Source organism: Setaria italica, chromosome III (genome assembly GCF_000263155.2).
Source record: "Setaria italica strain Yugu1 chromosome III, Setaria_italica_v2.0, whole genome shotgun sequence".
NCBI lineage: Eukaryota > Viridiplantae > Streptophyta > Magnoliopsida > Poales > Poaceae > Setaria > Setaria italica.
Window position 1 is genome coordinate 30098110 of NC_028452.1, and position 72089 is coordinate 30170198.

Genomic DNA, 72089 nt, shown 5'->3' on the forward strand with positions numbered 1-72089 from the left:
TCTTGAATTTCAAATCTTTGTTGTGGAGTTTAGTAATTGATTTGTTTAGGCAATACACATGCTTCAGGATGATCTAGTGCTTTGGTTTTCATTATACTCTATGAGTAAGGCTTGATTTTGAGGTAATTTGAATTTTTATAGTTTATCTAAAACCTTTGCAAAAACAAAATTGATCAAGTTTTCCACCAGGTTGAGAGTATTTCCTATCCTATCCAATGCATATAAAAAATTTTATTTCACCATCTGTTGGCGCTAGAAATCGGTCAACTGAATCCCCAGCATCTGACACACGACCCGGGAGAATCTGCTTAACTCCTGTTTGGGTGATTGCCCTGGTGCGGTTCGCGCGGCGTGCCAGCCAATCTGACCTATTGATTGGCAAGGAAGAATACGTGTCAGATCCAGAAGTCACGATCGGCTAAATTTCCGATCTCGAGAGAGCTTATCAGCGAATCGGCCGATTTGCCGTAATAAAGAAATCGGCTATGAAGCAGCCGATTACCAGACAGCGTGAATGAGAACTATTGGAGTAATCAGTACAACGCTACAGTAGCAACACTAGGAACAGATCTAGTCGGCTATGCGTAGAATAAGTAAATTAAACAGCAAAACATGAGAAAAGCCGAAACTGCCGATTCCTAGCTGGATAACTGGTGATAAAACTAGAAAAACAGGTAAAACCTACGATTCTAGTAAGTATCGATAACTAGTGAATAAATCTAAACGAAACGACAGCGATGCGCCCGAAGTTAAAGCCTAGAATTTACTCGGTAAACGGAACTTACAAGATTGGCCGGAGGTCAAGTTGATGCAGCCCCGCCAACCCATATGAACTCGTGAAAAAGAAGAAAGTATTTGGCGAAGTCGCCTGCTTGAAAGTAAGTACGAGGAAATAGTAGTTTGTTGTATTGAGTTGTTGATGATTACAGATCTACAAAGGTGGCTATTTATAGCCCCGTACAGACGACTTCTTATCTGACTAGAACTCTATCCCTAATTCAAATAGAAAACGAATATTTACAAGTACGACTCGTACTAGGTTGGTTATTATACGCTTCATGGGCTGATTCCCTCTTCATCTTTATAATCCTTTCCAAGCCCATACCGGCCCAATTATTCCAACCTCCCAATCGGCCGATTTCCTTATCAGCAAGGGGTACCCGATCGGGAACCAAGCGCGTCCGATCCAAACCCCAAGGGTCAAGTGAGGCGGAATTCCTAAAGATCTATCGGCCGATCCTGGACTGTAGCATCGGCCGTTCCTGAACTGTAGCACCAACCAACCGATCTTTAACTGTAGCGCCACTCGGCCGATTTCCAACTATCACCCCTGTATCCTGCTGTATCTTCCCATTTCTTCTTCTCTTGACGCCGATTTTACTTGTGTCGAAATCTGGTGTCAACACATGCCCCCCAGTTTCGGAGTAAAACATAGTCTTTACTTCGAAATTCTTTTCAACTTCCCCTCCGAAACAACCGCAATTAAAATATCCTTCCGTTTCGCGGTCTTCAACCTGATGATTGCAATCTTTTCGAAACGGGCGCCCACAACAACCACTACTCCCGAAAAACTCGAAACGCCGGCACGGTAAAAATTCCATTTTTACCCTTCCTCAGGCCCCCTTTAAATATCAGCACATCCCGCACTTCCCTTTCGAGCTCACATCCTTCTTCCTCAGCGCGCGAGCCTTCTTCTTCCTCCAGCACTTTTCCTTAGCTCCGCATCTTTCCGGCACCATCTTCCTATCGCTTTTCTTCCTCCCCTCCAATGGCGGCACCTTCAGGCACCTCACCTGCGCGCGATGCTCCAGAAATAGCGCCTTCGGCGGAGGTAGCGACAGTGGTGGCCCCGTCGTCAGAAGAAGGAGCTCCCTCAGCGAAAGTCGAAGCTTCTTCCGAGATCCCAATGGCGATCCCAATGGCGGCCTCATCCTCCGCAGCTGCACCGGTGGTCACGCCGACTACAAGGAACTTCATCCCAGAGGTTATTACCGAATCTTTCCTCTATCGGCAATACATTTACTTTAGATCTATTTCTTAATTTCGCACCCCCTTTCCTTTTTTAGGCGGTTAGACATCGCATCACTATCCATCTTACGGGAAATCCCGGCCTTGTCTGCCTCAGACCCATGGGGAACCCAGATCCAACTTAGCTAATTAATTTGGAAACCCATAGAATCCCCTTCAAACAATCAACTATGGACCTAGATCACTGGTTGGGCACCTTTAGGTCTTGGCCGAATGAAACCCCCGGTTGGAGGGAATGGTACCAACGGATAGCCGCATCCAAGAGGGTCCAATGGGACGAGCTCAAAATCGGCCAATGCATCAATCTATCCCTGTCCCAAATGGAGCGGAATGAACCTTTAGTGATGGCAGCTTCTTACTTTTGGTCTGATGCTCTTAATGCATTTTTGTTCGGTCACGGACCCATGACCCCCACACTGGCCGATGTGGTTTTGCTGACCGGTCTGGACATTTCCTCCCCGGACACCCCTTTCCGCCTTTTAGCCGCAACATAACATCGGCTGGACACAAGGGGAATTGGCTAGTGGAAGGGCTTTATCAGATGCAACAAAAGGGCCGGATCTGTTGAGAACAGAGAACACACGGCCTTCCTAATGATGTGGTTGGAGAAACACTTCTTTTGCGGGAGAGCAGCTGGCCCATCAACCAACACCCAAGCTTTAGCCGAAGCATTATCAGTAGGGACTCTTGTTCCTCTTGGAAAACACTTGCTAGGAGCGGCATACCACATGCTTCACCAAATCGGCATCAAACTTTCCAAAGGGGAGCTGATTGGAAATCCAGGTGGACCCTGGTGGTTCATTAACTTGTGGCTGAACCTGTATATGAGCAAGATTTCTCAGCAGAGGGTGGAACACATGACGTTCCCCAACATCGAATCGGCAGAGGATCCCACTGCCCGACGCCGATGCACATCTTTTGGCGAAGCGGCGTCGGCCTTCCCCGGTTGTCTGTACTCTGCTACCAAAGTGGCCGAGTACTTCCGATGCTTTTACAACGGTTTTAATGAAGATGCAACCGTCTGGTTTCCTTATCGGCGAGATGACCCAATCTTTGAGCTCCCATCTTGCTTTGACTCGACTACTGGCCGATTCGACAAAGACCTCACAGACGAGTTAATTAAACCGGGAATCCTGCCAGCCAACTTCTTCTCAGGGAAAGATGCTCCTACGTATGAATTTTACAATCCCTCTGTTGCAGCACGTCAATTCGGCATGGGTCAGCTGCCAATTCAAGTGTACTTTGCTGGCCGAGCTAAGTTCAGAGATGAGCTTACAACAGGTCTGGACTATAGTCGGCTGCGAGACCGGGTCCCAGACTCCAACACTATTGACTTGAACGACTGGATAGTAGCCCCCTTCGCTGTCCAACCATTCAAGCTTTGGTGGGCTGAATAGAAACAATACCTTTTCTGCAACTCCGCGTCGACATACTGCAATCTCCTGGATCCGACCAACATCGACCCGAACGCCGAGGTATTTTTCCTTAGCCAATTTTTACTCTTTTATCAACGCGGTTGAATTCATATACTAACATCTTGCTATTGCTTCAGTCCGAGAACCGTGTCCCCCCAACACATAGCTGGAGTAGCCGGCCAATAGAAGATCATCATCCATACACCACCTTCCCTCTTATCGGCTACGATGCCCCTTCCGTGGACGTGATTGCTGGCCGATCGAAGCAGGCGCAGAAGAAAGTTACTAAGAAGACCAGCCGCCGAGTTCGAGCCCGTATAGAATCGGCAGATCCTCCCATGATCGTATCGGCAGAAACTTCAGCCGCACCACCTCTTCAAGCTGCAGAGAGATAGATACTCAAGTTGCCGCGCAAGCTGGGGCAGCCGCTGCATCACTACTGGTAGAGGCCGTGCAGGTAAACATATGTTTAATCCTTCCGATTGTTGTCTCAATACTAACTCCTCTTATCTTAGACTGCACAGATCACTCCTATGGACCCACAACAATCGGCAGCAACCCAATTGGTCACCGACGCGCCCCCGCTTCCATCCATAGAGGTATAACACTCTTCCACCGATTCCCCTAGTATTTGAATGACGTGCTCATTCAACCCTTTGACACAGGTCATCGGTACGCCAAGCGCCCCTCAACCAATGGTCCCCTCCCGGGAAGCTGGTCCAAGCACAGCACCAATCATCGTAGAGTCTTCTTCTTCTGATGAACCCATGGCACCAGCCTCTGAACCGAGGATAACGGCTCCCCAAATGCAGCTTGAGGAAATCTGATTCAAGGAGGTAAGAGACCTTTCACCTTTATTTAGCCGATTTGCTATCACCATCGGCTGATTTGTTTTTCTTCTTGACTTATTATTTCCAGGAACAGGACACCCCTGACAACAGTCTCTTATCATTTGCGGTCGCCCTCTCTGATGACGAAGAAGTCGCCTCCCGCCAAGTCACTTTGAGCTCCATCCTTGACGATGTCCGAGCCAAACTTACCAGCATCCGATCCCTTCTTCAAGAAGACATCGGCCGATTGGTAGAACATGCCTTGCCGATTCGGCAGCTCTTCGGTGACGTCAGCGGACAGGTGCCAGAAGAAGCGGAGGAAGCCTTGGCGCCGGCCGCGTATATCGTGTCGATGAGGATCCCAGTTTTCAGGGCCCTGCGTCACATGGCCGATCGCGCCAAGTTGGCCAAGACTCGTGAAGAAGAAGATACGTACAAGCGTCAGGCCCAAGAGGTGCATCAACGTATTCATTTTCTGGAAGACTCTCGCCCAGGAATCGTCGGCACGATAGACCGCCTCAAACGCCAAAGAGCAGAGCTTGCCAAGGAGATAGAACAGGTGACCAAAGCCATAAATGCCGAAGAGAAGAGGCTTCAAGAACTCCCATCCGTCATCGCCGATCTGAAACGGGAGAGGCAGCATCTAGCCCACGAAGCCCTTAAACTCCACCGCAATATGCCAAAAGTCCCTGGATCGGCAGATAATGATCAGCGGGTCCTAGACTCTGCCGATCAGATCCGGCGCCAAGCGATTTCGGCTATCGATGCCCTTCTGGGTAGCCTGTAAAAGTACTGGCTATTTTCGTACGAACATTTAATGACCCCTTTGACCGCCCTTCGCGGCGTCTTTTATTTATTGCCTTTCTCACTTCCGACGGGACGCGCCTTACCAAATATCTACGCCTCCTTTTCTTATAAATGCCGGCCTAGACCCTCTTCCCGAGAGTACCAGTTTAGCTCGGCTTCACCTTCTCAACCTGCTTTCGTCGGTGCGATTTTCAGTCATGTCTTCTTCATCCTCTTCCTCTTCCTCTGTTAACCAGGTCAAAATTTTGTCTTGATCTTTCTTCTCAGTTTAGCTCTTCTGAAAGGAATCATCTTTTTAATCGTTCTTTTCTTCAGCCACGGCGCCTTAGCCCCGAACTCGAACGCGCCATCGAGCTCATGCACTCTGATGAACCGTTGTCGTCAGAGGACAAGGACTTAATCAGGGCTCATCGTGACGAACTTCAAGAGCATGTCCCTGCTGACATCCGACGGATCTGGGATTTTCTGGACGGCAACGCCCGCCGGTGACCTCAAGCCGACAGAAGTCATCCGCTTCCTCCACGAGTCGCCCTTGAAGATGCAGCAACAGGGACATCGCGCCCGGCCATGGACCGAAGCCACCCTCTCCCCCGTCAAGTCGAAGCGGAGGCTTCGATGAAAGAGATAGAAGAAGAGTACATCCGTCTTATGATAGAATTAGGCCGGGCTGAGACAGAGCGTAAGAAAAGGCGTGGTTAATTATTTTTTGTTCTAAGGGCGACTTGTACCTTGTCGGCCGTGTAACCCACCGTCCGTACCGAATGAATACATCGGCCGATTTGGACGATTACATGTTTTCTGTAGACGAACCTTTTTGTATCGGCTGTGTGCTGTTTATCGTGGTCGATTCTTTATGCTCCGACCCATATACTAGGGTACTATCTTTTCAAGTACCTTCCGTTCAGAGCCCTAGTAAACTCTTCTCCTTCAATTGTTTCCAAAATATAAGCGTTTCCTGGAGCACATCTGCCGATTTTATACGGCCCTTCCCATGTAGGGGACCACTTTCCGAATTTAGGATCTTTCGACCCAATCGGCAACACTAACTTCCAAACCAGGTCCCCTAGAGAGAATTGTTTGACCTTGACCTTCTTATCATACCACCTGGCTACTTTCTTCTTGTTTTCCTCAATGCTTATCAAAGCTCTCAATCGTTGGCCAGCCAAGTCATCAAGTTCCCTTTTCATGAGTGATGAGTAGTCATCGACCGTTAACTAGTCTTGGAGCGAAATGCGCCTCGGCCCCGCCCTTGATTCCCATGGTAGTACTGCATCGTGACCGTACACCAACTGATAAGGGGATAACTTGGTGGCCCCATGGCAAGCCATCCTGTATGCCCATAGGGCTTCAGTTAGACATAAATGCCATTTTTTCGGCTGCTCCTCTATCTTCCTCTTAATTAACTTAATTATCCCCTTGTTGGAGGATTCGGCCTGGCCGTTAGCTTGGGCATAATATGGAGAGGAGTTTAACAATTTGATTCCCATATCGGCTGTGAACTCTTCGAATTCTCCTCATGTGAACATTGTTCCCTGATCGGTTGTGATAGTCTGGGGAATGCCGAATCGGTAGACGATATGGTTCCTTACGAAGTCGACCATGGTAGCCGATGTCACGGCTCTTAACGGAATTGCTTCCACCTATTTGGTAAAGTAATCGGTTGCCACCAGAATAAATTTGTGCCCTTTTCTTGATGGAGGATAAATTTGGCCGATAAGGTCTATTCCCCATCCTCTGAACGGCCATGGTTTGATAATGGGATTCATGGCCGACGCGGGCGCGCGTTGGACATTCCTGAATTTCTGACAATCCTGGCACCCCTTATAATACTTGAAGCAATCTTCGAGGATCGATGGCCAGTAATACCCATTATTCCTGATCATCCATTTCATCTTATGGGCCGACTGGTGGGCTCCACACACCCCCTCATGGATTTCTCCCATCAGAGTCTTAGCCTCTTCTGTTCCCAGACACTTGAGTAGGACGCCGTCAATTGTCCGGTAGAACAAGTCGTCTTCCAGTAGTACGTATTTGGTAGCATGGAAACGCACCCGCCGATCCACTTTCTTAGACGGATCTTTCAGGTAATCAGCAATTTCTTTTCGCCAGTCATCGGCCGCGAGTTCCAGAGCCATAGCGCCTAGAATTGGCCGATATCCAGATGCGTGTTGGGCGAGTTTGTTGGCATTCTCGTTGTGATTCCTTGGGATGTGTTCGATTACTGCCGATTTGAATTCTTTTAAGAGCTGCAGGCAATCTTCGTAATAGACTCTCAACACATCATCTTTGCATTCGGACTTCCCTGTTAATTGATCCACAATAAGCATGGAATCTCCAAAAATTTCAACAGAATCGGCCTTGACTTCTCTTAGTAATTGTAAACCCTTCAATACAGCTCGGTATTCTGCTTGATTGTTAGTGGCGGTCGCTTCTATCGACAGAGAAAAATCATAGCTTGCCCCCCGAGGCGATATGAGGACGATGCCGATTCCTGATCCGACCCCACATGACGATCCATCAAAGTATAAAGTCCAAGGTACCGGTTCCATGAAGGTGGTCTCTGATCCGCAGTGTTGGGCGACGAAATCAGCAATGACCTGACCCTTGACGGCTTTCGCCGATTCATACCGAAGGTCAAACTCTGACAACGCTAAAATCCACTTGCCGATTCATCCTTTCAAGATCGGCAGTGACAGCATGTATTTTACCACGTCGTCTTTGAATACGACCACACATTCCGCCGACAGCAAATAGTGCCTGAGTTTGGTACATGAGAAGTAAAGGCATAGGCACAACCGCTCCACTGGAGGATACCTTGTTTCGGCATCCAGAAGTCTTCTACTGATATAATAAATTACTCGTTCCTTCCCTTCGAACTCCTGGACTAGAGCCGAACCAATAGCCTTTTCATCGGCTGACAAATATAATTTAAAAGGCTTACCAGTTTGAGGAGGGACCAATACCGGTGGTGAGACCAAGTACTGCATGATATCTTCCAATGCCTTTCGTTGCTCTTCCCCCCATATAAACTCCTGGTCGGGCTTCAACTTTAATAATGGTGTGAAGGCTTGGATTCGCCCAGACAGATTAGATATGAATCTTCTAATGAAATTCACCTTGCCGATTAAAGACTACAATTCGGTTTTATTCTGCAGGGCCACGACCTTGTTGATAGCCGCTATGGTCTTCCGATCGATCTCTATTCCCCGCTCATGCACCATGAATCCTAAGAAATGTCCGGCGGACACACCGAAGGCACATTTATTCGGGTTCATCTTCAGCCCGTGTTTCTTAGTGCATTCCAGCACTTTTCGCAAATCGGCCAGATGCTCTTCGTGTCCTTTGGACTTGACTACGACGTCGTCGATGTAGATTTCCACCAGTATGCCGATGAGTTTGTGAAATATGTAATTCATGGCTCTCTGATATGTGGCACCGGCGTTTTTCAAGCCAAAAGTCATCACCACCCACTCGAATAAACCAAGGTGGCCTGGGCATCTGAAGGCCGTTTTGGGTATGTCCTCCTCGGCCATAAGTATTTGATTGTACCCAGCGTTTCCGTCCATGAAGCTAATAATCTTGTGTCCCGCGGCAGCATCTATTAGCACATCGGCCGTCGGCATGGGGTATCCGTCCATCGGTGTGGCCTGATTAAGATTCCTGAAATCAACGCACACGCGTAGTTTTCCGTTCTTCTTGTATACTGGTACAATGTTGGAGATCCACTCGGCATAACGGCATTGCCGAATAAATTTTGCTTCGATTAGCCGAGTTATTTCAGCTTTTATGTCTGGTAGAATTTTAGGATTGCACCGTCGTGCAGGCTGTTGGTATGGCCGATATCCTGGTTTTATGGGTAGCCGATGTTCAACAATAGATCGATCTAATCCGGGCATCTCATGATACTCCCAAGCAAAACAATCCTTAAATTCTCTTAACAAACTTGTCAGTTTACATTTGTATTCTGGGTCTAAATTTGCACTAATATAAGTCGGCCTTGGTTTGGTGCCATCGCCTAAGTCTATCATTTCTAATGAATCGGCCGACGTGAACCCGTGCCCTAGCTTCCCATCTTCTCGGGCGAACTGATCAATTTAATCTGAGTCTTCGGAGCCGACTGCTCGGATCGGTTGTAGGCCAAAATCGGAGACCTTCAAGAAGTCAGTATCCCATACTCTACCGGATATGCACTTGACGGTTTCGCAGGTCCACTGCTGCGTGTTGGTTGCTGCGATGCTGTATGCAGAGTCGGCGTTGACCACCTCGATGTTGTCGCCGACCCATTGTACAAGACATTGGTGCATTGTTGATGGGATGCAGCAATTTGCATGTATCCAGTCTCGGCCGAGTAGCATGTTGTAGGATCCCTTGCCATTAATAATAAAGAAAGTGGTACGAAGGGTCTTACTGCCGATGGTGAGGTCGACGCAGAGGGCGCTGCGAGCGGGGGATACGTTGCCCTCGAAGTCCTTGAGCATCATGTCTATCTTTGTCAAGTCATCATCGCTTTTTCCAAGCTTCCGGAGCACGGCATATGGCATGATGTTGACTGCCGCTCCTCCGTCTACCATCAATCTGGTGAGGGGTCGGCCGTTGACATGCCCTTTAAGGAACAATGCTTTCAGGTGTTGCCGTTTGTCATCCTCGGGCTTCTCGAATGTGGCTGTCATTGGCTCCAAAGCTAATTGTGCCATCTGTTCTTCTATCGCCGACATATCCTGTCGGTCGGCAGGAGTCATAAATTCCATCGGCAGTATGAAAACCATACCGATGTCGGCTGCCAATTCATCGCCCGCCGATTCGTCGCCTCCTCTGTCATTTCTTTTGGGGCGCCATACCTGAGACCTGCCTTCCCTCTTGTCCGTCGTGTACTGTTGTTCTTCCTCCTGCTGTTCCCACTGGCGGAGACGTTGGATCCTTCATTTTTGAGATTTGGTCAATTCGTCGGGACACCACCTGGGGTTTACTGGTTTGGCTCGTGGCCTGGCGCGTTCCCATTCCGGTTCGCGTCCTAAAAGGTTTTCGTTTGTCACTCGGGCATCGGCCATCTCTTCAAGCCGACTGTGGACGCTGGCCCTGTTTTCTGGCCGGTCATGTTGATCAAACCTGCCCCCCGTCCTATCATGGCGTCTGTCTTTCGACCGGTCATATCGGTCACTTCTGCCCCCCAGCCGATCATGCACGGGAGGGCGCCGGTCATCCTGGTCGCGCCAGTTCCTGCTGATCGGTTCTGGTCTCCCGTCTCTGGAGCGAGACCTATTGAACGGCCGATTGTTACGATACGGGCCGTTGCACTCAGGGCAATTATCGGCCGAAGGTAGCCTGAGGTTGCTTTCCCAACAGTGGATGAAGAACGGGCACCTCCAGTGATCTTCATGTCGCCGCATCGCTTCTTCCGAGATCTTGAGCGTTCATGTTGCCGCTGATATTTATGGAGCAGGAATTGGAAAGTAATGCGTGGCTCACCTAATCCGCCATCGTCGTCCTCCATCTGCCGCTTCCCCTTGATGTCTTCAGGCGTCGCTTGATTTCTAGGGTCTACGGCACCACTCTTTTTAGCCGATTCGGATGTCAGTACCTTGGTTTGGAGCGAGTTCTTCCCTGTGTCAACCATGTTGGTGGGGTGCTGGTCGATCTTCATCGGCTTGGCTGATTTTGTTGGTACTTCAAATTTAAGTCTGCCCTACTCAATGGCCGAATGTATCTGCTGCCGGAAGATTTTGCACTCATTAGTGTCATGGATGTAGCGTTGTGCCACTTGCAATATTTCATCTTCTTCAGTTGTTCGGCAGAAGGTATCGTATGATATGGACAGAGCTTGATCTGTCCTTCCTGGAGGAGAAGGTCGAAGATTTTATCGACCTTCGACATGTCAAAGCCGAACGTTTCTGGCTCCTTCTTGCCGAACGGGCATGATATCGGCTTCTTTCCCTTAACCCATTCCGCAAGACCGACCTCTGCATCTTCTTCGGCTTCAACCTCTTCTAGGAATGCAACCTTCTTCTGGAAATTCCTCCGTGGATCGAAAGAACGTACCTCCTGTCCAGACAATCGGTGGACGATTTGGCTTAAGCTCTCAAACTCCTGTGAGCCGTATTTCTCTTTGATGTGGGGCAGGAGACCTTGAAAGGCTATATCAGCCAGCTGTGCGTCGTTTAGAGCCAAAGAATAGCACTTGTTCCTGATTTCCCGAAACCTCTGTACGTATGAGGATATCGGCTCGTCGCTTCTCTGCTTGAGGCTGGTTAAATCGGACAGCTTCATCTCATGTACCCCGGCGTAGAAGTATTTATGAAACTGCATCTCCAAATCGGCCCATGTAATAATCGAGTTGGGCGGTAATGTCGTGAACCACTGGAAGGCCGACCCAGATAAGGACGACGAGAATAGCCGCACCCGTAGAGCGTCTTGCGCCGCTGCCTCTCCGCATTGGATGATGAACCTGTTTACGTGTTCCACGGTTGAAGTGTCATCCATCCCCGAGAACTTGGTGAAGTCAGGAACTTTGTACCGATGGGGAAACGGCAGTAGGTCATACATAGACGGGTACGGTGTTCTGTAAGTGTAAGTCTGTACCTTCGGCTTCAAGCCGAGTTGTTCCTGAATCACTTCTGCTATACGTGCCGACCAGTCCGGCTGTTGCTGGTAAACTATTGGCTGAGGGACTGGCACGTGCTGGTATATCGGAGGCGGGATGGCTTGATGCTGAGTGAAAGTATGTGGCATCTGATGTGTTATAGCTGGCTGTGTATTCAGGGTCGGCTGTTTGAATGAGCCACTCGTTTCATCGTATAGTATGAGCTCTGCCGCTTTGCTCATCTCTGGTGCAACAGGCTGGTACGGCGGCATAGTTGGTCGAGTGGTTGCCTGGAAAGACGCCTGGATATGGGGACTTCCCTGGCTGGCCGATTGATCCTGAACGGCCGTAGCTGATGGTGCCCCCCAAGGCGCTGGATTAACTGGAGGGAACGGCGCAGAGGACAGCTGAACGGGGTGTGGCTGGAGGTGTTGTGTGCCATTATACCCCATAGGAATTGATGATGAGGAAGCGCCTGAACCCCCAACAGGAAATTGGATCGGCTGAGAAGCCGAATTGAGATAACCCTTGTTTGGTGGAATCGGCGGAGCATATGCCGGTCCCTTGTACCCTTGAGATACCCCGCTAGCCAAGGAGCTGATGACGGCATTGTACACCGTATTTGCAAGCACCGGGGATTGATCAATGAAGGCTTGATAAACGGACTGCTGGACCATCTCGGCCATCTTGTCTGAGTCCTCGGTGATTGTGATCTGGCGGGGAGTTGGAAACGGAGACTTTTTGATAGTCTCCCCGCTTCTGGTGCGACTGAAGGACTGCAGGCAAGCCTTCCGGTAGTGTGCTGTCTGCTTTTCTAGTTCTTCCTTCTGGTCGTACCTGAGATCTGCCTCTGTCACTTCGATGATGTTATCTTCGGAGACTTCAGCAGCTTTCGACATGGTGGCGGTTGTATTGGTCCCACCGGGCGTGCTAAAAGTGTGTTGGCACTAGAAATCAGTCAACCGAATCCCCAGCGTCTGACACACGACCCGGGAGAATCTGCTTAACTCCTGTTCGGGTGATTGCCCTGGTGCGGTTCGCGTGGAGTGCCAGCCAATCTAACCTGTTGATTGGCAAGGAAGAATACGTGTCAGATCCAGAAGTCACGATCGGCTAAATTTCCGATCTCGAGAGAGATTATCAGCGAATCGGCCGATTTGCCGTAATAAAGAAATCGGCTATGAAGCAGCCAATTACCAGACAGCTGAATGAGAACTATTGGAGTAATCAGTACAACGCTACAGTAGCAACACTAGGAACAGATCTAGTCGGCTATGCGTAGAATAAGTAAATTAAACAGCAAAACATGAGAAAAGCCGAAACTGTCGATTCCTAGCTGGATAACTGGTGATAAAACTAGAAAAACAGGTAAAACCTACGATTCTAGTAAGTATCGATAACTAGTGAATAAATCTAAACGAAATGACAGCGAAGCGCCCGAAGTTAAAGCCTAGAATTTACTCGGTAAACGGAACTTACAAGATCGGTCGGAGGTCAAGTTGATGCAGCCCCGCCAACCCATACGAACTCGTGAAAAAGAAGAAAGTATTTGGCGAAGTCGCCTGCTTGAAAGTAAGTACGAGGAAATAGTAGTTTGTTGTATTGAGTTGTTGATGATTACAGATCTACAAAGGTGGCTATTTATAGCCCCGTACAGACGACTTCTTATCTGACTAGAACTCTATCCCTAATTCAAATGGAAAACGAATATTTACAAGTACGACTCGTACTAGGTTGGTTATTATACGCTTCATGGGCTGATTCCCTCTTCATCTTTATAATCCTCTCCAAGCCCATACTGGCCCAATTATTCCAACCTCCCAATCGGCCGATTTCCTTATCGGCAAGGGGTAACCGATCGGGAACCAGGCGCGTTCGATCGAAACCCCAAGGGTCAAGTGAGGCGGAATTCCTAAAGATCTATCGGCCGATCCTGGACTGTAGCATCGGCCGATCCTGAACTGTAGCACCAACCAACCAATCTTTAACTGTAGCGCCACTCGGCCGATTTCCAACTATCACCCCTGTATCCTACTGTATCTTCCCATTTCTTCTTCTCCTAACGCCGATTTTACTTGTGTCGAAATCTGGCGTCAACACCATCATAAACGGAGTTGATGCTTTGAATTGAGTTAGGATCGCTCTCTCTTGGTATGCTTTAATTCTGAGCATTGATCATATCCTTTTACCATCTCTGTTTGCTAACCTCATCAATTTTTAGTAATGAGAGTTCGTCACTAGAACAATCATATTTTCTACTGAATTCCTAAACCTGAACCAAATATTTCTTGATTTTATTACCTATTCCTTGAACACAACCTAATATTCGAAGATCTGTTTAGTTTCTGGTCATGGAATATGAAAAATTATGGAAGATACTATATATGGAAGCCACACCAAAGAGAAGAGCGAAAAAGGAGGGTAGAGGAGGCCAGGCAGATCGGCTTGGCACCCTATAGGCCGATCGTCATGGGGTCCCCCTACCTTGGTTCATGCGCAGAAAATTCCAGGAAGGTCTCTAGAACATTCTAAAGCTAATTTTTATGGGGAACTGTTCAGAGGAGGTTTGGAGAAGAGATGAAAAATAAAGAAAGAAAGAAGGAAGGAAGGAAGGAAAGAAAGAGCAAAAGTACTGAGAAAAAGAAAAAGAAATAATAGAGAAAGGAATAAAGAAATAAGAGGAGGAGTTTTTACTATCATGAAGATCAAGAAAAGTGCACAGAAGGATGAATTCATTTACAAAACGGATTTTCTTTTCCAACCATGTGCAATTTGACGACAAGGACCTCATTTGTGCCTCAGAGTCATTATTTTATTTGCCTTTGCACATGTCCACCATTCTATATATTCTCATCCTTGGAAACCTCACATTATATGGATATTCTTATGATCATTGGCTCCCAAGGTAGGCAATCGTTACAGATTTTTCATAATTCGATAATATAAGTGTTAACTCTAGCTATCCGTACCCAAGTTCCACCATCTAATTGAGTGACTTTTGAGAGATAAAAGCTTGCAAGAAAATAGGATAGCTACCTTTTTATTGAGGGACATGTGAGCACCTTGAAAAGAATTCTTGTTTCGATTATTGTTGCAGGGAGAATGTTTTATGACAAAAGAAAACCCCTCCTAAGAGAGCTAGATGGTAAGTATGGTTGATTCTTAGAGTTACTTGGTTCTGAATGAAACTTGTTAGATAAATCTTTGTACCCATACTTTGATTATTTTTGCTGCTCCTCTAATGAAGGGCTAGGTACTTGACTCGCTTGCTCAGGTTTGGTTCAAGATATTTGTTCAACCCTAGTGGAGAAGTTTATAGTCGCCTGACTTGCTCGAGGACGAGCAAGAGCTAAGCATGGAGGGATTATTGACGCTTGTTATTTACACACTTCTAGTGCTATTTAACCAGTGTTATCATACTTATTCTTATACTAACCCGCCACTTGGCACTTGAAATAACCCCATTATTGCATATGTGTTGTATTTTGGAGCATATTGTGTTTTGTCAGGACATACGACATAATCAAGGGGGTTTTCATCAAGGGCTTAATGGATATTTGGATATGGGTCATCGAGGGAAGCCAGCACGAGGAAGGAGAGGATCAAAAGGGCCAGAAAGGGCCCAGGCCGATCAGCCTGGGACCATCTGGGCCAATCGTCCAAGCCTATTCAAGGGCCCGGTCGACCTCCCGTTTCTTCAGCGTGAAGTCTACGATGTTGTTTAGGGTTTTTTCACCGACATTGACCTAGAGCCACCGCCTACAAAAGACTATAAATATCTCCTCATGGATATCAAGGAAGGAGAGTTGGAGAAGAGAGGGAACACCACGCAAACACCATCCACCGCCGCCACAAGTAGGCAAACGTAGAGAAGATTAGATCTAAAGGAAGCCACATAAAGCGGAGCACCAGAGGAGGGGAAACCTCCCAAGCCGATCAGCTTGTAGGTGCCCAGTCCGATCGGTCTGGGGCTTTCCTTACCCCGTTCATCGTCGTCTTCGGTCCAGTTGATCTACAAAGAGTCCTTTACCCACTTTTTTGTCAACATGCGTAAGATCATAGGGTAATACCTCTGTTTGTCCTTAGGGTTGTATAGAGATCTTAATTTTGTAATCGCCCAACCTCTATTTAAGATCTATATTGATGAGAACATCCTAGCAAATGTGTCAAGCCATGGACCAGCTGAAACTCTTAACCGTACGTAGCATGGCCATGCATTTTCGGATCTGATCACTTGAGGGGCCCAGAGATATCACTCTCAATCAGAGAGGGGCAAATCCCATCTTGATTGACCATGTCTCATAGCATGCTTCTTGACAAACCCGAAAGCTACCTTGATAACTACCCTGTTACGACGTAGCGTTTGATAGCCCCTAAGTAAGTCGATCCACATCTTGAGTACATGCGACAATCTCAGGTCTAAGGACAAAGCGTATATGTTGTGTAAAGAGAGAACTACTTCTCGTGTTGGGTCAGTCCTAGCACATGTCTCCACATGTGCCCACATTATTAGTTCAATATCTCCATGTCCATGACATGTGAAACATAGTCATCAACTAATACATGTGCTAGTCTAATATTCATGTGTGTCCTCACATGAACTCAGACTAGGGACAACTTTAGAATAACCATACAAGTAAAGAGTTTCACATACAATTCACATAATTGCAAATCAATTCAAGTAGCCTTTAATGGATATTCAAGGAACACAATATAAATCATGGATACAAATGGAATATATCATCTCTATGATTGCCTCTAGGGCATACCTCCAACAACCACACCGTCAGCAAGCTACGTTCGGTCAAAGCCGGCCGACCAGTGCCTTGACCATGTGCGCATGAGAGCAAAGATGGGTAAGAGAAGAGAAAAGGAAGAAAGGGTGCTGCTTGGGCCGCGTGTAACTCAGGCTAAACGGGTTGGGCCCGGGAAACCTATACAACTTTCGGAGATTTTTTCTTAATGGACTTCCACTGTTTGAGATCCGTGCGTGTAATATTGATCGTTGGATGATCCTGGCCTTCTCAACCCTAGCACCCATCCATGTGCCTGCCGCTGCCGATGGCTCGCCATTGACCCCTGCGGACGCACTGGCAGCACCACCCCACGCATCGTCGTTGACCCTCTGCGCCACCACCTTGGACGCGCCGGCCTCCATTCTCGATGGTGCCATCTTGCTCCCGGCGCACACGCCAGCCATGCCGCCATCCCCCATAGACGCGAAGGCCACATGCGCGCTGGCCTCGCTGCTGTCCGCTAGCTCCACGATCGTGTGCGCCCTTCGCACGGGATAGTCCCGCTGCTGTCCGGTAGCTCCACGGGGCGTGCCATCCATGCGTAGGTGTGCTGCCTGGCCTCCGTCCCAAGGTAGAAGAAGAGGAAGAAATGACAGCTTCAAAATGTTGATCTTTTTTAAAAGATATTGAATCTATTTGATCGGGATGTTGAAGTAGACATGAGAAAATGAATGTAATACTTTTCCTACTTAATGTTGATCTATATTCTCACAAATGTTGAATCTAGTATTTTTGGAAGTTGATATAATTTCAAATAAATGTTGAATCTGATGTGGTAAAATGTTGAATATGTTCTGTTCAAATGTTAAATTAATTTTCTAACTGGGCCTAATAGCTTTAAAGTTGTGTGGCTTAACTCACTTCCGCAAGTCACATAGGAGCCCCCAGTTAGGCCAACTCAGTAGTAATTAGCTTTTTCTTTTTCAATTTAAGTTAATCCAAAGCATGTGGTAGTATATGCTGTAGTTTATAAAATGCATGTAGTTCATAGAAAAAATGATAAAAATGTGGCACCAACTTTGTTAGATTTGTTATTGTATGTTTTACACAGGAAAAATACCAGATTTGGTGGAATGATCATTTTCCCCTTAGCAAAAATATGAACATAAATAATTGAGTTAATGTGTGAAAATGGTTTTGGGAAACGTTAATCTTATAGATTAGTTTTGGACCTAAGAGTATAAAAAAGTGAAATTTCTAATTTACTCCACGTAAAACATTAGTAATTACATTCTTTCTTTAGTTAAATGACTAGAAAATCATGTGTAACATAAATAACTTGTTTTATAAAATTGATAAAGGAAATACTTCAGATAAAATAATGGTTGAAATATGATGCTCATCATTAAGTCCCAACAATGTTTCTTTGTGCGCAAAATTAATCGTTCTTGCACTTAGTAAATATTTTTCCTATCTTTGTGTGCAAAAGTAGCTCAGGGGCTACTCTTGGGAAATAGCCCAGCTCTTGAGCAAAAGGACAGCCCATGTAAAATTCTAAGGGACTAGTTGTAATAATTGTACTCACCGAGGCTTGGGGTATTGCCACCCCCTTCCTCCTTTATATAAAGAGCACATGGATAATAAGGAGGGCATTCATCTTGAGCACTCCCACATCTCTCCCTAAGTTATGATTTCTCTTCCATTAGCTCTCTTTTCTCCTATTTGGCGGAGTCAAATCCCCAAGACGATACTCAGGAATACTTCCGGGTGAAATGCTACAACAGTGATTCTGTGCGCTTGCAAAACTAATCTTAAATTAATCTCTAGGTCATAAGAAATACCAACAATTGTGAAAGGTGCTTTTTGGAAATTCTTATATGGTAGACTCTATAGGGGCATCTGTTGTCTAGAGCTCTTAATGGAAGGTATTTAAAGAAGTACTATCCTAGTGTATGGCAAGATGCTTATGTAACATGACCGATATCTTCAAATATCGCCCTTAGGATAAATAACCATGAATTCTATAAAGAGCATCATCCTTAGGTTTTTTTTTGTCTTAGTATGTTTTCTAGTACGCAAGTTTTAAAAAAAACAGGTGATACATGTTGGTGGTCAAAATTGGCACCAAGCCGATCTGACCAAGCCGTCCGGTAAATGGCCATGGCCGATTGAGAGTTAATCTAATTGATCAATCAATAGTACATTTATTTTTTATTTCTAAACACTAATCTTTTCTAACCCCTTTTCTTTTCCTCCTTCATTTCTACAACGGTTGAGGAAGTTCTGAGTGGCCAGCCAATCTTAAAGCAACCCTAGGATGGTGATTCTAGGTTTTCACGATGCTCTTGTGTCGATCGGTCTAACCAGCCCATAGAACTAGTCGGACCGGTTTGATGCAGGAGCTCCGTGAGATGATTTCCAGGTACGCGTGTTCTAACGGAGTTTCGTGTGTTGATCGTGAATTGCGTTAAGGGCCTATTTGGCTACCACCTCATAAACTTTAGGACACTCATAAAGTTTAGGAGCCCATAATTGCTAGTCCTAAAATTTAGGAGTGGGGTGTTTGGATGGACTCATAATTTTTAGGATGTTAAAGGGAAAATGACCGTTGTACCCCTAATTAAAGGAGCAACTACCGGCCATGCACTCTGGTTTTGGCGCGAGCGAGCGTTCTTCTGGCGCGGCGCGAGCAGAGCGCTTCCTGGCGTGCTGCCTCTGGCGCAGAGCTGGTGATTGCCGGGTTTTTTTGTTTTGCCGGCCCTTTGCTGCCGCCTTTGTTAAAAAAATCGTAGTGGAATGTCCAAAAACAGTAAGCACAGTCCATCATCATTGTCATTACAACTCAAAAATACAAAACCTCTACAATCTATTGAACAAACCATTAGCTATACTATCACAAAATTCGTTCATATTTTGATCTCCGTCTGCCTCTTCAGTATTTCCCTCATGTCCTTCAATGCTTGATTCTTCGGTGAAAGGAACAAAATTTTCATCACGATCACACATATCAAAGGCCCTATCCGCATGATCGTTCTCCCTAATGAAATTGTGAACTGCCATACATGCTACTATTATTTTGCTTTGCTTTTCAATTGGAAAACTTGGTATTCCCAATAAAATCCTCCATTTCATCTTCAAAACTCCGAACGACCTCTCAATAACATTTCTAAGTGATGAATGCGCGTAATTAAAAGTCTCCTTCATACCTCTCGGATTTGAGCCACTCCGGAACTCAGGAAGGTGGTACTTCGTACCTTTGTATGGTGCAAGATACCCCGGGCGGTTAGGATATCCAGAGTCTACTAGATAAAACTTCCCTACAAATACAAAAGAGAATATGGTTAGCAATTTTGGCATATAATTTATTTTCAAAATATTATTGAGAAAAAATGTACCTGGAGGAGAGTGTGGATACTTATCAGCATATTTATTTACGGCATCACTGAATACTCTCATATCATGAACTGATCCAGGCCATCCACTAACAACAAATGTGAATCTCATGTCGAAATCACAAATGGCAAGCACGTTCTGTGTAGGGTATCCATGTCTGCCCGTATGCTGCACCACCTTATTACTTGGCACCACAACTGGTACATGAGTCCCATCTATAGATCCTATGCAATTGTTGAAATATGGAGCATACCTAGGGTTTCTCAACCTCTGGTGAATTGTTGTAAACTGAGGGTCCTTTGGCCTAATTATATCTACAGGTAGCCTAATAACACATGACAAAACCAAATCAAATGTGCGGCTTATTGTTTCCAATGACCTTACAAACCGATCCGCAACTTGTCTTAGTGACTGGGGTGCACCATTTATCCATAAGAACATAGCTAAAGCCTCCATCGTTGACATTCTTCTAGTTCCCCTCAAACCATAAGACTCAACCAACAGGTCATGAAGTTGGTGAAATAAAGTGCAAGACATCCTAAACATGTTGTAGCATGAGGTTGGATTTGATAGTGTCTCTTGCACCCATTTTATGCCCGGTACAGTAGGTACTCTAGGTGGCCCTTTGTGATAGTAAGTGTCATAGTACATACCAAGCATTATTGAGGACTCCATAATCTCTCGATTCCTCTTTCGACGTATGATTTCCAGCTCCATGAACTTGCATGCCATATTAATGAATTCATCGTCAGAATCTCCTTCACCATCATTCTAATTCACCATTAAAAAAAAACAGGCATACAATAGTCTCTGCATCATTAAGGTCACATTAGTACTGCAGCCGAGCCATGTTCACAAACTGAAATCAAACTTGTTCACAAACTGAAATACTCCAGTACTCAAACCAGTAGCCATGTAGTACTTTTCCTGAATTATCTTCAACCCTCTAGTGGACATGTTGCCTCTGACAAATCACAGAATATTCCAGTATTCCTTTCTGTCCACTGTGCTTTGTCATTTTTAATCTATTGGATAAAGAACAGTGAATTTCCAGGCAACACACAAAAAGCAATCAATAAATACATGACACTGACTCAGGAACTATGTAATGAATTTATCTAGACATAATACATGAAGGCAATAATTCAACAAGCAACATTTTCAGGAACTCACACATGCACATTTAACAATTTCAGCATGTCACAATGGGAATAAGTCACAGATTCATGAAGCCACTAATTCATCTAGCCACTAATTCATCTACCCACTAATGCATGAAGCTCTGTCATGCATCTAGTCACAATTCAATCCATTCCTGAAAATTTCAGAACAACTTCAACAGCTAAGTCATACTATCAACTTCCACAACTAATTTAATTCTCAATTTTAGAACAACTAATTCTAAATGGACCCTAAATTCATACTATAAAGTCACTGATTTTACCTGTGAGGCAGGAAACACAACTTCGACAGCTGCATCATCAACAACATTGTGTTCATATGCATCAAAAGCATCTTCTGGAGGGCCTGAACTTCGTCCACCACGAGCACCACCTCGACGGCCTCTTCCACGACTTGCACTGCTAGAACCACCACCGCGAAACAAAGATCTTGCACGGCCTACTCCACCTCTGCTACCAGGCCCCCTGCTGCCGCCCGCCATCCTGCTGCCGCCTGCACCTTGACTGCAGCCGGCCGCCTTGCTACCACCAGGTCCTGTGGTGTCGCCGGCACCTTTGCTGCCGCCGGCCCCTCTGCTGCCGCCGGCCCCTCTGCTCGCGCCGGCCGCTCTGCTCCCGCCGGCCCCTTTGCTGCCCCCACCACCACGTCGAGCCGCGGGTAAGCCAAGAGTACGGCTACCGCGGCCCCAGGGAACCTCATCTCCCCGAAGGTACTCTGAGTATATGCTCAGATCTGCGTACTCCTCAGCCTGGGAGTTGAGGTCCAAGTTCTCCAAGCCGTGACGGGGGGCACTGGAAGACTCGGACTGAGAGAAAAAATCGATTTGGCAGGGGAGAATTTGTGGATCGGGCTAGGGGAACAAATCCTCCAATCCGTCGTCGTCGTTGCCTGCCATTAGGAAATGGGGAGGACGCGGCGGGGAACTGGGGAGGAGGCGTCGGGCAAATGGGGACGAGGTGCCGAGGGAAGGAGGCGGCGGCGAAATCTGGAGGAGGCGGGGAAATGGAGACGACGCGTCGGCCAAATGGGGAGGACGCGGCGGCCAAATGGGAAGGAGGCGACGGCGACCGGAGGAGGCGACGGCCGGATGAGATGGCGGCGGGGAAAGGTGGACGAGGCGGCGAGAGTAGGAGGCGGCGGCCAAGAGAGGAGAGGGCGGCAGCGTAGATCCGGCCCCGGAAGGGGATGGCGGCGGCGAAAGAAGTACGGGGACGGCGGAGGGAGGAGGAGGCGGCGCAGATGCGCTGTGCGGGAGGAGGAGGAGGCGCAGATGGGCAGTGCGGGAGAAGAGCGGGGGAGGATAGGGTGCGAGAGAAGGGCGTCCGTGGAGAGAGAAGGGGAGGGGTAGGAGGGGTAAAGGTTGGGTTGGGGACCACTTTTATGAGAAAAATGGAAGTTTATGATGGTTTGATCCTCCTAATGAAAACAGCACCCCTAAAATTTATGAATACACTTTTATGACACCAGTTTGGATGCACAAGTCCTAAAAGTGACCTAAAAATGAAGTCCTAAAGTTTATGATGTGGTATCAAACAGACCCTAACACTTTCCTACTAGATAACTAGCATGTTTGTTCTTCTCACGCACGGCCTACAACTGCAGGTTCCACCCACCCATCGGCTGCAGCATCGTACAACACATGCCCTCCGGGAATCGTAATATCCAAAAACTCCGATGGTCATACAGCAAACCGATTGAGGACAGGACCTTTTTGGAAACTCTCTAGGCGGTGGTAGAGGTCGAGTCAGTGGTCGGAGGTGGGTTACAAATACCCCGGCCACGTGACGCCACCGGATGCAAACCTATTTATATTCTCTCCTTAATTCCCCATCTCTCTCGTCCGCCTGCGCTTCCTCCTCCGCATCCCCTCCTCTTCTCCGACGTCTTCCCCTCGCATCCGGCCGCCGAAACCCTAACCCTAGCCGTCACCTCCGCCGCCGCTATGGCGAGCAGCAACGTCTCCACCGTCTACATCTCCGTCATCGATGACGTCATCTCCAAGGTTCGCGAGGATTTCATCACCTACGGAGTCGGCGACGCCGTCCTCAACGAGCTTCAGGCTGTAAGTACCGCTGATTTCTCGACCTCCAAGCTCTTATCCACTCGAATTTGTGATTGATTTCCGCGATTCTGACGGTTGCCCCCTCCGATCCGGCCGGGGAAACCCTAGCTCTGGGAGATGAAGATGCTGCACTGCGGCGCAATCTCGGGGAACATCGACCGCACCAAGGCAGTCGGCGCGTCCACTGGAGGCACCGCCGGAGCGACCCCTCCCGTGCACGACCTCAACGTGCCCTACGAGGCCACATCCGAGGAGTACGCCACCCCGACAGCTGACATGCTATTCCCACCGGTGAGACCGAATCCCTCGGTTGCCCCTTAAAATTTGCCCGATCTATGCAATTGGGATGCGAGGTTTGAAGGGGTTGGTTGTATTTGTTTGCAGACGCCGCTGCAGACCCCGATTCAGACTCCTTTGCCAGGGACGGATGCAGGGATGTACAACATACCTACTGGCCCTTCTGATTATGCACCATCACCAATCAGCGATGTCAGAAACGGGATGGTGATTAATGGGGCGGATCCAAAAACTGGCCGCCCGAGCCCCTACATGGTAGTGTGAATTTGTGCCGTGCTGTTTCATGTGTGGAGTTTCCCCCCTTGTGTTAGCTGTTTGTCATATTTGGAAGTTTTTGCAGCCACCACCTTCCCCTTGGATGAACCAGAGGCCACTTGGTGTTGATGTGAATGTTGGTATGAGCATACTTATGTCCTCTGTTGTCCACATGCGAATTATGCTTCTAGTTTAGTCTGTTTGGATAAAATATTATTATTTGGGAAAGCAATAATGATTTGTATTATTCTCGTAACTTACAGCGTATGTGGAGGGCCGTGAGGATCCTGACAGGGGTGTGCAGCCTCAGCCACTGACTCAGGTAATATATGAGATCACAGCTCGTTTACAGAACATGGGTAATGTTATATTGGGGATTTCATCCGTCATTTGTTTTGGCCTATCAATTTATTTCTTTAGAACATTGCTCAGATTGCCCCTGCATTAACAGAAATACAATTCCTTAGATAGAAGTCAGTTACTGACCCTTGCTAATAACATTAGCCTGCTCATTAATTTTAATGTTGATTGGGTCCGTTACATCTCTAGATGGCATTTAGGATTCTGAGATGTTTGTTACACTTTTACAAATGTTGGAACTTTTAAAATGTTGTGATTGTGATTGAAAGCAGAGACAGAATGATTCATTTTCTGTTGAAATAGTTACTTCATTTAAGATACGTGTATATCACAATTGGTGTTCATCTTTACATGATGCCATGTATATTTGAATTTGGATCGAGTCCATAAACCATTATCAAACTACAGAAAAGTACACTTCCTTTCAAAAAGAAGTTGAGAAATGTTCCGTAGAACTGATTAAGTGTGTTTGGCGTTTATGGAAACTGTTAAATAAAGTGGCATTTGCAGTCTGAGCTGATGCCAGTAGGATTAATTAGCTCAGTTTATTCGTGTAACCAAGAAAGCGCTAGGTGTGGCCTAGCACCGGGGTTGAGTAAACGTAGATTAAACGCGAGTAGATGTTTGTGGGTTTATTAATTTTTGCCATATTATTTTTTTGATTTATAAAGTGAAAAAATAAAAATCTATACAAGATATTCCATTGTGTAATCATTTATGTTGTGTAACCATCAAAATTTGTATATATGTTGCTGATCCTGAACAGATGCAACACATATTAACTGGTTTAGTAAACAGTAAAGGAAAAGAAAAAAGAAAATTGAAGGAAATTGGGAATTAATAGGCCATCAGCCTTCTGTTTCAAGTGCCCACTCAGCCCAGCACTTGCACTAAGCCCTTCCCTCTTGTATCCCAACTTGATTTCTCCTGTACATACCCATTCCATCCCACCACTGGCCGCCGCCGCAACTCTTCCTTTCCTCCTTGCCACTCCACTCTCCTTGCAGGACAGTGCCACAGTCGCCGCCGACCACCATCTCACATCAGGGATTAGCAAAATCAACAGCCAGCATCCTCTTCACTCTGGTGTCTTCGATTTCACCAGGAAACCACCTCTATTGCTACAGCTGCTGCTCGAATGGCATGGCTGGTGACATGGCCACTTCATCTCCAGCATAGGCTGTCTCTCCCACTCCTCTACCACCTTCTCTTTCCAACCCTCCCACATGTGCTCCCGCACGCTCACACGTTTTATTGGCCACCTAGGGCCTAAATGACGTGCCAGGCCGCCACATCAAGCTTAAGCGTGCCTTGGCGTGCATCTAATCATGTTATTTTGGACGCTGCTTGTAATGCTATATGTGGTTGTGGGCTTGTGGCAATCATAGTCTATCGTTGAACTTCAAGCAGTACTTTGCTTGTGGTAATGCTGCCTGGCTCTCTTGGTAGGGATATTTCGTAGCATTTGGTATTTAGCGATAAACTTTGGAGTTCTTACATGTTTGCTTCTTGGTTTCTTGTGTTCTTAAATATATGTACCCTCCCTCACTAAAAAGATGGGAGTCTAGGTTATCGAATGTAATTGATGCATCATTCAGTTACGAGGATTAGCATGTCTTCAGCATGATCATTCAGTTGCTTATTTAGGTTGGGTTTGTTCAAAACCATCGGGCATTAGCAGCTTTGGAATAGGTTCCAACTCAGTTTACTTGTATTACAAGCAGTCCAAGGAACTTATCCATTTGCATATTATATTGTTGTCCTGATTGTTGCAAGTGCATATTTGGTTCATTCAATTTTGCAGGATTTTCTGATGATGTCTTCTGGAAAACGTAAGAGGGATGAGTATCCTGGTCAGCTCCCTTCTGGTTCTTTTGTACCACAACAAGATGGAAGTGCAGATCAGATAGTAGAATTTGCTGTGTCAAAGGTACCTATCAGTGATAAGCTCAATTCATTGTCTTCAACGTTACTTTTTCTTGATATTATCTTCTACTTCATACATATTTGTGCTTCTTGGATTTATTTAGGCCTCGTTTGGTTGCCCAGGATCGGTTCCTGTCCAGGAACCGTTCCTGTCCAGGAACCGTTCCTGTCAAGGATTGAGTGGATCCCCTTACCTCACTCAATCCTGGCCTGCTTCAAATCCTGCACAGGAACCATTCCAATCCCACAAATAATTTGTTCGGCTGGACAGGAATTATTTCAGGGCCAGAACTATTTCAACAGAACCATTTCACCACAAAAAATTTGTTCTTGAAGCAACGAATTCAACCAAAATGAACGTAGTAACAAAACGAACGTAGCAACAAATTTGTTCTTGAACATTTGTATTCAACAGTCATTTCACCAAAACAATACATCAAATTTGTCCAGTGAGCTAGCAGTAGACCGGTGTCTGACATTTGGATATGGAGCAAGCACCTTTTTATAATATAAGACAAAAATCGTAATTAGCTACACAATGACAACAGCATATGAGTCACCACAGATCCACGCTAACGAAATGGAAGCATAAAGGTATGCAGTCTGCTAACTTCATTAGTTCATTCCAAATAGAACTGTGCGCACATGTCACTTCATTAGGACTGCAGAATGTTAGCTTGCAGCTCACTTCGGAAGGAAAAACAAAACAAAAACACTTTTGTTATGAAAATAACAAACTGCATTTCGACTGCTATATTGTCAAGGATTAGGTATTGTATTTTCTTACCTTGAAAGCATTAGGAATTGTAGCCCCTATCTTGTCAAGAATGATACCTCCTGATAGAGTTCCAAGGATTCCACACACTAGTTATTCCACCAAACATAAGATCTGCACTCACCTGATGAAAAAAATTCAATGAGAAAGGTTACACAGTGAACAGAGAATGTACTCAGTTGTGATATTGTGAAATAGAGTATTAATCTAGATCAGTGCAAAACTGGACTTAAATTGTGGTCCATCGAGATTGAACAGTCTTTTTTAAATAAGAAATGTACAATGGTCACACATCTAATATATGATTATATGTAATATGCCAAGATATTGCCACATGTGAGTGAAAGACAGGACTTCTACCATATTGTATATCTGTTGGCCCGCCTTGGGGCCCCAGTAGGAATAAGCACCAATGACAAAGTTATAGGAGATGTAACCTGAAATAATATAGGGACAGGAAACTTCAGAATCATAAGTAGATGTACAAAATGTGTGGAACAGACAAGACATTGAGAGGACAATCTGACCTAAGACAATGATGAAAAAAGGCATCTCTTGTAGTTCTTTCATATCTTTGCCGAAACGACCAATTTCAGTCATGAGACTCTGGCCAAACGTGGAGCTGCAGGATCAAAACAGAGATGTGTTTAGATAGATCATTATAAGGTCCAGAAAAGTCTAGTCTTAAATTATACTTGGTCACTGCTCTGAATTTTAAATAGAAGGAAATTCAAAATAAGCTAACATCCTTAGCAAAACACCTGCCTTACTACTTAAATTACTTGTCTTATGAATTGTTTGAGATGCTTATGAATGCCAAGCTAGTCTTAAATTATTTATCTTACGAACTATTTGAGATGGTTATAAAAGCCAAGCTAGTTCAATTCATCATAAAATTAGATCTGCAGCTCAGAATTGTTTGTTTTACAAAGATGAACAGAAGCACAAGAAGATCAGAATCCAGAAGAATTTCAGCATATAAAGAACAACTTGCTCCAATGGGGACTATTCTTCTATGTTCTACCAAAAAGCAAAATTGCAACAAAAAAACTGTTATTGTCCAATGGGATTATAAAAATTGACACAAGGCACACACTTATCTGATCTTGAACCTCAGGATTAAGCATCTGGCTGTATTCTTTTGTTCTGTTCTGAGCAAATCCTAGTAAACAAAATCCCCAGCCCCCAAAGAGGCACAAAAAGCGAAAAACATCAGGTACCACAGGATGACAATTACAAAATGCTGTATAGTGGAGCTGTTTGCTTAGTTATAACAATAACTGTAAGAAAAGAAAGGCATACCTTTCAGCCATTGCCTTGCCATGTGATCCTCCTCCTTCCCTTCACCTCCGTATTATTATTAGCAGCAGCAGCAGCAGCGCGTAGCAATTAAGAGCACCACCAGCCACCAAGCAGCAGCAGGCTCCCGCACCAGTTGCAGCTTGCCACCTTCCTCTTTGCTTCTTCTGCACCAATCAACGACGAGGAGGGGATGGGGATGGGGATGGGGACGGGGTCGCGAAGGGCGCTGTGCACCTCCGTCCAACGGGACGACGGCGATGCCAAGAACAAGAAGCGCCAGCGCCGCCCGCACGACGCACGCCACCAGGGGGAGTGGAGTGGCAGCAGCAACCTGTCGACGCCCACCTTCCGGTGCCAGACCAAGCCCCTGCAGTAGCCGGCAGAGCCCGACGTCAGCCTCCGCGCCGGCACATGCCAGGAAGCACCGGATGCCGATGCTGTAGGCGCTGTCGGTGCCAGCCTCGCCTAGATTCCCATCCCTACGGATCTCAACCCCAAGAACAACAATGCTTACCGGTGAGAAGGCGGCGGAGAGGGTCGTCGTCGGGGTGGTGCCGCGCCGCCAAGCTGTCACCTTGCGCTGCCACCTTGCGCCGCCTCCTCGCGCAAGGCGCGCCGCTAGCTCTCCCCCGCGCCGCCAGCTCTCCCTGCGTCGTGGAGTCGTGGAGGATTCGTTCCGGAGGGGAGGGGGTGGGGTTTCATTCCGGGCTGTGGAGTAAAGGGAGGAAACTGAGCTGGCCCAGGTTTGGTTCTGGGCCAGGCTAACCGAACAGCGATTCCAATTGACACCTGATTTCATTCCGGGCTGGACCAAACCGCTCGGAACGGGCCTCATTCCGGGCGGTTTCGGACGAAACGAGCGAGGCCTTAGTGGTATGTTAGGATTGTAGTTGCACAGTTTGAAGGATCTGTTCCTCATCCCTTTAGTTTATACAATGAAAAGAGTGTTTGGTTCGCAGACATGCCTTGTTTAGATGTCTCATGCAAGTAACTTTGGTGTGCCACACTTTCTTTAGCACCTTACCCAACTTCTCTACTAAAGCTGCGGCAAGACATGCTTTGGCACGATACTTGTGATTTAGAGTGAGTACAAGACATAACTAGGTGCTATATTACTGATGTGTGATTCTCAAGTATTGTTAGGTTATGCATGCTTTTGTTGAGTAGTTGACTGCTCACTTAACTGTCATGCTGTATGTCCAGTTTGATGTTTAAACACTAACCCAATTTTGAATCTACTTATGTTTTGTACTTCCAGTGCAGTGTGCACCTTCTTTATATTGAATGTCAATGTATGAATGCATGACCTATAAAATTATCACAATACAAAATTATTTTGATGTTATTGGGACAGAACTGAAATTTTAGAATGGTGTCTTTGTTCATAGATTGAATCTTCTGTTGAAGTAACTGAATCATTCATTCTGTCAGTGAGAATGTTACTATAGTGTAATATATTGATTATGTGGAATTAACATGGCCTAACTTCTTTTCCATCTAACTGATCTATGTAGTATTCCTCTATGGGCACTTCGTTCCTGCTTATAAAAAAATGTACGAATATTCAATATCTTATGTGCATAGTCCTCAGTCCTTTTTTCTTAATCTGCCTTTAGGAGAATGCACACCAACTTTGGAGTTCCATCATGAACAAACAAGAAACATCAACCAAGTCAGTCACTCCAGTTATTCCGCAGCGTGATGGGATTCAAGATGACTATAATGATGTATTATTCTAAAACTGATGGGTTCATCTTAGGTATTTGAGTTCTCTGTACTTACTGTGATATTTCTTTCTCCAGCAATTTTTCTTCCCAGGAGTTCCAACTGAAGATTATAATACCCCTGGAGAATCTGGTAAATTGTCATCAAACTATGCGACTTCATATTTGTTGCTGACATTACATTCGTGTTGCTTATCTTGAACGTGTTTTGTTATGTTTAAGCGGAGTATCGTGCTCCCACACCTGCTGTTGCAACACCAAAACCAAGAAATGATGAAGGGGATGATGATGATGAACCTCCTCTTAATGAAGACGACGACGACGACGACGAGTTAGATGACCTCGAGCAAGGGGAGGATGAACCAAACACACAACATCTTGTACTTGCACAATTTGACAAAGTAGGCGCACTTGAGATAATATTTGCCATCCAGGTTTAGGTTTTCCCTCTAATTTGAGTCCACTGTCTTACATCCTCTTCAATGGCTTTATAGGTGACGAGGACAAAGAATCGTTGGAAGTGCACTTTGAAGGATGGAATCATGCATTTGAATGGCAGAGATGTTCTATTTAACAAGGTATGTAGCGTAACCTTTTGATCAAATTTACAAATATTATTTTTGAGCCTCATGAGAACTTAATAAGAGTATGGACAGTAAGATACCAGCTATAGTTTCTAGATGATGTGGACAGATTATCAGATTTATTCTTTCACATGTAGTCAGTTGCAAGATTCTGATGACTTGTTATTCTTAAGTTCGCAAAATAAATCACATTTTTTTTATGCACCTAAATTTGTTCCAAAACTCTAACTCGACCCTACGGCCACAAGGGTGGAGGCAATTTAATGGTTAGTTAAAATTACTGACTAGTTGCACAATGATGTTTCTCTTCCCTAGAAAGTTGTGGTTTTATTTTTCCTCGTATTTTGTACAAAGCTTCAGTGTTGCCTACCTGTTGCATTGCTGACATGTATTATACTGATCCATGTTGCAGGCGACGGGGGAGTTTGATTTTTAATTTTTTGGATCATTTAGAAGCTTCTGTATGGACATATGTCTTTGACATAAGGACGGGGAGGTGACAAAAGTCTTCTTGGTGAGGTCCAGGCAGTATGACATTGCGCCGTGTTTTTCTGTTGAGGCTTTGCTTCGTCCAGTAGGTTTGTCACCGCAACTGTTATCGCTGTAAAAATGTTACTGCTGGGACTACTGCGTAGACATTTTGCTAAGATGATCTCTTAAAGCCTATGCGGAACTATATTATCTGATTTATGCTAGATATACATTTTCTTTAAGACTACCGCACCAGCATGTTCTCTGGCGCTCGTGTACCCATCATGTTGTCAACGCCGATCGAAAGCACTCTTCCGGACATGCAATTGAAACAAACGAAAATAAGCGTAATAAGATAAAGCCTATGCGGAACTATATTATCTGATCTATGCTAGATATACATTTTCTTAAGACTACGCGCTCGTGTACCCATCATGTTGTCAACACCGATCGAAAGCACTCCTCCGGACCCACCTTATTGAATAGACATGCAATTGAAACAAACGAAAATATAGGTAGGTGTTATTGATAGGAGGTCGTAACATGTAATCTTTAGTCTTTAGACGATTTAACAAGCTATATGTTTGGAGAGTTATATAATTTTTTAATTTGTGCATATGTAGAAGAAACATTATGAATTGCATGTCAACAATAACTCGTGTAATGGTTGTGCAGTTATCTCGTACTCCTAGTTTATAAGATGGTTGTTTCGCGAAAGAACTCTCTTTTCTCACCTCGCTCGCTCTCTTTTACATCACTAAAAATCCTATGTGATGTTGCATGAGATGACCTACCGCTTGCGTGCACATTGAGTGAGTGTCACACTGTTAGCCCCTTGATGGGCCTGTACTGTACCAGGGGTACCCTCAGAAAGGAGCTGTATAGCCATTCGTCGTAGGCCGCACTACAGTCTGGAGTGGCTCACGCCCAACCTCTCGGAGTCGATTGGGGCAAGCCATGACCTCCCGACCTCTTTGGTACGGAACCTAACGGGATGGCCCTTCACGGGGCTCAAGGCACCCCACTGGCTCCATGACAGCAGGTGCAAGCGACACAGGAAGGGGGCGGCACATTTAATGCGGGCCATGCTGATGGGATAGCCACATCTCGCCCATACGTGGCCTGAGCAGGGGGCCGACCTCGGACCAGGGGACCATAGGGTGAGGCTTCACCCTATGGATCGCTCCTAGGCGCTCTACGGGAGGAGGCGCCATCATAGCCTGAGCGCCACGCCCCAGGTACGGTGCAACGACGTCGTCTCCTTCCCCCGAATGGCTAGTCAGGGCTTGAACAGGACTGCCACACCCTTCCCAATGCGGATCCTCAGTGAGACGGACCAGAGGGAGGCCTTACGGCAGGCAGCGGCCGTGATGATGCCCGACCAGTCAAGGAAATCTGGGAAGCGCGGCCCGCCTAAGGGTGCGTTTGGTTCCAAGAACGAAGTGGGATGGGATGGGACGATCCCACTTCATCCCGCGTTTGGTTTGGAGACAAGTGGGACGAGAACATCGCAACCAAGGAATATACCGCGAAGATCCGGGACGCCCCCGTCCGGCAAAAACGAGCGGACGGGGGCATCCCACTTCGCCCCCGTCACGCGTCGTCTGTCCGCCATCCGCCGGTTCTGCGAGGGGTGCCGTGGTGGAGCCGGCGCGCCGGAGCCTGAGGGGAGGGCGGGCGGCCATGGCTGACGGCGCGTCCAGCTAGGGTGGGGGAACCTCTTGCTGCGAGATCGAGCTTCAAGGGCGGGCGCCCACGGCCGGCGGCGCCTCCAGCTTGGGGGGGAGCTCCGGCGGCGGCGCGTCCAGCTGGGGGTGGAGGGAGCTCCGACGGCGGCGTGTCCCGGGACCGGCGGGGCAAGCTCCGGCGGCGGCGCGTCCTGGGTCCCGCGGGGCAAGCTCCGGCGGCGGCTCGGGGCTGGAGGAGCGAGCGCCACGGGGCGGGGGAGCTCCGGTGGCGAGCGGCGCGTCCAGCTGGGGGTGGAGGGAGCTCCGGCGGTGGCGTGTCCCGGGCCCGGCGGGGGCGGCGGCTCGGGGCTGGAGGGGCGAGCGCCCCAAGCGGCGCGGCCGGTGCTCGGGGCACGAGATCGGCGTGGCTGGGTCCCGAGCTCCGCGCGGCCGGGGCACAAGGCCGGCGGGGGCAAGTCCTCGGGCGGCGCGGCCGGGGTCCGAGGCAGGTGGCGCGGCCGGAGCTCCCCTGGCTGGCCGCTGTCACACGGAGGAAGAAGATGTACTCGTGACAATGACAGGTGGGGCCCACTGACGGTAGCTAACGGAAGCTGAAAACGGTGGTCGTCCTTACTTGAGTACTTCCAACCAAACAAAAAAATGGGACGAACTCATTCTTGTCAACCAAACACGAGTCGGAACGATCCCATCCTAAAAAATTAGGACAGAACCGACCCATCCCATCTCGTCTCCAAACCAAACGCACCCTGGCTCACCCAACTGCCTCCCGTATGACTATAAGGAACAATGCCCGTCCTGTCCCCTGCTACGGGATTGGCGGACGGGACGGGGGCCATTCCAAGTGCAAGCCGCACCATGACGTGCATGAGCACTCCATGACCCACAATAGTCACTGTGCCGAGCCGTACAAGATGAGAAGCAACGGCGTGTCAACAGAGGTGTGGATGGGACGTAAGGGCCCAGCCAGGGAGGGTCCACCCTCGTCCACCGAAGCAAGAGGCCCAACCACTCCTCTTGAGACCCCCTCCTTTCTTGATTGTCACCCGGTCCTATATAAGGGAACCAGGGCATCAGTTTACTCTCTCTTGATTAGTAAACTCTCTTGATTACACGCACTCACACACTCATACACTCGCACACGCCCGCTTGCAAGCGCCCCGTTGTAAGCCCCTTGCACACTTGAATCTTAGGAATAAAGACTCCTGCCAAAACTGGATATAGAGATCTTTTCCGAACCAGTATAAGTCCCATGTTCTTATGTGCGAACGAGGAGAGCGTGGCGTTCGATCACTTGTTGGCGGTACTAAATACCGACAGCCCTGTCTCCACTCTCCATGCACAGATTTTTTTAATGTTAACCTCTTTTAAATAATATTTGAAAAATAACCCCACCCAATAAATATTGCCATCCCATGACCGTTTTGGTCACGCGAATCCATGTGGCGCAACAAGATCATGTTGTTGCCATATGCATCGGCGCGACAAGCCCACCATTAAGGATGGCAATGGGTTAGGTTCGTATCGGGTGGAGTGTCTGGGCACCCAAAACAGAAATCTGAATCTAAAACTCGAATCCGCCCCGAACACCGATTCAAGTGAAAATTCATCCCCGAAACTAAAACCTGCGGATACCCAAAACCCGACGGATTAAACGAAACCCAAGAACATGAACAGTACAATAACAATACAGCACCATATAAGAGTTCCAGCAAGAGTTACAACAACAATTTCACAAATAAGAGTTACAGCAACAATACAACACCATATAAGAGTTATTTCACAAATAAGAGTTACAGCACCATATTTCACAATGCAGCAACGCCAACTCTTTTCTTCTTCGGCTTTTTTCTTCTCAGAAGCAATCTTCTTCCGTTCTTCTCCTAAAATATGTTTAAGCTTTCTATTTTCTTCCTCCAGTTCAGAGATGCGTAAAAGTTCATTATCATGTTTGCAGATATTTTGTGTTTGCTGCAGATTTGAGTTCTGCGTCTTTAATTCAATTATCTCCTTTTCTAGCAGATCTCTGGCATCAGACTCAGTTGACCTAGCTGCTTCTGCTGAATCACCTCGTAGGCGTTCCTGCTTGCAAACTGTTCATCACAAAAGAGAAACAGATATAATACAACATTAAAGCATTATACACATAAGAAATGGTTTCAAGATGCATGCATCTACACATAACCTTTCATGAAGAATTACATACTTCTTTGGGTGGGTGTCATCATTTCAAGCAATCAAGTGTTTTAAAGTGCGCCATGGTAAGGACAATACAACTGGGGTCTGATAGATGCTAACGACTGAAAGATGCATTGAGGAGAAATCAAACTGATGTTAATGGATACATGAAGCATTAAAGAGAAATCAGACATACTCTAGTGGGCCGAATTGTTTCGGGCCCGATGGAGCTCCGTGGGTGATTTTAAAAACCCGCCCTAAACCCACGGTATTTCAAGTATCCGAACCCGAAAAATCATGGGCGAAAATCAGGAACCGAAACCCGTGGACTCGAAACCCACGGCTATCTGCCCTGAAACCGATCCGTTGCCATTCCTACCTGCCATGCTAGCGGGGGCAGATGATATGACTGCTCTTGTCACGCCAATGCATGCATCGCACCCCTATATCCCTATTAGGGCTATAGTTAAATTTACCTACTTTGAATCATCTTAATGAATAGCATTTGAACTTCAAATATCACGATGTAGTGTATATGGTGCAAAGGTTCCATTTTATTAACATCCCCGAGGCTAAGCGTTACATATTTTGAAATCTATAAAAGTAGGCTATGTATTATCCATCAATTCCTCTTATGGAATGAGCCCCAAATATTTTCAAACTCTAACTAAAAATATGTTATAAGATATATTTATTTCTATTTGAACTATATTCAAGCTATCAATTATTATACAACTGATTTTATTTGATTTCAAATTAGTCCAATGGATATTACTAACTTAGTAACTTACCAATCCATGTCAGAAACTTTTAGGAGCGAGTAGTACTTTTTGAGCCACTAAATAAAAGTAAAATAATTAAATTTTTATTAAGACTCGGATATAAGATGAGGAGCTAGGGGTGACATTGCGTACTAGAATTTGCGTCACGCATCTGGTATGCTATGGTCTTTCTTTATAATATATTAGGGAGCTATTTCTTTGAAACCTACGTATTATGAAAGATACAAAATTACCAATCCAGGTAGCAGTAAGCAAATAGCGCATCATACCCCCTCACTCTTAGCTTTCCTCATGTAGAGGCAGTACTATCCTAAACGCTAAAAGGTAAACAACGGTCACTCATTATTTAGTATTTAGATGGTTCAAACAGTGTCTAGATAGGCTTAAACGGTCTAAACAGTTTTGTACTTTATCATCAAAATGGATTGTTCACACTTTATTCAAACTCTGTGAAAAATTTAGTTACTCTAAATTTATTTAGTGGTTCAAAAATTAAGGGCGTTCTAAAATTTTCTAATACTTGGATTACAACTTAGTCATATCCATTGCTCTAATACGAAATTAAATAAGGTCAATTGTATAATAGTTGATGTAGTCTTATTATAGTCTTGAATATTTGAGGTTAATTAAGTAACGAATGGATTTCACTGTAGGTCCATTAACTTATCCCGCATTCTCACTTAGGTCCATGTAGTCTCAAAAATTGCAAAAAGACCCTTAGCAACTCACGGCCATCAGCGAAATCAAGGAACGATGTGTGGAACTGACACAGCCACGCTGCCAAGGGCGACAGCGGATGCACGGGTGAGCTAGCTCCATGGTCCGAGAGCGGTGGGGCTATGGTGGCGCTTGGACGGTAGGGAGAAAGAGGGGAAGTGGGTGCATGCTTGCCGGTGAGCAGGAGCGGCACTGCATGGGCAGTGGGGAGCACCGGTGGCGCAAGTGCTGTGGCGGAGGCGAGTCACCAATGTGGCAGTGGTCAGCACATGCGGGATCGGCTCAGGGCAAGACGCTAATGGGGTCATGGTGGGTTACAAGAGATGCCATGGTCAGCACGAAAGCGACCACTACTGGAAAATTGAGCATTCGATGATGGTCTTAGTACCGGCTGAACTTCTGTTCAGAACTAAAGTGTGAAATTAGTACTGGGTCAAAATTTTCGGTTCTCGAAAGCCTTTTAGTACCGGGTCACAACACCACCCGGTACTAAAAGGCACCTTTAGTACCGGGTGGTGTTATGTGATGAGGACATCACCTGCTCGGATACAACCGTATTGATAAATTTTGATTCAAAGGTGAAATAATTCTTTATCAAGATTGTATTTGATACATTTGATGAATTTATGTTGCACCATGATATGTGTTCATTGTCATTTTTAGAAATACATATCTGGATCAAAAAGAGTGTTAAACACACATGGAAGGCATGGAGGACAAAAGAAGTTGATTGGGGGCCAAGTTCAAGTATTCCCAATGTCCTCGACTAGGCCACCACGTCACTTTTGGCCTGAGGAAAGAAATAGATCAAATCTAACACGTTTTGGGGCTGGATTCAGACTGCAGCACTGCACTAACTTGCGACGGTCACCACAGTTGTATACGGACTCGGATTGGGGCATTCAAGTACTTCATGGAATCCTTATGATTATGACTTGGTACTAAATGACTCTCCACGGGTTACTTCAAAAGGAAAGTCTATCTAACTCCATCACATGTGCTGTGTAGGTGAGATGCTAAGGATTGTTCGTACGAGGCCTGAGGTCATAGGTTCGAATCCCACGAATTGCGCACACGCATATTACGCGTGTGGGCGAGCCTCCGGCTGTTAGGCACCCAGCAGGGCTCTCCTGACTGATTCAAAAGGTCAATCGTCCACCAGTGGACGCACGACAGCTTGGGTGACAGTAGGCACGTGGAATCCCTAGTACCATTGCCCCGCGAGCTCAGCTGCACGGGCTGTGGTCGCCGTTCCCCGCGAGCTCCTCCGACCGCCCTTCTCCTCGACCTCGGTGTGACACGGCATCTCCACTCACCCCCACGAGCCAACCACATAGAGGAGATAAGGCATACCGTTTGAGACACGTGAACAGGGAAACTGAAATTCCAGTTATTCCTTCCATGGATTTGCAAAGTTGGGTAGTAAAATCAGTTCGTGAGGATGAAGGGTGTTGATGCCTTCGCACAAGAAGGTAGGGGAGTGGGCCCATTCAGGGCCCCTATGGCAGCCCAATTCCCCGCTGGGTTCCCGGCCATTTTCGTGCGTCGGCAGCCCATGCAGAAAATTCCCACAGGTTAGTTAACCGGCGCCTATGAAGCTGCTAGCGGAATCCGGCTTGTCTCAGCCCATTTTTCTGCATGGAATAGCTCCCAGCCCCCAAACATCGGGTGTCCGTCCCATCTCGCCTGTCCTCATCTCGCCCCGTCGCCCGTCTCCCCCTCCGCCAGAAAGTCACCGCTGCCACCCCCGTCTCCGCCGCAGCCTTCACCCCCCCGTCTCCGTCGTCGCCACCCCCCGTCTCCGCCGTCGCCGCCACCGTCGCCACCCCCCGTCTCTTCCACCGCCACCACTGCCGCCACCCCTCGTCTCCGCCACCGCCGCTCCGGAAGAAAGCCGTGTTACCTCCTCCAAGACCTAGGTTCATGTGCGCCTCCCCTTCTCCCCATCTCCTCCTGTTCGTCCCCTTCCCCTTCTCACCCCCTCCCCCTTTCCTTTATTGCTGTTGTTTATTTCTTCCTCATTGTTATAGTACACAAGATGTTCAACTATACCTGCTGTGAAGAACTAGATGCATTATCTGTACAGTTTGTAGCTCATTCGGATTGTATGATGTACCTATGAGAAATTCTTCCACAGGTGTATGTGGGCTAGCTTTTCAGTACTGGCTAATGGCTATTGAGAGTTAGTTGCTATAGGGTGTTTGTGCATCTTCCTCTATCAAGATACCCTTATGTCCCATGTACACATTTTTTTTCTTGGCCATAGTCTTTACATGCCCTAGGTGCATATGGTAGCTAATATGATTAATCTGTGAACTGATTGTTTGGGCTTATACAGTGAGAACTCCTTATTGAATACTGCCCATAGCAAGCTGCAACCTTTTGTTATTTCTCACCATTAACTGGAGCAGTGCCCTTATCTTGATATTTAGTCAGCCAATTAGCCATTGTTTGACTTCTCTATTCTCTACACAGAATAATTACCGGACCTTATGATACTTTAAATCGCTGGAGCATCATTGATCTAATCTAACCATCTATTTCTAAGGGTACTTTTGTTATTACCTTGTCAATTTCTCAAAAATGTCCTTGTTGAGGAGCATTAATATATCCAATTAACAGTGCATCCCCATGCTGAGCAGTCTCCTATGCCGTCAATCCAGTCCTTCTCTTGAGTCTGCCTTTCTATCCACTGGATTATATAAATGCCGGTCATTGTGGATGTTCCTCTTTTGCTGATCTTTACTCAAAGATTCCTCTTCCTTTGTTGCTGCTGGCTGTGCACGGTGCATAGAATAGCAACATTGCCTCTCCACTTTAAGACCCTGCTTCTTTCTGCTTGATGGGTTCATATACCCTTTTGGCATCTTATTAATTATGAAGACCATTATTAATAATGTTGTGTTTCCTCATAGTTGTATAAAATAATACATGTTCTATAGTTGTGTTTCCTCATAGTCAATGTTAAAAGGAATATGTTTCTATTATTGATTTCTCTTATTTTTCTATTTGATGTGTTACAAAACACTAGATAATGGGATCTTGGGAGGAGCAAGTTAGGCAGTTCTTGTTGGAGGAGCAGGAAGAGGATGATGAGCTACTTTTTGTACTTGTTCCTACCATAATTATGTACCTACAAGAAGAGAAAATGCATGTGCACACATCTTCTCTTCCTCGTGCCAAAAAGGTGAAGGAAATCCTTGAAGGCCACCCGAGTTGGTGTAAAGTTGAGTTTCGAATGGAGCCTGAAATATTTAAAGCCACAACAGATTTTCTTAGAAGATAGAATTTTCTCCGTGACACACGAGGTGTTGCTGTTGAGGAGCAGCTTGGGATGTTCATGTTTATGCTCTCACACAATGCTAGCAACCAAAGGCTACAGAAAGCTTTTCAACACAGCGGCGAGACAATCCATAGGAAAATAACAGAAGTTTTCAAAATAATTCCTGCCTTAACTCATCGATTTGTGAGACTTCCAAGTCTTTCCAAACTCATATCAAAATCGTGATAGATCCTCATTTTATGCCCTTCGTTTAGGTGCCGATCTTTTCTTTCCAAGTGCACAATCCTTTCCCCAATCTTTTCTTTCCTTGCATGCCAAGTCCTTATTTTTTTACCTTCTGTGCAGAATTGTATTGGTGCAATCGATGGCACTCATATACCAATCACCATCGCAGAAGACAAGGCCCCTCTCTATAGAAATCGTAAAGGAACCCTATCACATAATGTTATGTTAGCCTGCAACTTCGACCTTAACTTCACATTCATTTCATGTGGATGGGAAGGGTCAGCATCAGATGCAGGAGTCTTTAGATCTGCTGTTAGCAAAGGATTTATTGTGCCAGAGGGGAAATTCTATCTTGTAGATGGTGGGTACGCAAATACATCATCCTTTATTGCCCCATATCGAGGAGTTCGGTACCATCTCAGTGAGTTTAGAAGGCGTCGTTCGTCTCAAAGTGGTTATGCAAACTACAAAGAACTATTTAACCATCACCATGCATTGCTTCGTAACCATATAGAGAGGGCCATTGGTGTTCTAAAGAAGAGGTTCCCGATTCTGAAAGTAGGCACTTTCCATCCTATAGAGAATCAATTCAAGGTTGCAGCTGCAGCAGTTGCATTTCACAATATAATTAGAGGGCAAAATGGTCAAGAGGGGTGGCTAGATGACCAACCAGAGTATATCTCAACAGATCAATATGTTGATGTGCCGGAGGGGGACAACAACTATCCAGGTGAGGTGGAGTCAAATGATGGTAGTACTCTAAGAGATCAGATTGCACACCAAATATGGGCTAGTTTGATTCCTCTAGTTTGTTTATATTTTGCTTATGTAATTTTTGGAACTTTCTACTGCAAATATTATCATAATAAGTACCTTTTTAATGCAATTGTTATCTTTGTACTTGAATTTCTTTTTTTGAGGCACCTTGATCTTGCTTATGTTTCTTTGTACTTCATCTTAACATGTTTTGAGAAATGCAGCCATAGTAGGAGAAGCTGATAGGACTGCTTGAAACTCCGCTTATGAGAAAGGTCTTGTTGAAATATTACTTGACTACAAAGATAACGCCCAAATATAAAGGTCAAAATGGTTGGGTATCGGAGGGCTGGAGGATTATCACTAGCAAGTTCAATGAGAAGTTTCCCGTAGCTCATTTCTCAAAGAAGCAAGTGCAGGAGAAAGAGAAGGAGCTCAAAGCTAATTACAAGGCACTAAGAGATGCTAAAAGAGACAACGGTAACGGTTGGAATGAATCTTTGTGTATGATACTAATGGAACCACAAGTATGGGAGAAGCTAATGTTGGGATACAAGGTAGGCTACACTAGCGCAAATCAAAAATTTCTACTGCGTAAACTAGGAAAACTGCCGTATAAGGATCACGGGATTACCACTCGATGCACTACTGGTGCGGAAGATGTAGATTCGCGTCGATGCAGCGAAGTCGATCAACGTAGTCGTACGTAGTCGATCAAGTCGACGTCTAGCAGCTCCTCAGCAGCTCGTCCACATGCAGCAAGATCGCCCTCATGCTGCGGCTCGTCATCGGCTCGTCGTGGCTCGTCGGCTGCTCGTCGTGGCTCGTCCAAGTGCTGCAGGCGCAACACCTCCAAGGTATCCACACATGCAGGGAGGAAGCGTCGCAAGCCGGACTGCTAGATCCGTGAGTTGCAATAGGCAAGGGCGTGAGGGGGGCGCGGCAGATGTGTTTCGCCAAAGGTGTAAACCCTAGGGCGCCCCCACCCCCTCTATTTATAGAGGTTCCTAACGGGCCTCTAGGTCCGAGGCCCAATAGTACTTCTAAACCTACTCCAACTCGGATCACATCCGAATTAGGCTTCCAGCCCCTTAAGTGTATGACCCTATGGGTTCGGATACATATAGACATGGCCCGAGTACTCCTACTCGGCCCAATAGTCGGTAGCGGCCTCTAGCAAGACGTGCCAACTCCTATATGCACACGAAGATCATATCAGACGAACCATCACAACATTATATACATGCTATTCCCTTTGCCTCACGATATTTGGTCTAGCTTCAAGCCGACCGCTCTTTCTCGATCCTGTGATTCGGAATCCCTTTGTAGGTTAACTCTTAACCGTACGTAGCATGGCCATGCATTTTCGGATCCGATCACTCGAGGGGCCCAGAGATATCACTCTCAATCAGAGAGGGGCAAATCCCATCTTGATTGACTATGTCTCATAGCATGCTTCTTGACAAACCTAAAAGCTACTTTTATAACTACCCTGTTACGGCATAGCGTTTGATAGCCCCTAAGTAGGTTGATCCACATCTTGAATACATGCGACAATCTCATGTCTAAGGACAAAGCGTATATGTTGTTTAAAGAGAGAACTACTTCTCGTGTTGGGTCAGTCCTAGCACATGTCTCCACATGTGCCCACATTATTAGTTCAACATCTCCATGTCCATGACTTGTGAAACATAGTCATCAACTAATACATGTGCTAGTCTAATATTCATGTGTGTCCTCACATGAACTCCGACTAGGGACAACTTTAGAATAACCATACAAGTAAAAGAGTTTCACACACAGTTCATAAAATTGCAAATCAATTCAAGTAGCCTTTAATGGATATTCAAGGAACACAATATAAATCATGGATACAAATAGAATATCATCATCTCTATGATTGCCTCTAGGGCATACCTCCAACAGCTAATTGCGGTAAGGCATTTTGAATCTATATAAAATATGCTAAGAAGTAGCTAAGTTATTGTTGTTAACTAATTATTCTTTTCTGTTACATTCAATAGAATCACCCAAGAGTAGCAAAGTTTCGCAAAAAGCCATTTCCCCTCTTTTACCAATTGGAAGCACTATATGAAGGTGAAGTTCCCTCACTTGCATAGCTTAATTTATTGCTTTCATCATCAAACAATTTTGTAGTTCTAATATGAGTTCAAATTATCTCTTGAAAATAGGAAGTGTTGCTACAGGAAATATAAACTTCACATCAACCATGCAAGTGGATCCACCTTCTGCTCTTCCTCCTCCTGCTATTCCTCCTCTTGCACCTCCTGTTGAAAGAAGTAACTCTGAACAAAGCAGCAATCACTTGGGTGCAAATCCATTTGCTTCGAGTTTCGATGGCCAAGAGACTTCTAGTGCACATAATGAACGCAATGAGTTTTGATAGGAAGAAGGTGGAAGTGGGAGAAAGTGTAAACAAAGTCACATTGGCTCTACTCTTGAGGGATATGTGGAGTACAAAAAAAGTCAAACAACAAAACTTTGCAAGCTCTTGAAGAAAGGAAAAGGCGTGAGGAAGAATTTTCAGTTGAGAAGTGTGTTGATCAAGTGGATGCTATGGTCAAATTGACCGATGAGGAGAAGTCATATGCTTTGGATGTCCTTGAGTCTGATACACATAGGAAGATGTTCATTACGACCAAGAATCCTAATGTTTGATTAATGTGGCTAAAGCGAAAAATCAAGTATGTCACTTTTAGTAGTACCGTATCAATCTAAGAGGCCACCTGTCATGGAATGTTGATGTAATTTTATCTATCATCCTGTTGATGTAATGTTGTCTATCAAGCATGTCTGTTTGTCTATATTTGTCTACTTTAAATTATATGTTGAATCTAAGTCTTTAATTATTAATCTGACTGTAGATATCTCATGGACCATACTTCATTGAGCTAAACTATGCGATTAGAACTAAGTTGGTGTTATTGGGATGGAATGAACCATCTGTGCTATGTTTTATTACTGATGGGAACAAGGATGTGGATGAAACTAGCTAAATAATTGATATATGGTGACGATGTGGTGTCATTTGCTGTTGAGCTAGTCGTGTCCTTTTTTGTATGGTCTCTAATGTTGCTTGAGTTAGAAGCCTAGCATGGTACTGGTTCTGATGTCTGACTTATGTTGTTGAGATTTTGTTGTATATAAAACGTGTTTAGCATGTTCTACATGTTGCTTGTTGGGTACTGCTTTCAATTCTTTGTGTACGTTGAGGATTTGCTTGAAAGCTTGAAAATCCAGGTATGTTGTAAGGTTTTCGGTACTGCTTTCAGGAAAAAATGCTGGATTTTTTCCTTGATTTTCTAAGTTTTCTAATACTCTTATGCCTGGGCTTGTTTAGAAGCAAATGGGTTGCTTTTAGCAAATGGTGCCGAACGCCACATGTGTGGGATGGGTGCTAGCAGTCATTTTTCTATGTATTTTTCCAGCAATTTTCTAATTTCCCTTTGTTTTCTTCCTTTGGTGCCAAACACCAACGGGATAGGGGCCAGCGGTAAGGCAGGGAACTCAAGGGAATCAATTTGCCAAGGAAATTTGCCACGGGGAATCAATTCACTGGGTTAATAACCCTTGACTCCCAAACTAGCCCTCAAGGAGCCACGGGCCCACGGCCACGGCGCAGATGGGGCCAGTTCGGTGAGAGCAGGAAGATGTAAGCGCAAGCATAGCCAGCCAGTGAGGTGCGGCGTCCCTGCGTGCGTGGCTCACCGAGGTGGAGGATAACGCCGTGTTTGAGCCCTGGTGCCAAAGCCTGTGACGTGGATGTGGCATGTCATCCCTTATGCTCCCGCTGCGGCCAGCTGCGCCGTGAGAAAACGAGAGACAGAGAGGGTGCTAATGAGGACATCACCTGCTCGGATACAACCACATAAGTAACTTTTGACTCAAAGGTGAAATAATTCTTTACCATGATTGTATTTAATACATTTGATGAATTGATGTTGCACCATGATGTGTGTTCGTTGTCAATTTCAGAAATACATACATGGATCAAAAATAGTGTCAAACACACATGGAAGGTATGGAGGACCAAAGAAGTAGATTGGGGACCAAGTCCAAGTATTCCCAATATCCTCCACCAGGTCACCATGTCACTTTTGGCCCAAGGAAAGAAAGAGATCCAATCCAACACGTTTTGGCGCTGTATTCGGACTGCAGCTCTACCCCAACTTGCAACGGCCGCTACAATCTCATCCGGACTCCGTTTTGAGCGTTCAAGTACTTCACGGATTTGTTATGAAGTCTATTTTCATATGGATCTAGACTCAAGTCCATATCTTGTATAAGGCAGTTGCAATGACCAATTTACTACCATAGGTTTTCTGGTGCTGCGTCACCTTATTTGGGCCCACTAGGCCATGTATCAAGTTGGGTCCATTAGGGACATGTCCTAGGGTTGGAGCATGACCCCAACACTCCCCTGGTCGTCCCCTAGGTATTAACAAGGATTAGGGCGACCACAAACAGATTGGGTTTTGTTTAGATCAAGTTTAGCTCTCGCTCCTTGCTTGTAAGCGCGCGTGCTGGATCAACCGCCCGTCTTCCTATCTTCGGAACCCCACCTTATTAAGATTGAGTTGGAAACCTTCATCTTCATCTAGTAAATTCAGTATTTCTTATACTTGTTCTTGCTAGTTCTTCGATTGCTTGTAGGACGAGTGCCCTAGTGGCCAGGTGACGCGCTCCACAAGATCGCGGCAGCCATTGGAGGTGGTGTATCGGTTGCTAAGGCGCAGCTTGGAAGGCTGTAGTCGGGCCGTGAACATCGTCTCCATCCACCAATCAAGTTATCCATGCCTCTCTCATCGAAAGATCGGGAATCAACCCTAGCGGGTTTAGGTGCCATCCTCCTGATTGCTTGCCTGCCCCGGCCATGGCCACCATGGTGAGCGTAGGGGCGTTTGGCTTCGTGCGGCGCTCGCCCGCTGACCATGCCACCGTCGCCTGCCCGCTGGACCGCGCTGCTGTCGCCCGTAGAGCAGCACTGCCGCCTCTCGGAGGGCCGCGCCATCCCCACCTGTTGTACGGTGCCAGCTCCACCTGCCGCGGCCACACCGTGTCTCTCGGCCGTCTCCAGCCACGGCTGCGCCACCATCTCCCTCCGACCAATGTCAGCCCCACCCGCTGTGCAGTCGTGGAGGAAGGCGCGCCCGCTGCCGACATATGCCGTACAGTCAGCAAGGTCCGCAGTGAGGAGCGCGCGCAGAAGCGTGAGGGAGGGAAGGGTAGGGCAGGGCGACCGGCCCATCTCCAGCTTCCAGTGTGCCGACTGGCACCCTCACCGAGTGGTGGTACGGCAGGGCTGCTGGCCCGGCGTTCTTTGGCCTCACGATCACTGGGATGGCCCACACAGTGGAGTTCGGGCTCGGGGACTGGGTGGCCGACCATCGCACCAGCTGCCTCCTCGGCCTTAATGGTGGCAGTGACCATCCCACCCCTTACCACGCCACTGCGGAACATGAGGCGCCTGTCTCTCTCATGTGGCCTGTCCGACTGGAAGCATGCAGAGCGCAGGAGCAGCATCAATAGGGATGATGGTACGGACGTTCGATCGAAGGGGTTCAAACATTGAAAATGACCTAAGGGGTTCAAACACTAAAATGAATAGTTCGTATCCGAATATGAACGTTCAATATCCGTATGGTATCTGTTGGGGGGGGAATATTAACGACCTCCTAATGCTGCTTAAAGCAACAGTCATGAAGGCCCAGGCCCACCTGCGGTAATTATGATTACCGCCGACCCAGGTGAGGCAGAGAACATCCCGACCCCTCGATGGTGGGACTCCGCCTCGCCCGACCCAGGGCCCCGGGGTTGGACAATCCCGACCCCTCGATGGCGGGACTCCGCCTCGCCCGACCTAGGGCCTCGCCCGACCTCGCACATGTGTCCACATTATTAGTTTAACATCTCCATGTCCATGACTTGTGAAATATAGTCATCAACTAATACATGTGCTAGTCTAATATTCATGCGTGTCCTCACATGAACTCCGACTAGGGACAACTTTAGAATAACCATACAAGTAAAGAGTTTCACATACAATTCACATAATTGCAAATCAATTCAAGTAGCCTTCAATGGATATTCAATGAACACAACATACAAATCATGGATACAAATGGAATATCATCATCTCTATGATTGCCTCTAGGGCATACCTCCAACAGTCTCCCACTTGCACTAGAGTAATTTAGAAGGTACCTAATACCCATAGCTCTTACATGCGCATCATGCTTAGCCTGCGGGAGTGGTTTTGTCAACGGATCAGAAATGTTCAGATCCGTGTGTATTTTGCATATCTTGATCTCACCCCGGTTAACGAAGTCTCGAATGAGATGAAATCGCCGCATTACGTGTTTATTCTTCTGGTGGTTCCTTGGCTCCTTTGCTTGCGCAATTGCCCCATTATTATCACAGTAGAGATTCAATGGGCTGGACGCATTCAGGAACACACCAAGCTCAATGAGGAAATTCCTTATCCAAACACCTTCCTTCGCGGCTTCCGAAGCCGCGATGTACTCGGCTTCTGTCGTAGAATCGGCCACCGTCTCCTGCTTGGAACTCTTCCAACTAACAGCACCACCATTCAGTGTGAACACAAATCCTGATTGTGACTTTGAATCATCTCTGTCGGTTTGGAAACTAGCATCGGTGTAACCTGTTACAACGAGCTCCTCCTCACCTCCATAGACGAGGAACATATCTTTAGTCCTTCTCAAGTACTTAAGAATGTTTTTCACTGCTGTCCAGTGACTCTCACCTGGATCAGATTGGTGTATGCTTGTCATACTTAGCGCATATGAAACATCTGGGCGAGTACTTATCATTGCATACATGATAGATCCAATAGCCGAGGCATATGGCACTCTACTCATGCGATCCCGCTCATCAGCAGTCGAAGGACACTGAGTCTTGCTGAGATGTATGCCATGTGACATAGGCAAGAACCCTTTCTTTGCCTCTTCCATGCTGAACCACTTCAACACTTTGTCAATGTAAGTATCTTGGCTTAAACCTATAAGCCTTCTCGATCTATCTCTATAGATCTTAATGCCCAGAATATATGCCGCTTCCCCTAAGTCCTTCATCGAAAAACTATTTTTCAGTGAAGTCTTTACGGACTCAAGCATAGGAATGTTATTTCCAATCAGTAATATGTCATCCACATATAAGATTAGAAATACTACAGAGCTCCCACTAACCTTCTTGTAAACACAAGACTCTTCTTCGTTCTTGGTGAAGTCAAACCCTTTGACCACTTCATCAAAACGAATGTTCCAACTCCTAGATGCTTGCTTCAATCCATAAATGGATCTCTGAAGCTTGCATACCTTTCCAGCATTTTTCGGATCGACAAAACCCTCGGGCTGTATCATATACACGTCCTCAGCTAGGTTTCCATTCAGGAAAGCTGTCTTGACATCCATCTGCCATATCTCATAATCGAAATATGCAGCTATAGCTAGAATAATCCGAATGGACTTAAGCATCACTACGGGCGAGAAAGTCTCGTCGTAGTCAACTCCTTGAACTTGTCGAAAACCTTTTGCGACAAGTCGTGCTTTATAGATGTGAACATTTCCATCCATGTCCTTTTTCTTCTTATAGATCCATTTGCACTCTATGGCTTTAACACCATCAGGCGGGTCAACCAAGTTCCAAACTTGATTGTCTCCCATGGACTCTATTTCAGATTGCATGGCATTCTGCCATTTTTCGGAGTCTGGGTCCATCATTGCTTCTGCATATGTCGCAGGCTCATCATTGTCCAACAATAATATTTCCCGCATTTCGCGGAGCCTTGCCGACATTCGTGGTTGTGGCGGTGCTTCTCTTGCCATGGGTATCTCAACTTGTTCTGCTACGTTAGCATCACTCATTGATTCTTGCCAGATCAGCTCATCTTGAACTTCTTCAAGATGCACTGTCTTTCCACTCTTTTCTCCTTTGAGAAACTCTTTCTCTAGGAAAACCCCGTTCCGAGCGACAAACACTTTGCCTTCTGATCGGTTGTAGAAATAATATCCCAAAGTTTCCTTTGGATATCCCACGAAAATGCACTTATCCGACTTGGGTGTGATCTTGTCCGACTGAAGTCGCTTGACAAACACTTCACATCCCCAAATCTTTAGAAAAGACAAACTAGGAACCTTTCCAGTCCACATCTCATATGGTGTCTTAACTACGGATTTAGATGGTACCCTATTAAGTGTGAAAGCTGCTGTTTCTAGAGCGTATCCCCAAAATGACAACGGTAGGTCCGACTGGCTCATCATTGATCGAACCATGTCTAACAAAGTTCGATTACATCGCTCGGACACACCATTTCTCTGAGGTGTTCCAGGCGGCGTAAGTTGTGGAACAATTCCGCAACTCTTTAGATGATTGCTAAACTCGTGGCTCAAATACTCGCCTCCACGATCAGATCGTAAGGGCTTAATTTTCTTGCCACGCTGATTTTCAACTTCATTCTGAAATTCCTTGAACTTTTCAAAGGTTTCAGACTTGTGCCTCATCAAGTAGACATAGCCATATCTACTAAAATCATCAGTGAAAGTTATGAAGTATTGGAATCCTCCTCTAGCCGTCGTGCTCATTGGTCCGCATACATCACTATGTACGAGTTCCAACAAGTCTACTGCTCTCTCAGGAAATCCTGTGAAAGGCGTCTTGGTCATCTTGCCTAGCAAGCAAGCCTCACATGTCTCGTATGATTCAAAATCAAACAAAGTTAGAAGTCCATCAGAATGGAGCTTCTTCATGCGCTTATCACTTATATGACCCAAACGACAATGCCACAAGTAGGTAGGACTCAAATCATTAGGCCGAGGCCTTTTAGCACTTACATTACAGACAGGTGAACCATTAAGATTTAAAACAAATAATCCATTCACAATGGGTGCAAAAGCCATAAACATATTATTCTTAGAGATCACACAACCATTGTTTTCACTCGCAAATGAATAACCATCCTTCATCAAGCATGAAGGAGACAAAATGTTTCGACTTAAACTAGGAACAAAATAACAATTATTCAACTCCATAATAAATCCTGACGGGAGGTGGAGTTGCATCGTCCCGACGGTCAAAGCAGCAACTCTTGCATTATTGCCCACGCGGAAATCAACTTCTCCTCTTTCCACGCTTCTACTTCTTATCATTCCCTGCATCGAATTGCAAATATGAGCAACCGATCCGGTATCAAATACCCAAGAATTAATAATTGTATCAGCGAGAAATATGTTGTCTATAACATTAACAACAAGCATACCTGAGGTAGAAGTACTCTTACTTCCGCCATTCTTCAAGGAAGCTAGGTACTGCTTGCAGTTTCTCTTCCAGTGACCAAGTTCATGATAGTAAAAGCACTCTTTGTCTGGAGCAGGTCCAGGTCCAGCTTTAACCTTGGGCGGTGGGTTTGGCTTGGACGTTCCAGCCTTACCCTTCTTCTTCCAAGAATTGCCCTTCTTCTTAAAGCTAGGCTTGTTCTGTATCGCCATCACATGGCTGGTACTAGCGCTTTTCTTGATGTCAGCCTCTGCTGTTTTAAGCATGCCACACAGCTCATTCAGACCCTTCTCCGTCCCATGCATATGGTAGTTCGAGATGAAGTTCCCATAGCTAGGCGGAAGAGACGAAAGAATGAAATCAGTGGCCAACTCTTGGCCCAGTGGGAAGCCTAGCTTCTCCAACCGTTGAGTGTAACCAACCATCTTGATTACGTGTGGTCCTACTGCTGCACCTTCTGCTAGCTTGCTCTCAACAAAGGCCTTAGACACATTGAACCTTTCAGTCCTGGCCTGTGTTTGGAACATGTCTCTAAGCGCCACGATCATATCGTGCACCTCATGGTTTGTTTCAAACTGCATCTGCAGCTCGGGTTCCATGCAAGCAAGCATAAGGCAGCTTACTTCGAGGTTAGCATCACATGCTTTCTTGTAAGCATTCTTAGCAGCAGCGGGTGCATCATCAGCAGGTTCTTCTGGTAGTGGGTTGTCTAGAACATCTTCCTTTTTCTCAGCCCTGAGAACAATTCTCAGGTTGCGGATCCAATCCGAGTAATTTGTTCCATTCAACTTGTCCTTCTCAAGGACCGAACGCAAAGCAAACGGTGTAGTGCTGCTAGGTGCCATTTAATCTACAACAAAGTAATGCAAAATACACTAAGACAAACGTATCCATGATAGAGCAAATCATATTAAACTATTTTAACAGAATCTACTCCCACTAAAATCAATATCCCTCTATTGAAACTTAGTGATTCAGGATCCACAACTAACAAGTCCACTAGTGAGCTTTAGCATCACCGCTAGCAAACAAGGTAGATCGGTAAACAACTTTTGCTAATCATATCACATATGACTCCTGTTGTTGGGTGACATCCCCATGTCTCGGCGCCCAACCGTTATGCCCCAAGGTCCTTAACCGTTAAGATGACCTCGTTAAGCAAACCAACCCTTATGCGTGTAAGTGTCCGACACAAACCCGTCTAGTCAAGGAAAACTAGTGGTACCCTAATTTCATAGACCCACCACTAATTGTACAAGACATGGGACGGTGCAAGTTTTAGTTGGGAGGGCATACTAACTTAAAATTTGCGAGGGATCGTTCTACTTCTAACATCACAGCATGCAGAAAGTAAAACATAAACAGAATAGCATTCACACAGTTGTGATACAGTATGGCCCGTTTTTATATGGTGATCTCCATCTCCATAGAACCTGTTCACCATGGTGATCTCCATCTCCATGTTCCATGTGCGCCATCCTCCTGGTGATGAGTCCTCCAAGAACTAGAGCATGCTATTACACCTAATAGCTAGTAAAGAATCTAGTAATGAAGATTACATAGTTGCTTGGATCATCACAAATTGGTACGCAGACCATTAAATACAATAAAGTGACAACGCATATGGCTCCTGCCGTGTTGCCGTACGCGCGACACGCAGGTCACGAATGAGTTACACACATGCATCACATACACAAGGGGGCCATACTGATCACAAGATACATACATACATCCTGCAAAACAGAGTTAGGCGTCCTAACGTTCCAAGCCGAATATGGGAAATCTAATTTCGCCAAAAACGGCGAAGCGGTTGAATTTCATGTGTAACTTTTTCTGTAGATCAATTTTCATATAAAAATCGCCCCGATCCGAGATCGTACCGAAAAGTTACGGCTGATTTACCGAAGCATACGCATACGGCAAAAATCCCGACCACGACAGTAGATCTCATCTACTATTGCACATCTAAGGCGCCTGGCGTATGACCCTGGATCTCGATTCGACCAATCATATTGATCTTCGCTCACTGCAACTTGATTTACGTGTATCACTTAACTCCGATGGCGGAAACCGACCGGTAGGAGTATGTCGTTACACTACCATTGCAGCAAGGGCACGAAACCAGGACATAGATCAAACAGAAAACTCGCATATCTCCATATGCACACATCCCGAATCCAAAACTAAGCAGCCACGGCTCTGATACCACTGTTGGGATACGAGGTAGGCTACACTAGCGCAATTCAAAATTCTACCGCGTATAACTAGGAAGAACTGCCGTATAAGGATCACGGGATTACCACTTGACGCACTACTGGTGCGGAAGATGTAGATATGCGTCGATGCAGTGAAGACGATCACATAGTCGTACGTAGTCGATCAACGTAGTCGTACGTAGTCGATCAAGTCCAGCAGCTCCTCAGCAGCTCGTCCACGTGCAGCAAGATCGCCTCCGGTACCGCGGCTCGTCGTCGGCTCGTCGTGGCTCGTCGGCGGCTCGTCAGCGGCTCGTCCAAGTGCTGCAGGCACAACACCTCCAAGGTATCCACACGTGCAGGGAGGAAGCGTCGCAAGCTGGACTGCTAGATCCGCGAGTTGCAACAAGCGAGGGCGTGGGAGGCGTGGCAGGTGTGTTTCGCCAAAAAGGTGTAAACCCTACGGCGCCCCCACCCCTCTATTTATAGAGGTTCCTGACGGGCCTCTGGATCCGAGGCCCATTAGCACTTCTAAACCTAATCCAACTCGGATCAGATCCGAATTGGGCTTCCAGCCCCTTAAGTGTGTGACCCTATGGGTTCGGATACGTATAGACATGGCCCGAGTACTCCTACTCGGCCCAATAGTCGGTAGCGGCCTCTAGCAAGACGTGCCAACTCCTATATGCACACGAAGATCATATCAGACGAACCATCACAACATAATATACATGCTATTCCCTTTGCCTCACGATATTTGGTCTAGCTACAAGCCGACCGCTCTTTCTCGATCCTGTGATTCGGAATCCCTTTGTAGGTTAACTCTTAACCGTACGTAGCATGGCCATGCATTTTCGGATCCGATCACTCGAGGGGCCCAGAGATATCACTCTCAATCAGAGAGGGGAAAATCCCATCTTGATTGACCATGTCTTATAGCATGCTTCTTGACAAACCCGAAAGCTACCTTTATAACTACCCTGTTACGGTGTAGCGTTTGATAGCCCCTAAGTAGGTCGATCCGCATCTAGAATACATGCGACAATCTTAGGTCTAAGGACAAAGCGTACATGTTGTTTAAAGAGAGAACTACTTCTCGTGTTGGGTCAGTCCTAACACATGTCTCCACATGTGTCCACATTATTAGTTCAACATCTCCATGTCCATGACTTGTGAAACATAGTCATCAACTAATACATGTGCTGGTCTAATATTCATGTGTGTCCTCACATGAACTCCGACTAGGGACAACTTTAGAATAACCATACAAGTAAAGAGTTTCACATACAATTCACATAATTGCAAATCAATTCAAGTAGCCTTCAATGGATATTCAATGAACACAACATACAAATCATGGATACAAATGGAATATCATCATCTCTATGATTGCCTCTAGGGCATACCTCCAACAGACAGGGATGCGACGTCCGTGTCCCACGGGTCATCAGCAAGATAACAGGACCAGCCGTCCTCCCGGACGGGCATGGACACCGCGACTGAAGATCATCATCATGCCTGGCGGCAGCGACCGTCAGGAAAATCATCGACAGGACCTAGAGGCAGCCGCCCCCTTCCGGCGGACACGCTGACAGGAGCCGGAGGCCAGAGTGAGGGGCGGCGGTCCCGGAACTTGGACCCTCTCCTTATGTTGTATTTTACTTAGCTATATTTATGTTTTTTACTCCTCCCCACACTCTGTCTCGCCTGTAACCCCGAGCTCCTTCTTGCGCTATAAAAGGAGGACCGGGGGTCGTGAGACGGGGGGCTTCCAGGCAAATAGAACACACCCGCACCGTTAGAGCACGAGCGCACTCACAAGAGACCTAGGATCGGTTCCCTCTCTCGCACATCTATAACCCCTACTACAGAACCCCGCATGGGTAACATGAGCAGCCTCGATACTGGACGTAGGGCCTCCTTTTGCCCGAACCAGTCTAACCCTGTGTCTCCCACACCACCATCCGAAGCCTTACGCGCATAAAAGAAATTTACTAGTCTAGAGTCTTGATCCGCAAATCTTGACAACGACAGTTGGCGTGCCAGGTAGGAGACCTTTGCGCGTACATCACCGACTTCAGATGGCCAACCACAATGCCGATTCCAACGATGAGAGTCACTACCCCTGCACGAGTGCTCCATGGCCGACGTGCACTCTGAGGGATCCAACGATGACGATGCCGAAGGGAAGCAGCGTGCTCCCCCACCGTGCGCCGCAACTACGACTGAGGCCCTTGTCAGGGTCTCGGTGCCCCACCAGGAGGACGAGCACCATCGCAACGAGGGCGCGGCGCGTCATTGAGCCCGCGACGTCCAGCGGCGCATCTACAGGGACGAGGGTCATCCCCAACTCTTCGCACGCGCCAGCCAGAATGTCACCGCCGCGGCAGCCCTACTCCAACGACTCCCCGATCCGGCAACGCCTGAGGAGCGATGGGTCCGCCAGGAGGTACGCGACTCACTTGAGTGTGCAGGAGTCCAGCAGGCAGAAAGCTCCATGTCCCGGCGCCGCACACACGGCGCCAGCAGGGTCACACCCTCCGCGCCTATCAAGAGGCGTGGAGGATTTTTCCATCAACCTTCCTCCCATGGGGGAAACCGGGCCTCGCCCGTTCGACGGACTGCAACATGTGCAGGTGATGGGGCTTCATCCGTCCCCCGCCGCGTCGGCCCCATCCATGATGCCCGTGACGCCTTGGACGCGCAGAGGCCCTCCCGTGCGGACAGGGAGGATAGAGCCGACCACGGCTACCGCATACACCGTGGTGGTCGCCACGACGGTGGAGAAAATCGGAGCCCGAGCCCCAACCCAGCGAGGCCCAGGGCCTTCTCCGCATGCATCCTAAACGTGCCGTTCCCAGCGCGCTTCAGACAGCCCACCAATGTGGCCAAATACTCTAGGGAGACGAACCTCGGGCCTTGGCTCAGCGACTACCGGCTTGCCTATCAGGCCGGTGGAGCGGATGACGACCTGTTCATCATGGGCAACCTCCCACTGTTCTTGGCCGACTTGGCGTGAGCCTAGCTAGAACACGTCCCGTCAGGTCGGATCCGTAACTGGAACGACCTGAGAGAGATCTTTGTAGGGAACTTCCAGGGCACATACAAGCACCACGGGAACTCCTGGGACCTCTGGAGCTGCCGCCAGGAGTCGGGTGAGACTCTCCGAGGGTACATTCTACGCTTCTCCAGGAAGTGCACTGAGCTCTCCAACATCGCCGACGCCGACATCATCGGCGCCTTCCTGGCAGGGATCTCCTGTAGATCTCTAGTCCATGAGCTGGGGCGTGTAGGCCCACAGACCACAAAGGAGCTCCTCAACATCGCCACCAACTTTGCCTCGGGCGAAGAGGCCGTCGGGGCGATATTCGATCGCTCCAAGGGCAAGGCAAAGAGGGAGGAGGATGCCGATGAAGGCGCCTTCACTCACCGGAAGAAGAAAAAGGCCGCGGCAGAACCCCAAAGGCTGCGGAGGGGCTCAAGCACGACGACGGATGAGGACGATGACGATGAAGATAAGGATAATGATGAAGAAAGCTCTTCCGCTCTATGAGGAGTGTGCGGCAAACGAAGTACGAGTCGACCGCATCTATTGCGACGTCAGGTACATCCCGTCACCTCCGTCTTTCTCTGGAAACCGTACGCACGATCTCTTTTTAACCGCAGAGACCACCGCGCCTCCTACCCCACGAGCTCGGCATTTTCTACCGCTTCTACTCCCGGAGGTCATGCGCACAACTTCCTCTGCAAGCGGACCAGGACCCGCTCCGGGTAAAAAAGGGATACAGAGCTTAAAATGCTCTTACGGCCCATTACGGTCCAGGGGTTCGAAGGCTGGTCCTCCAGAGGGTTCGACAGCTGCCCCAGGACATCCCCTGAGCAAGGGGTGAGAAGGGACGGGTCCGCTAGCGGCCACCACCTAGGCGAGCGAAAGCCAAGGGCGTCCCGACCTCACGTTCGAGCTCGAGCTGGCGTCTAAGTTCATGGTTTTTCCCCGAAGAAAGGCAACGAGCCCCCGAATCCGATCGAACGGACTCGGGAACTATATGAATTGGCCAGCCGGAATCTGGAGTGCGCCACCAGCTTGGCCCGAGCCGGACCCCCCCGAACGGGGACCGGGACTCCACTCAAACCGACCCGTTCGCAGCTCAACGAGCACCACGGTTCGTCCAACGAGGATAGCGTGGCACGGCTCATCCCCTCCATCCCAGCGAACGGATGCTTGAGGGGTAACGATCAAAAGCCGATCTAGCCACCCGATCGGTCTCCTGCAACGCGCGGGGGCTCGGGGGCTAGCGTCACAACCAATGACCACGTGTGTGGTCGCGATTTGAGGACTCGAGGCGGGAGCGCCCTACGGAGCAATGAGGAGTCCTCCCGCACCAAGTCATCCACAGGACACCTCTCCTGATCAAACTCCCTAGCCAAGCTGGACCAACAACACTCCCTATCCCTGATCAACCGCAGCCTGCAGGGCGAGCAGAGATCCCCGACGAGCGACGAAAAAGCCTCTAGAGGAGCATCCTTGCTCCACCACAGGCTCGGGGGCTACTGTTGGGGGGAAATATTAACGACCTCCTAATGCCGCTTAAAGCAACAGTCATGAAGGCCCGGGCCCAGCTGCGGTAATTACGATTACCGCCAACCCAGTAGAGGCAGAGAACATCCTGACCCCTCAATGGCGGGACTCCGCCTCGCCCGACCCAGGGCCCCGGGGTCGGACAATCCCGACCCCTTGATGGCGGGACTCCGCCTCACCCGACCCAGGGCCCCGGGGTCGGGAGTGCCTGATCCCTTGCCGCAAGGCTCCGCTTCACCCGACCCGGAGTCCCGAGGTCGGACGCTCCCGACCCCTTGAAGACTAAACTCCGCCTCGCCCGACATCGGGGACTGGGGTCGAGAGCGCCCAAACCCCCGCCGCGAAACTCCACCTCACCTGACCCCGGGCGCGGAGGGTCGGACTCGTTTGGGCCCACAAGACAAGTATCCGCCTCGGGCGCAGATTGGAAGATCAGGGTGCGGATCTCGTGGGTCCTCCTGTCGACCTCGCCATAAATGTGCCGCGGCCCTGGCATGCAGAAAGGAGTTGGCGCCCCCAACACGACCCGACACAAGTATCCATGCACGACCGTGCGGCGCGAGCTACAGCGGCCACGGCTCCCTCCGATTCGCTATAGGGTACTCATGTCCTGCGCTGCTCGGCACAGGAGGCCGTTCCGCCCGTTCTCGCGCCCCGCGCTTCCGGTGATAGGGATGCGACGTCCGCGTCCCACGGGTCATCAGCGAGATAACAGGACTAGCCGTCCTCCCCGACGGGCACGGACGCCGCGACTGAACATCATCATCATGCCTGGCGGCAGCGGCCGTCAGGGAAATCATCGACAGGACATAGAGGCAGCCGCCCCATTCCGGTGGACGCGCTGATAGGAGCCAGAGGCCAGAGCGAGGGGCGGCGGTCCTGGAACTTGGACCCTCTCCTTATGTTGTATTTTACTTAGCTATTGTTTATCTTTTTTACTCCTCCCCACACTCGGTCTCGCCTGTAACCCCGAGCTCCTTCTTGCGCTATAAAAGGAGGACCGGAGGTCCTGAGACAGGGGGCTTCCAGGCAAATAGAACACACCCGCACCCTTAGAGCACGAGCGCACTCACAAGAGACCTGGGATCGGTTCCCTCTCTCGCACATCTGTAACCCCTACTACAGAACCCCGTGTGGGTAACACGAGCAGCCTCGATACTGGACGTAGGGCCTCCTTTTGCCCGAACCAGTCTAACCCTGTGTCTCCCACGCCACCATCCGAAGCCTTACGGCATAAAAGAAATTTACTAGTCTAGAGTCTTGATCCGTAAATCTTGACAACGACAGTATCCGAGTCCGGATACTAAAAGTTGGATATTAAATAATAAATATGCGAATAGGATGAATGTCATTGTTCCACATATCTTGACACTATTCGTATCCGTATGCGATCCGAGAAAAAAATAACTATCTATATTCGCATCCGCTATATTCAATCGTATCCGAGTCATTTTCATCCCTAAGCATCGATGCCTAATTTGGAATTTCGGATCCTGCGGGGGAGCGGCGGACGGATGAGTCCTGCGATGCGGGTACGCCGCACGGGTAAGGCTAGGTCAGGTGAGAAAAAGTATCTCCTAAATACTAAATAGCCTAGGCCGATCAACATTTTGGAAGCAAAGTAAAATCTGTTTGTACCGATCAGGAAAAGATCAGCGGCCCTATAAGTATATAGGGCATGGCCGATTGGATCATCCACCATCGAATTTATCAAATCTATCTTTTTGATTTTTCCTTTTTTTCAACACTTTCCAACTTACATATTGTTCGTCTACCATCTCTACGGCATTAGATGGCGCTCTAGCTAGCCTGCCGAGCCTAAAGCAACCTGCTGGTGTGCATGCCCTGGCGACGTCCCTCCAGAACGAGCGTTCCACGAATCTACCACAGTGGGAGGTTCCAACCCTTGGTTAGGATCTCTTACCGGTAATTTGCACATGAGGTGCTCAAGTGTGGGAAGCGCCCTGAATTTGCATCAAAACTAGTCAACCACATAAGTGTTGTTAGCGTTCTCCAGATTCGTCAATAGCGCCGGCGTGCTCAACATTATATTGCTTGAGCTGGTGACGCAAAGACAAGATACGCGGCCCAATGCTACAATACCTCACGTGCAGAGATAGTGCGGGCCCCTGTGAGGATATCTGCTGCTTCTACCACTACAAGACTCATCCTTTTCCCCAACAGTTTTCTTGTATAACTGGCCAACAATTCCAGTATAAACTCTAAAACTCTAACTGTAGGGAATGAAGTTGTGGGGGATTATATTGTCGGCAATTCATCAAAACTTAGGGAAATGATGGAAAATGATACTACAAACACCGTTGGCCACTTACTAAGATGCTAAACGCAGTAGGCCACTTAAAAAAACTGTTGGGGAATAATGTCAATCTTGTAGTGTACATACAATTCTTGAGTTTAGATTTTTGTCTCGGTGGTCTTGCATACAAAGTACACATGAGTCTTATAATTAAGGAGCTATCCCCTTCACTTAATCACCGTGTATCTTATTGAGTAAATCCGTAAAATATGTACCTAGGGCTTTACGAGTACACTGGTAGAAAACTCGCCTTTAGTCCCGGTTGGTAGAGAGCAAATCTCCCAAAAATCCATCCGGGATAAACCAATCGAGACAAAGGGGGTCTTTAGTCCCAGGTCTTTCAACCGAGAGTAAAGCCACCCTTTAGTCCCGGTTGGTAACGGGAAAGGGCCCTTAACTCCTGGTTGGTTTTACCAACTGGGAGTAAAGGGTGCCCCTTTAGTCCCGGTTGGGTTTTCCAACCGGGACTAAAGTCCTGCATGAAATTTTAGGCGTGCGCCATGCCAGCACCTTAGTATATATATACAATTCTTAGTATATATATACAATTACTATATATACAATTCTTAGTATATATGTACAATTCTTAGCATACTATACAAATCTTAGCGTATTATATATACAAATCAAATTATATATCTACAATCTTCCCATCGAGGTATTGCTCGGAGCGTCTAAATTTCGTCCATATTATAAAATTCTCCTTGTGGATTTACCACCTCGTCCATCAGGAATCCAATGAGACCTTCACATATTGCCGCTACTCTTTCCTTGTTCAAGTTTCCATGTTGAATATTTAACATCTATAATTTGGAAATATGTGAATGTTACATGAACAATTAAATATAAGGAGCTAGAAAATAATTAACTATTAATAGTTTTATTTTACGTACTTTAAAGTTGTGCGGCGTCATCTTTAGTCCCTTGGGTCCCACAAAACTATGCATGTGCTCACAGATGTAGTAGCCACATAGATTATTCTCGGGTTCCTGTCTTAAGCACTTCAGTGGGAAAAAAATAAGTTATGAAATATTCGTGTTATACAATGTACAAAATGTGCAGACTTCATACGTACCGGGAAGTCTGCATTCCATGTAAGTTTTTCTTTGAATGGACCTTTATGTGTCCTGATGAATTGTCTCGATGCGTTGTGGATTAAAATAATGAATAATACAGTGTTAGGTGAAAATTTAGGAAACAAACTTTTGAATAGAGATAAAGGTCCAGAATTATTACAAGCCTAGCTTGTCTTGCATGTCTTGGTACTCCACCGGATCTTCTCAACGAATCGAAGATAGTGACGTGGCTTCTTTCAGGCTCAACTATAATGAGGATCCAGTGGAAGCTGCGTACATAAATGTTCATACATATTAGAGCTAACCAACATTAATCAGGTAAGGAAAAAGAAAACAAAAGTAGACGGTATAGACACACTTACTTGAAGTTGTATGGAAGTAGTATGAAATCCTTGAATTTTTGTTTGTCTAGGAAATTGTATACTTCCACCAAGGTTTTGTTCGGCGCGACCTGTATCTATTTTTGGTTAACTACGGATAGATCCATGAAGCTAATATGGAGGTACGCTTCTCGGCGGCACGTCTGAATTAGCATCCTACATAAAATGGAAGACGAAGATAGTATGGTGACGCATGCAAAAAAAATAATGATATGAGCCAAAATTTCCATGTAGACAAACGGACACTTATAGATCCCAAGTGTTGATCAGAGAAACATCTAGGGTATCATGATGGTACACTTCATATATATCCTTTAATTCTAGCCACAGGACTTTCTCGCCTTCGTCGTCAAAATCTATCGGTTTTACCTTAAGGTTGAACATCTCTCTCGAGTCGGCGGACACCTTCATGTACCATTCATGGAATTGATACGTCTTTGTTGATAGCTTCCGTACCAACTCAGGCCTTACCAGAGACTTGCCTAGCTCAAAGGTCCATCTCGGTTCAACTGGCGGTGCTGCTGGCAGCTCAACTTGCCCTAGACATTCATCAACTCCTATACTTGTTTCTTCCATGAATTGCAATACTTGTGCTTGTTGATCCAAGGGCATTGCTGCTACCTTTTCAGTGTATTTTTCTGGTAGATGCCCGAGGTCAGGGACAGCACCACCGGAAGATGACTTTCCTTTCCTTTTTTCCCTCTCATCAGCCTTGACTAATGCCCGTTCGTAGTTCAATAGTAGTGGTATCCTCTTCTTGGCTCCTTCTTCCATCCTGATAAAAAAAATTAATTCTCTTCGATTTACTAGCGGTGGCTCCATCTTCCTTACTTTTTTTCTTCGACCTGTTTCTTGAACAACTCCCTAGCCTCTGCTTGGATTTCGGCCCACTGTTCCGCATGAGTCATTGCCTCCAAGCATTCCTCATGAGTCACTTCAGGCTCCTTTCTTTCTTCTTTCTCCGTCTTGGCTTGGGAGGCAGTGGTCACGACTTCTTAAGTGGTGCTGCGGGTTTCTTCCTTGGGGCTGCTCTTAGTCCCGACGTCGGTGATCGGGGAGGGGTGTTGTTATTGTCATTGTCACTCCCACCACCAAGATGTGGTGGAGATGGAGACCTTGATCGAGCAGGAAGCGATGGTTCTGGAGCAGGTTGTGCTGGATATGACGGTCTTGAGCTTTGAGGAGATGGTCGCTACTGGGATCTGCGGGGAGTGGTCTTTAGCTCTGAGGAGGTGCTTCTGTGTCGGGGATGAAGATGTAACGTTTGCTCCATAGAATGATCCCGTGAAGCGCATCTCCTAGTGTCCTTTCCCTGATGCCTCCCGGGAGGTCGAGCTCTAGGTCTTCATATTGGCTATCAGCGATTTGCTCTAGGCTGACGTTGGTGTAGCTAGGTGGAATCTCCATACTGTAGCTTGTCTGTCCTGCCAGGATTGGTAAGGCACTCCTATATGCCACCTATACATATAGCAGAAATAAACAAGTTATTAAACTCGGATCCCAAGGCGTGGATCAATTGAGAAGATTGCATAAATATTATGTATAAGTATACCTTAATAGTGAGGTTGCCGACCGGTGTATGCAGCTCACATGAGTTGCGTTGCATGATGGCATCCACAACGAACTGTTGCTTGTCCATGGGTAATCTTGGCGTCTGCGCATCGGGGAGCCCTGTAGAAGCACCGCTGCTCACGAGGCGTTGAGAAGGGCTGGCGAAGTTTGAATTCGACAATTATACTAAGCATCTGAACTCAATTATACTAATTTCCTACTAATCATAGTAATTTTCTACTAAGTTTCAACTAATTTCCTATTGATTTTTTACTAATCTACTGATTTTCTACAAATTTCTATTGATTTTCTAACTAAAAAATAAAAAAGGGCACTTGCGTCACCAAGGGTGCCGGCGGGGGTTACGCGTGGCGACTAGGGCAGGAGGCCATACGGCGGCCGAGGTGATGGGACGGCAACGGAGTGGCAATGCGCAGGATGAGAAGGCCATGGCGGGGGACACCGGCGGAGGCGGGGATGGAGCGAGGTGGCAGCGACGAGGGCGGAGGTCGGTAGCGACGACGGGGACAGAGGTGGCGATGAGGACGGAGGCGGCAATGAGACGGTGCGATGGAGGCGGTGGCGATGAGCTCGAGGAGGCACAATGGAGGAGGCGACGGGCCTGGGCGACAGTGGAGGATGTGGTCCGGGCGCGGGCGAGGCAGCTGGGGCAGCTGGACGACGGTGGCCGGGGCGACGGGCGATGAGGAGAACAGCGGTCGGCGAGGGAGGCGGACGGGTGGCGACGGATTAGGCGGACGGGCACTGATCTTGGCGGCGGTGAAAAATTTGCCCAAGTGTTGAAGGGTGGGGGCGGGAGGGGGGTAGAAGAATACAGTTACTTTTATCCCCCACACCTTTTATCCCGGGTCGTTATTGAACTTGGGACTAAAGGCACCTTTTGTACCGGGTGCCAACAGCAACCAGGACAAAAGGTACCCCCTTTTATCCCAGTTCCAGTTTGCAACCGGGATAAAAGGTACGTTCCCGGTGGGAATCGAAAAATACCCTTTTATCCCGGTTACAGTTTGCAACCGGGATAAAAGGGGGGGGGCTTTTGTTCCGGTTGCTGTTGGCACCCGGGACAAAAGGGTCCTTTCACATTTTTCGTCTCCCACCTGTTTTTTGGAAATTGATTTTATTTATGTTTTCACTAGATTTCAGGATGCAAAAATAAAAAACAATACATATTTCAAACATGCAAAAAATTATAAATTAGCAAGTATATTGACAATAAGTGTGAATGAGTCATTAATTCAATACCAGTTCTTTTAGCTTCTAAAATAATTATTTTACTGCATCACTATCCTCAAGAAATTATTCAATTAAATGATTTCAACAGGTGAAAAATTCAATTTATGTATGTGGTTAACATTGCTCATGTTTATCTAATAAATCTTCACCTCAACTAATTTAAACACATATGAAATCATACATATGTTAAATTAAAAATTGTATCAAGTAGTACATAAAGGTGAAGCAAATTTAGCGCATTACAATATAACGTTAAAAAAATACGAATGTTCCTTGATCATGATCCTGGCGTAAGTACGGAGCCTCTTCTTTGGATAGCAAGATGCTTGGGTCAACTTCAACAGCGAATGGAGGCATGCCAAACGTGCATAGCTTTACGAGTAGCAATCGGACATTCTCTGGTAGAACACCCCTCAGTGCAACTGGAAGCAACTAGGTCATCAACATGTGGCAGTCATGGGTCTTGAGATTTGTGAACTTCTTTTCTTTCATATTTATTATTCCCTTTACATTCGAGGAGTACCCAGACGGGACCTTCGTACTATTCAAGCATTCAAACATGCTATCCTTCTCTTTCTTGTTGAGAGTGTAACTGGTAGGACGTAAGTAGTGCTGTCCGTTATCTCTCTTTTCCGGATGTAGGTCATCTCGTTGCCCCATGGCTTTCAGGTCCTGTCGTGCTTCCAATGTATCTTTTGAGGTCCCATAAACACCCATGAAGCCTAGCATGTCATGCAAAGATTCTTCATCAGGTGCATCACGTCTATCGTGTTGCGGACCTCTAGGATTTTCCAATAAGGTAGCTTCTAAAATATTGACTTCTTTTTCCACATGGGTGCACGTCCGTTATCGTCGTTCAGAACAGGTTGGCTACCAAGACCCTTTCCAAAGACTACCATTACATCCTTTATCATCTCAAAGACACACTGTAACGCCCGTAAAATTTACCAACTCAAATCACTCGCTAAAAACTCATTTCAAAATTTTTCCGGCCGTCGAGCTCCCGAGAAATCTTTTCCTTCCCGTCGGACCCGCCGTCCCGACCTCCGGCGTCGTCAACCCTCTTTTTCCGTTCCCCGTAATTTTCACTGCGTGCCCGTCAAATCTATCACGTGTGCCGGTCAAATCCCGCAACTTTCGTCGAACTGCCCCTCCCTTTTTCCTCCTCGTTTTCCTTTTCCTTTTCCCCTTTTCTTTTCCCTCTTTTCCTTTCTTCTTCTTCCTTCTTCCTCCTTTCTCTCCCTCCTTCCTTTTTCCATTGCCGCCCCTCTTTTCCCCTGGCGCTTAGCGCCTGGCGCCTGGCGCCTGGCGCCTGACCCCCGCCTCCTGGCCGCCTGCCGCCGGGGCATCCCGCACGCGCGCCGGGCCCACGCGCGTCAGGCTGCGCGCTGTGCGCCCACGCGCGCCTGGCCACGCCGCGCCTGGCTGCGCATTGCGCCCGCGCTGGCCCGCTCGCGTCCTCACCAGCGCCCGCACACTGACCCGCGTCCGCGCTCGGCCGTCTGCTCCACGCCGCCCGCACGCGACCGCCCGCCCCGCTCCAAGCCGCCGTCCTGTCACCGCCCCTGTGCGCCAGCCCGCCCGCCGGCCACCGGACGCCACCCCTCCCAGCACGCCTCCCCACGTGGTTGTCGCCCGTGCGCCCCCCTCATCGACCGAGCCCCACGCCTTCCACGAGCTTCTCCACTCCGACATGCCACCGGCCGAAAGTCCGGCCACCAGCATCACCTCCGCCCTCCGCGTGCCTCTTCCCGTCGGCTATAAAAGCCGCCCGAGGTTGGCCTCCTCCCTCCCAAACACGACCTCACCCGATCCTCCTCTTCCCGCCTCCCTGCGCCAACCGCCGCCGCCGCCAGAAGCTCCGCCGCCGCCTCCTTGCCCGCCGCCGGCCCCTAGCTCCGGCCATCAATCGCCCGAGGTGACCCCTCAAATGGATCCCCCACACTCTCCTCCCCCTCCCCCACCGCTCGGCCTCGCCGCTGGCAAGCCAAGCCGGCCAGCCCGCCGCCGGCCAACCCTCCTCTCCCATCCTCCTATACCGGCCCAAGGGAGAAGAAGGAGAAAAGTCCCCTTCAATCTTCGATCTACCCCTCTCCTTTCTTATATTTACAAACCGGCCCTTCCACCTCTCTCAAAGAATTCTCACAGATGAGCCCTTCCACTTTTCAGAAATAATTAGAAATAGGTCCCTGGTTCTCGCAGTTTAGTCCTAAAACCTTGTTTTAATCCCTAACACTCATTTAACTCATCATTTCATGCGCCAAACTTTCTCCAATTGATCCCAAATTCGACCATGGACTCCTCTCATATATTTCCGCCGAGGCCTATCCAAATTTCATGAAAATACCCCTCCTACCTATTTTCCGTTCACATTCTCTATTCGGAGCTCAACGGGTAAAATTTTATTCTCTTTTTATATATTGTGTACTCGTTTGTGTGTGCCGTAGATCGCGGAGTACCCGAGGAGGAGCACAAGGAGGAGTTCGACCGTGAGCCCGAGCCCGAGGACTAGTACCGCGAGAAGAAGCTCCCGGAGGGCTTTCAGAACGGCAAGTCCAATCTCACCCTTTGATGCATATTTAATACCTAGTTTTTCAAACACAACCTATTAGCCTGTTTTATAAAATGCATATTGTTTTATTGCAAGAAATGGTTGGATAGCCACCCCTTGATTGTTATGATTATTCCTTATTGTCCTATATTTATCTCTAAATATGAGTTGCTCTGTTTAGTTGATAAATACTGCTAGAATGCTTAGGAAATCGTTACTCAAATTCAATCATGACTACACTTGTTTATTCAGAAAATAAATGTGTGAATGTTTTCAACTAAGAAAATGGGTTTTCGGGTGTAAAGAGAGGGGATGCATAGATGAGATGGATGGGTGTTTCTTGTGTGAAATGCCAAATGTTGGGCTCGTACCTTAGTGGTTGAGCAAGGTTGGGATTTATCCATCTTGTCATGGTTAAGGACAGAGTTGATGTGTCATCTTGCCTAATGCAACCATCGTGCAACCACTCGACCATTGTATGGGCAACGGCTTAGCATAAATCACAATAGCTAAACTGTTAGTCTTCAGGTGTGCTGGTGAGCAACGGGAGCCCATGGAAAAGGAGTAAGCTCTTGGTGACTTAGGTCCCGGTTCTGGCCTCGTGGATAGGTTGTTAACCCCTTGGGTGCTTCCGTGTTGACTTTGTTAGGATCCACACCGGCACTAAGGTGATCATGCTGCGGTATCCTATTTGTGGAAAAAGTGTACAACCTCTATAGAGTTAAAACCTATCCGGGTAGCCGAGTCCATGGCATTGGACGAGTTATGGCTTGGTCACATAACTAGCATTTGGACATGGTTGGTTTTATGGCATGGGTTGGATTTTGGAATTTTTTGGCAGTTGTGTCGTGCGCTACGGCGGACGGGGAGTCCAGTAGCGATAAAACTTGGATCCTTTATGTAGGATCAACCCCACTTAATGTTTCGGTTACTAAATAAAATACTTTGCGAAAACTCTTTGAAAATGAACCCTTGCATGTGTTGAAAATCTAGCTTTACTACAAATGAACGTTAACCATATCCTTGTTATATCCTGTGCATATTCTTGCTGTATCCCCCTCCGTGGATGGGGTTGGACTTGTTGAGTACTTTTGTACTCACCCCTTTTTTGTTGCTTCAGAGGAGGATCTGGACTACGTCGCCGAGGATCTCAAGTAGGAGGTTGCGTCTGCACCCAACGCTGCCTGCGGTGTTAGCCCTTTTGTAGGATGCTTCCGCTGACGCATAGTTATGATTGCAGCCTAGAGTCCGACTGGACTGCAACTTGGATTTGTATTGTTATCATTTTAGTTTTACTTTGGGTGTGGCTTGCCCACCCGCTCCTTTGGGAATTGTATGGTTTCTGAACTATCTGTTGAATAAATGTGTTATCAGCCTCCTGGGACTGATAATTGGATCATATTTAGTCTCTACTTATGTGCGGACGCTTCACACGCTTTCCATTACAGTGTGCAGGTTTTTTATGATCGTCTGGCGCCCCTTTGAAATGGATCCCGCTCTTTCTCAGGTGGTGGTGAGTAGGGAGAAATCGACGATGACCCATATAGACGACCTTCTTACAGTGCTTCAAATACATGATGTCTGTGTTGTCTAAACAATGGGTGTAGGTCCGATATCCCTTGTTTGTTTATCCCGAAAGGTTACTCAGTGCAGGTCAATTATTGATGGTTACGAACAACAATACTCATAGATTAAAGATCTCTTGTTTATCCTCATCCCACACACGTACACCTTCTTCCTTCTAGAGCTATAAAAGTTCATCAACCAACGGTCTTAGGTACACGTCGATGTCGTTGCCGGGTTGTTTTGGGCCCTGGATAAGCACCGACATCATAATGAACTTCCGCTTCATGCACAGCCAAGGAGGAAGGTTGAACATACATAAGGTCACAGGCCAAGTACTATGACCACTACTCAACTCACCGAATGGATTGGATCCATCAGTACTTAAACCAAACCTTATGTTCCTTGCATCACTTTCAATGTCCGGGAATGCTCTATCAATTGATCTCCACTGGGTCCCATCTGTGGGGTGTCTCAGCAACTCATCTTCCTTACGTTCTTCTTTGTGCCATTGCATCAACTTAGCATTCGCCTTGTTCCTGAACAAGCACTTCAAGCGTGGTATTATAGAGAAATACCACATCACCTTCGCAGGAACTCTCTTCTTAGGAGGCTGCCCCTCGACATCACTAGGATCATCTCGCCTAATCTTATACCGCAGCACTTCACACAGGGGACAAGCATCCATTTTCTTATATTCAGCACCACGATAAAGGATACAGTCATTAGGGCATGCGTGTATCTTCTGAACCTCCAATCCCAGAGGACAAATAATCTGTTTAGCTTCATATGTTGTGGATGGCAATTGATTATTCTCGGAAAAAATCTTCTTGACAATTTTCAACATCCCCTAAAATGCCTTATCGGAAACACCATTTTTGGCCTTCCATTGTACAAATTCTAGTGTGGTACCTAGTTTTTTATGGCCCTGCTGGCAATCTAGGTACAACAATTTTTTGTGATTATCTATCATGCGCTGCAACTTTCCTGCTTCCTTCTCAATTCCACAATCTCTGTGTGCATCTCGTAGCACCTGACCAAACTCATCTTCATCAGCCTCGCTCATTGTAGTATATGCAAAAGGTTGGCCTGCAGCCCAGTTTGGAATGTTGTCAGCATCCTCCTCCTCTTCGCTATCTTCCATTACAACCCCTCTTTCGCCGTGCTTGGTCCAAACCAAATAGTTAGGCATGAAACCGTATCTAAACAAATGGCTATGAATAGTCCCTAGGAATCCTTTGAATAGTCATTCTTGTTACTGCATTGGAAGCATGGACAACATACGAACCCGTTCTCTAGCTTGTTCGCTTTGGCTACTTCGAGAAAATAATGCAAGCCATCAATAAACACCTTACTCCGTTTGTCCACATTATACATCCATTGTCGGTCCATCTGCATCATATTACACATGAAAATGGATTCCACTTGAAAATGGATTATGCATGATAATGAATTATGAATTTTTTTTCTTTTTTTTATATGCTTTACAACTTATCTACATGTTATTCATGATTGAAAGCATATCAAACTTTGTAGTGCAAATTATGCTGAAAGTTTAGATATAGATAGAAATACACATATTTAAATTTCAGATCCAAACAATCTGATACACTACGACAAGCCATCCACTGAGTATTATCTAGGAGGACTTTAAACATCCTTGTGCGGCGAAGATGAAGGTTCCGCTGACCCAGCCTCATCCTGTGGTTTATTTGTGCCTCCTACAATGGTAGTACTAAGTAGATGTGAAACACCAGGGACTGACGATGGAGCATAACGACCATCAAAAGGAGGTTCTTGATCTGCCGCAACAGCATTTTCATGACGTCTTTGCAAAAAATGAAGCATTGCTTTCTCCCATATGCTCATTTTCTTCGGCTCATCATGAGGGCCAACTATGGTTTTCCCCTTGCCGCGAGAGGAACGACGATTGCCCCCACGATCACCACTACCTCCAGCAGCAGAAGTCATCTCTATGTACAAAAATTCATACTTTAGCACTATAGAACATGTTGAACTTGAAGACCGTGATCATCTCGGCGAGCATGTTCTCCACTGGGCAGCACCGTACTTTGCAATGGAAGAGCTCCGATTCTACAAGAAAGGAGACACGGTCTTCCACGATGTCCGTTGCCACTCTTCCTCGTAGAATCGAAGCTCCTCCTTGACGTTCGTTGCTGCTCGGCGGAGAACATGCTTACCGAGATGAACACAGTATGCAAGTTCAACTATTGAATTTGACAAGATAAACCATCTAGACAAGGGTAGCATCATTCTTAAACTGCTGCAAGGATACATACTATATATGACACATATGACATACTAATTTTATCATCATAATTAATATTGAAATCCTCTCAATTCTACCTCACATTTACACTCCAATCTCCCTCACATTCTCGCTCAAAATCCTCTCCATTTTCTACTTCACATTCTAGCAAATAAACTATCCATCTCCATTTTACACATCAAGTTATTTTAACTAATACGAATCGTATATAACAAGCAAACTATCCATCACATTCTATCTTAAGAACATGTATAAATACAAATCCTCTTCATTCTCCCTCTTTCTAACAAACAAACTCATTTTTCTCCCTCTCTAAAGTATAAATGAAAGCGTAAAAAGAGGATGAAGTAACTAACCTTCACAACACTTTGGATGAGTGAAATTCCCACAAAAATGAGGGGAAAAAAAATTCGGACAGCACCTCCCCTAGGCTATCTTCGGCGCCACCGGAGAGTAGGTGAAGCTCTCTATCTTTGTGGAGTGGACTGGCTTGGGCTGGAGGAGGAAGAAAGACCTGTCTTGGAATTTAATGGGGGATGAGTTTTATCCTGGTTAAAAACTCCAACCGGGACAAAAAGGAACACCTTTTATCCCGGTTGAAATTTACTCCCGGTTGGTAATTCCAACCGGGATAAAAGGGACCCTTTTATCCCGGTTGGAATTACCAATCGGGGCTAAACATTTTGTCCCGGTTGGTAACACTACCAACCGGGACAAAAGGGCCACCCTTTTATCCCGATTGGAGGTTCCAACCGATAAAAGGGGCACGCCACTTACGCTTGGATTCTGGCCATTACAACCGAAACTAAAGCGAGGCTTTTAGTCTCGGTTGCAAATGCTAACCGGGAGTAAAGCTCCGCTCCATTCCAGCCTACCGTGGCGCGTCTCCTTTTAGCCCGGGCTAACTTTAAACCAGGACAAAAGGGAGCACATGGAAGGTCAATTCTGTACCAGTGGTATATCCCTTATTTATAAAAAAGAAATCCGTGGATGGCAACAGGTAAGAAATGAAACCGAAGCATCTTTTCTTTTTCTTTTGCGTGAAGCAAAAAGTATGACACAAAGGAATATGCCTTTCACGCCTCAGCAGCTCACCTACCAGCATACAGATTCCATGGCATCTTCGAGCAAACTTTAATTTAATGGGTACGGTGCTGCACTGCTGTCACTTTTTATAGATGGAAAAAAAAAGATTGAAGGTTTTGCATTTAAAGAGAATATTCTTTACATATCTCTCTCTTGAAAACTCACAAGTAAAACTAGCCTCCATGTTAGCGACATATTATATATAGACTTAGAAAATGAAGAAAAAGAAAAATGCGGATAACGAGATATCCTCATGAGAACATGATGGTTTCAACCTTGCAATTATCAAGATGGAAGCAATGCAATCCTAGGATCCTCTAATGCTGTAAAGGTAAAAAACGATTCACGAAAGCAGCTTTGGTTGGACCCCCACGTCAGATGGAACTGGTCGTGAAGCTCTCTCGCCTAAGAGGTTCTAACCATCTAAATCCCTCGTTAACTTTTCTAGATACGTAGTATTTAATACATATCTAGATATGATTTATATTTAGATGTACAATAAAAAATATACATCTAAAGAAGTCAAAACAAATTAAAATTTAGGATAGGTGGAGTACTATTTATCAAAAAAAATACATTGTGGCACCCATGTAACTAAATAAAATAAATAAAATAGAGGCCAAAGGGTAGATTAGTCGTAATTCTGTTCTTAGATTACTCCAACTATAGGCACAGAGGCACATTGGCATCGATCTTAAGCTAAGGCCGGTGCGGCGTCAACGTGCGTGTGTGAACCTTCCATTTCCGCAAGCATCCGCGTATGTATCAGCTAGAATTAGTTTTCTTGACCCCATTGGCTTTGACTTCATAATCCCGCGAGCCTGATCCATACGGGATGGCTTGTAGCAACAAGTGAATCTTGCTTGCCCACCACTTCTACCCCTTGACCCCAACCACCGGCCTTGGGCACATTGGTGACTCCCACACATTTGCCCAACCACACATGGACATGGTGGTCCTCTACCCTTCGCTTGTATAGTTGCGTCCAAACACCAACCACCGCATCCTTCTCATCAGGCCTTTCAAACAAATCTAAGCCAGCAAGAAATCAGCTAGCTCCAATCCGCCGCCCGGGGGGACGATGAAGAGGGAAGGATGGCAGCAGGGCACCGTCAGGATCAACCGCAGCAAGCTACTCAGGGTCGCCGCCGCAGCCAACTGCGAGGAGACGGCGGTTGGGGCGATGGCGCATGGGAAGGCGCCGGTCAAGCCGACGAACGCGTCCAAGACCACGGGCAAGTGCCGGCGGCCGCGCAGCGCGAGCTGCCACTACCACCCGGTTTCCAAGGCCCGAGACAAAACCAAGGGCGCGCACAAGTTGCACGCCTGCGACGTCGCGCTCAACCACCGCCTCGTGTCCTGGCGCGTCGTCGACGGTGGTAGCGCGGGGAGCTCGGGGATCCCAGACTACAAGGGTACCTCGGCATCATCCTTGCTGGCCTACCTGGCCGGCAGCGGCAGCAGCTGGCACGAGGACGACGAAGACGGTGGCTCTCTTGAAACTGCCCCGCTGGTCAACGGTGGGCTCCCTGACCTGTACGATATCATCGTCGGCCGTCGCGCCGACGTCACCATGCTAGGCAGG

General features: G+C 47.0%; 2 protein-coding genes and 2 pseudogenes across 2 annotated transcripts in view; all 4 read left to right on the plus strand.

Moving 5' to 3' along the window:
* The first annotated feature begins 22754 nt into the window (after window positions 1-22754).
* LOC101780652 (transcription initiation factor IIA subunit 1) lies at window positions 22755-30971 on the plus strand. Its single transcript, XM_004962437.3, has 11 exons — window positions 22755-23030; window positions 23139-23321; window positions 23415-23582; window positions 23668-23722; window positions 23846-23904; window positions 25747-25872; window positions 29562-29672; window positions 29748-29802; window positions 29892-30070; window positions 30164-30247; window positions 30666-30971. Exons 1-11 carry the CDS (start codon window positions 22911-22913, stop codon window positions 30687-30689), a joined length of 1164 nt encoding a protein of 387 aa, XP_004962494.2. The 5' UTR covers window positions 22755-22910; the 3' UTR covers window positions 30690-30971.
* Window positions 30972-39120: 8149 nt separating this feature from the next.
* On the plus strand, window positions 39121-39623 carry LOC101770673 (annotated as a pseudogene).
* A 989-nt stretch (window positions 39624-40612) lies between these two features.
* LOC105913555 lies at window positions 40613-44011 on the plus strand (annotated as a pseudogene).
* Window positions 44012-71349: 27338 nt separating this feature from the next.
* LOC101781053 overlaps window positions 71350-72089 on the plus strand; it is a 1199-nt gene continuing 459 nt past the window's right edge. The window contains exon 1 of the mRNA XM_004962438.4: window positions 71350-72089. This exon is cut by the window's right edge and continues 459 nt beyond it. Coding sequence (XP_004962495.1) covers window positions 71586-72089 — 504 coding nt within the window. The 5' untranslated portion in view covers window positions 71350-71585.

Excerpts from the sequence above, each read along its gene's own strand:
- LOC101780652 (XM_004962437.3), top strand. The coding sequence starts at position 22,911 with ATGGCGAGCAGCAACGTCTCCACCGTCTACATCTCCGTCATCGATGAC. Across the intron at positions 23,322-23,414 it reads CTGACATGCTATTCCCACCG|ACGCCGCTGCAGACCCCGAT; the intron begins GTGAGACCGAAT and ends ATTTGTTTGCAG. Across the intron at positions 23,905-25,746 it reads AGCCTCAGCCACTGACTCAG|GATTTTCTGATGATGTCTTC; the intron begins GTAATATATGAG and ends TCAATTTTGCAG.